We start from the raw sequence: 71002 nt of genomic DNA, 5'->3' as shown, positions 1-71002 counted from the left end.
CCCGACTGTGCTGCAAGGAGCTAGAGTAAATGGAGACTGGGGAAGATGGGGGCTCCATCTGAGTGGCTATGAGGTAGCCCTCATTGGTGCTGGATAAGGCTTTCTAGGTGTGGTTGGCTAGGAGAGGAATGCCCACACCTCTGTAAGTAGCTCCCTGCCTAGGCTCTGCAGGGAAACTCAATGAATCATTGGCTCCCCAGAGCCAACTTTGATAGACTTGTCCCTCTGTTTGTCATGACAATCGTGGGAGGAGCATAGATGCTGCTTTACACCTCCCCATAGGAAGAATTTTAGCAACAACCACAGACAATCTGGTTTGAATAAGAATGGTCTCTTTAGCGGTGGTTCTCAACCTTCCTAATGCTGTGACCCTTTAATAAAGTTCCTCGTGTTGTGGTGAATATAAAATTATTTTCATTGCTATGTCATAACTATAATTTTGTTACTGTTATGAATCATAATGGAAATATCTGATATGCAGGATATCTGATATGCGACTCCCAAAGGGGTGGCAATCCACAGGTTGAGAACTGCTACCCAATAACTGCATATATGCGAATGCTTAATCACTGGGAAGCGGAACTGTTTGGGAAGGATTAGGAGGCGTGGCCTTGTTGGAGTAAATGTGGTCTTGTTGGAGGAGGTGGGTCACTTGGAGGAGTTGGCTTGTTGTTTCAAAAGCTCAAGCCAGACCAATCTCTCTCTCTCTCTCTCTCTCTCTCTCTCTCTCTCTCTCTCTCTCCATAGATCATGATGTAGAGCGCTCAGTTCCTGCTCCAGTGCCATTCCTGGCTGCTTCTCACTGTGATTAACCCTCTAAAACTGTAAGCAAGCCCTAGTTAAATGTTTTCAAGAGTGGCCTTGATCATGGTGTCTTCTTACAGCAAGAGAATAGTAACCAAGACATAATCTGTCTTTATTTAACCGTTTCTAGCAAAAAATATAACTTTATACTTATACCCCTTTAAAAATATCTTACCTACTTAACTGTTTTCATTTTACTTTTGTAAATAAGAGTTAATACAAATTACATACAATACACACTATGTTAAATTAAGATTACCTGTATACATGTTGCTAAACCAATAAGCTTCCTTCCTTCCTTCCTTCCTTCCTTCCTTCCTTCCTTCCTTCCTTCCTTCCTTCCTTCTTCTCTTCCCTCCCTCCTTCCTTGCTTCCTTCTTTCTTTTTTTGTTTTTTCTTCCTTCTTTCTTTACTTCCTTCCTTTTTTCCTTTCTTCTTTCCTTCTCTCCCTCCCTCTTTCCTGTCCTTTCTTCCTTCCTCCTTTCATTTTTCCTTACTGTCTTACATAACCTGAAATTTAGAGGAAGCTTTACATTTGATTTACCTTCCAGCAGAGCCTGTAGAGTGATCAATGGCCTTGTGTAGTAAATATTTTTGTAAACACATAAAGGATGAGGAAGAAAAGATAAGCAGAAAGCCAAAATCTACACATTAGGCCTGTAGTTGTAATTGCGACTGGGGAAGGGAGTCAACCAGCTGGAATTCACAACTGAAGCTATGGATGAGCTTCCCATGGTTGCCCTTGGAGCTTCTTTTCCCGCTGCAGGTACATTTATATCTTAGGATAAGCAGTAGCAATCCCCTGTTAGTAATAGTTTATCTTTAAACTGTTTTTAAGGGCACAATGGGCTCGTTTTTTAATTTTATTTAATGAGTGTGGTGGTGTTTCACCTGCATGTATGTCCATGCACCACACCTGTGCCCAATGCTTGCAGAGGTCCTGTGATCCCCTGGAACTGGAGTTACAGATGTTTTTGTTTGTTTGTTTTGAGACAAGGGGCCCCAGTGAGATATTTTCTCATTACCTTTTTCTTTTTCTTTTCTTTTTCTTTTTTTTTTTGTTTTTTTGTTTTTTTTTTTTTTTTGTTTTTCGAGACAGGGTTTCTCTGTAGCTTTGGAGTCTGTCCTGGAACTAGCTCTTGTAGACCAGGTCGGCCTTGAACTCATAGAGATCCACCTGCCTCTGCCTCCTGAGTGCTGGGACTAAACATGTGCGCCACCACCTGGCTTAAAGATGTTTTTGAGCTGCCATGTGGGTGCTGGGAACTGGAAAAGAGCAGCCAGTACTTAATCAGTTAGCCGTATCTCTAGCCTCATGGCCATTTACAGTCTTGATTTGTTTATCAGTGCTCTTCCATCTTTGTCAGAGGTGTGTGTGTGTGTGTGTGTGTGTGTGTGTGAGAGAGAGAGAGAGAGAGAGAGAGAGAGAATAATGTGATCAAGTATACAGGTGAAGGCACTGGCCCCAGATGGGAGCATGTGGAGTCTGTCCCTGACTGGAGGGCAGGCAGTGTGCACTAGCACAGATTCAATAGGCAGGCGACACGCTGGGCTTCAGGCGACACGCTGGGCTTCAGGCGACATGCTGGGCTTCAGGCGACACGCTGGGCTTTGTGGAAATGCCTTCTCGTTTTTCTTGTTTACTTGTCTGCTAGATCTGAGGATGGAACCAGAGTTTGGGAAATTTAAACAGAAAACAAGGAAAAGCCAGGCTTGGTGGCACGTGAGGGAGGTGGAGGCAGTCAGGAGGGTCAAGAGTTCAAGATCAGTTTGAGGTAAGCCTAGTTACAGGAGACCCTGTCTTTTTTTTTTTTTTTTTTTTTTTTTTTTTTTTTTTTTTTTTTTTTTTTTTTGTTTTTTTTTTTTTTTTGTTTTTGTGTTTTTTTTTTTTTTTGGTTTTTCGAGACAGGGTTTCTCTGTGGCTTTGGAGCCCATTTTGGAACTAGCTCTTTAGACCAGGCTGGTCTCGAACTCACAGAGATCCGCCTGCCTCTGCCTCCCGAGTGCTGGGATTAAAGGCGTGTGCCACAAAAGAACAAACAAAACCAAAAAGAAGCTGGTCTGAATGGGCATCTATGAGAACAATTGGAGACTATGTTAAGGTGACTCAAATAAGGTGGACAAGTGACATGAAGTGCCTTTTGGGGATGAGAGGTCCTGAGCTTCAAATGACAATAGTACAGCTGCCCAGGCCCAGACCCAGGGTCATGACTTGGCCCATCCCATCATGATCTGCTGGAGCACGTGAAGGGACCTGACACATAGACCCAAAGCTGCAGGATTTCCACAACACAGGACGCCAGGGGGATGTCCAGGAAGAGTCTTAGAGATGACCCAGCATTGAACGTGTGGTGGAGACCAGGGGCCTCGAGCCGGGCCAATGAGTCCTTGCAATGAACACTTGTAAGTAGAGATGTATGGACCACGGAGCACACAATGTGACTTGTTAGGTCACACTGCAGCTTCCACGACAAGACTTTTTAATTCCTCCCCCATTACTTTTTTTTAATTCTCATTTTATTTTCTTTATTTTTTTCTTTCAAATTTTGTTTAATTCGGGGGATTGCAGGGTGGAGGGCAGATGGGAAGGTATGAGAAACGAATGGGACCAAGATACAGGATGTGAAGAACATGTAGATCCAGAGGGATCACCTACAGGATACCGAGTCCTTGCAGAGTTGCTCCAGGAACAAGACTGGAGTGTGACAGTGGCCTTAGGATCACAAGCAGGGCAAGAAGCCTGCCTAACATCTGATTCAAAGGCAGCTGTCTTTAGAAAGGGGGAGTCAGGAAGGTCTGGAGGCAGCCACGAGGAGCAAGGAGACAATTGTCCCACTGCGGGGTTGGGAGAGACAGAGCTGCCTCTTGAGAAGAGGTAGAAGCAGTGTCCTAGATAAGACCTGGCTTTTCTTTACGGCAGGAAGACGGAGGGATGAGGTGTGTTGTTCTGATAGTGAGTTCCTGGAGGTTTCAAGGGATGGAAAGCATGAGAGATGGAGTCAGAAAATCAGATCCATAGAGCCATTGAAGAAGGCATGCAAAGGACAGGGGACAATCCATTCGAGAAGTCAATCTTCTTATATGACCCAGGTGAACCAGGAAAAGGGAAGCAATGCAAACAGAAAACCACGGTCTCAGGCAGACACACGTGGCCAAACAATGACCACTTAAGGAAAAGAGACACAGTGTGCCTGCCAGGGGAGTTCTGTGTCCTCTGTCTTTTCCAGGTTGGAAGTCAGGGAGATGTGTTGTTGAAACACTCGAAGCCGGTATCCCACAGTCCAGAGACAGTGTCGCCATGTCTCCTTTCATGGTGAAAAGCACGTGAAGACACTCGGACTGAGGGGATGGGAGTTGTCACGTAGGGAGGGAAGGGAGGCGATGTTGGGACCGAGCACTGAAGGGCAGAGACCCGACTCACGTGGCACAGTCGTGAATTTAGGGTGATGCAGTGTCTTAAGGGTGGCGTTTGGTGGCATCTTCCCAAAGACCTTCAGTCTCATGGTTGCTGCTTTGTGGTTGCAAGGGGGCTGCTCCATGCTGCAGTAAGTAGGTTGCAGCCAGGGGTCACCCAGAAGGACACACAAGTAGGAAATGAGTCTATTGGGAAGAGGGGGTTCAGAGGGAGTGGGGCAGGAGTAGAGGGTGACGGGGAGGAGTGTTATAAAAATACATTATATATACAGATGAAGTTATCAAAAAATAAAAAGATCACTTACTTGTGCAGCAGCTCAGTAGAATGACGCATGTCTATAATCCCAACATATGGTTGGCAGAGACAGAAGGATCACTGCAGAGCTTGAAGCCAGCCTGGGCTACAGAGTGAGAGCCTGTTTCAAACAAAACAAAGCAAATCTCTTGTTTATTCAGGCCTGCTTTTTGTGTCTAAACTGCTTCCGTGAGAACCTGCCCGCTAGTGTAAGAGGCACGAAAGGCAGCTCCCAATGGCCATGGTTGTCCTCTCTGAGGCCATGCCAGATCAGCCAACCTCCCGACACTTGGAGAAGCCCACCCAACTCAGCAGACCCGCAACAACCACCACGGATGCATGAGAAATCGCCAGTTCTTATACAGCACTGAAACCCTTGGCGGATTGTTCCTCAGCATTATTGTCGCCTCAGATAACTGACACAGTCTCCCAGGCTGCGCTCTGACACGAGCCTTACCCCTGTGCGCCCAGCTCATCTGGAGAGAGACCCTCTTCTCATCTGCAAATGCTCAGCACTCGGTAGAGCGCCTGCCCTACGGAGAGCGTTTGGCAAAAGCCCCCGGAGAAGAGAATGAATGAGTGAACCTTTGTTCCACCTGAAGAAAGGAACTCACCGTTTCGTGTGCAACAGGTGCAATTTCCAAAGACCAAACAATGTAATCAAACGAATGTACTCAAGGAAAACCTGGCTCAATTAGATACGTGAAGCAACCATGGCAGATAAAGGACCTCACACTGCAAGCACAGGGGTTGTGTTTCAAACAGTGGGCACTTCATTTTACATTTTATTACATCGTGCGGATCAATTTAAAGATAGCCTAAATCCTATAATACCATTTAAAGAACAGAGTGCAAATAAGTGGATATGACTCAGTCTAAATATCCTTACCATTTTATCTTTAGTACACACTGCCAAGGCATTGTGACGGCTGGCATTTCCTAAATAATATCAAGAGGCTTGCAACTTCTGGAAAGGGAGACATTATTTGCATTGATATAGAAAAAAAAAGAGAAAGAGGAAAGACATTATCTAGTGGGGTGTGTGTGGTGGGGGGTGAGTGTGCCAACATCGTGGATGTGTTAAAGTGTGTCCTCGGGGGTTTTTAAGACTGTCCTGTACTTGCTGTGAAAGAACAGGAACGAATGAGCCATTGGATCAGCTTAGAGGCCAGGTTCAAGGTATGTACTATAAGAAGGATTTTGTCAAACATGCTTAACGATTCTAGCAAATAAACAAATTCTAAATGCTACTATATAAATGCTATGTTTATTTACTTTAAAATTTCTTAGGGAAGATGCTGATGAGCAAGGCGTTCTCCCGAGATTCTAGTGCTGGGTGCTGTCTTCTCAAGAGTCGGCTAGCCTTCAGTCTACAGAGGAATTACTTTTCTCTTGATATTTGAACTCGTTTTCTTTTGTTTTGCCTTTGCAACTTCCCTGTCCAGCTCTGTTAAGAAGAGTACGCCAGGAGCATGAATTCAACATAAGAATGAATGAGACTCCATGTAGCCAAAATCGGAATCGCCACTGGGGATAAGTAAGCCTATCCAAGCTCCTTTCCCAAGAATAGCTCATCTGAGTTGTGGCAACATTTACCTTCTGGAAGTGAGAGCATCATTTTCATACCCCTCTCGCTGGGTACCAATTACCACATCGGCGTCATGTTTCCATTATTTACAAATAGCTTGGAGTCAGGAGAGGTAACTGACCAAGTTCTCACGTCATCTTAACAAGCACATTTTTAATTGTTTTTTTTATTCCTTTTAAAACTAATTTTATTTTTATGTGTATGAGTGGGGGATGTAATTCATGTGCAGCCATGTGTGTGGCTTGGTACCCAGAGAGATCAGAAGTGGGCTTTGGGTCCCCCGGAACTGGGACAGGTGTGAGCCACCATGTGGGTGCTGGGAACCAAACCTGGGTCCTCTGCCAAAGCAACAAATGCTCTTAACCAATTAACCACCGATTCAGCCCCAAGTCTTTTTCACACGTGCCTCTCCCTACCCTTCTCCCATTGCATTTGATAAACTCTTATGTCGACATCTAAGCCCTGTTTAAACATCCCTTATCCACACTCTGTTGTTGCCTTCCCGTCTACACTGGCTAGTTCTATGTCAGCTTGACACAAGTCTTCTGAAAGGAGGGAACTCAGTTGAAAAATGCCTTCCAAAAGATCAGACTGTAGGCCAGTCTGTAGGGCATTTTCTTAGTTAGTGATTGATGGGGGAGGGCCCAGTCAATTGCAGATGGAGCCACCCCTGGGCTGGTGGTCCTGGGTTCTATAAGAAAGCAGGCTGAGCAAGCCATGAGGAACGAACCAGTAAGCAGCACCCATCCACAGCCTCTACATCAGCTCCTGATTCCAGATTCCTGCCCTGCTTGAGTTTCTCCTTTAACCGCTTTCAGTGATGAACTGTTTTATGGAGGATGTTTCCTCCCCACGTTGCTTTTGGTCATGGTGTTTTCTCACAACAATAGAAACTTTAACCGATATACCACTCCATCCCTCTCTGCCCATCTCCCATGACAGCAATGGTGCAGAACCTTCTGTAAGCACATGCCTGTATTTGCCTCTTTATGGAGCTAGTGGACTCTTCCTTTTCACATCTCTAGCAACAAACAAAGGCTCTAGTGTACAGTAGACACCTACTGTCGAAACATAACTCCAGGTCCAGGAGATCCAACACCCTCTTCTAATCTCTTCAGGCAACTAGGCATATATGTGGTACATAGACATACATGCAGACAAAACACTCATAGACACATAAAAAATAAGTCATTAAACTTTTTAAAAAAGCTAAAGAACAATATGCAAAAATTGTATTACCCTGGGTTCCTAGGCCATTATTCTGCATGTATAGAATGCACTTGTGTTCGTATTCGGGCATTGTACTGGCCTCAGTTGCAGCCGCTAAGATGCCTGAATACTAACACAAAAGAATTGTGTTGTGATTTTGATGGGGGTGGGGATTGCATTGAATCTGTAGATTGCTTTTGGTAAGATTGTCATTTTTACTATGTTGATTCTACTTATCCAAGAGCATGGGAGATCTTGCCATTTTCTGATTTCTTTTTCAATTTCTTTCTTTAAATACTTAAAGTTCTTCTCATACAGGTCTTTTACTTGTTTTGTTAGAGTTATCCCAGGATATTTTATTTTATTTGTGGCTATTGTAAAGGGTGATGTTTCTCTGATTTCTCAGTACGTTTCTCATTTGTATATAGAAGGAATATTTATTTTTTTAGTTAATCGTGTATCTTGTCACATTACTGAAGGTATTTATCATATAGGAGTTCCCTGGTAGAGTTTTTGGAAGTCACTTATGTATACTATCATATCATCTGCAAATAGTGAAAGTTTGACTTCTTCCTTTCCAATTTGTACCCCTTTAATCTCCTTTCATTGTCTTATTGGTCTAGCTAGAACTTCAATTACTATATTGACTAGATATGGAGAGAGTGGATAGCCTTGTCTTGTTCCTGGTTTTAGTGGAAATACTTTGACTTTTTTCCATTTTGTTTGATTTTGACTGTTGGCTTGCTGTATATTGCCTTTATTATGTGTAGGTATGTTCCTTGTATATCTGATCTCTCCAAGACCTTTATCTTGAAAAGGTTGGATTTTGTTGAAGGATTTTTCAACATTTAATGAGATGATCATATGTTTTTTCTTTCAGTTTATTTATATGATAGAGTACATTGATGAAATTTCGTATATTGAACCATCCCTGTCTTTGTGGTATGATTATGCGTCCTTTGGTATATGCCCAGAGTGGTATTGCTGGGTCTTGAGGTAGGTTGATTCCCACTTTTCTGAGAAACATCCATACTGATTTCCAAAGAGGTTGTACAAGTTTGCATTCTCACGAGCAGTGGAGGAGTGTTCCCCTTACTCCACATCCTCTCCAGCATAAATTGTCATAAGTGTTTTTGATTTTAGCCATTCTGACAGGTGTAAGATGATATCTCAGAGTCATTTTGATTTGCATTTCCCTGATGTTGAGCAATTACTTAAATGTCTTTTGGCCGGTGCGAGGTTCTTCTGTTGAGAATCCTTTTTAGATCTGTACCCTATTTATTTGGTATTTTGATGTCTAGTTTCTTAAGTTCTTTGTATATTTTGGAGATCAGCCCTCTGTCTGATGTGGGGTTGGTGAAGATCTCTTTCCATTCTGTAAACTACCATTTTGTCTTATTGATCATATTCTTTGCTTTACAGAAGCTTCTCAGTTTCAGGAGGTCCCCATTAATAACCATTGCTCTCAGTGTCTGTGCTACTGGTGTTATATTTAGGAAGTGGTCTCCTGTACCCATGCATTCAAGGCTACTTCCTGCTTTCTCTTTTACCAGGTTCACTGTAACTAGATTTATATTGAGGTCTTCGATGCATTTGGACTTGAGTTTTGTGCATGGGATAGATATGGATCTATTTGCAGTCTTCTACTTTGACTGATGAATCTATTTTCTCTATTGTATCTTTACTGCCTGAGATTCTCTCTTTCATCCCTTGCATTCTGTTGGCTATGCTTGCATCCATAGTTCCTGTTCATTTACCCAGATTTTCATTTTCAATTTCCCAAATTCTCTGTTTGTATTTTCTTTATCACCTCTATTTCAATTTTCAAATCTTGAACTGTTTCCTTCACTTGTGTGATTGTTTTTTTCTTGGTTTTCTTGACTTTCTTTAATTTATTGATTTCTTCCTGTTTTCTGTTTGTCTTTTCCTTCATTTCTTTAAGGGAACTTTTCATCTCCTCTCTAAGGGCCTCTATCATCTTCTTATGTTATTTTTATGGCTGTTTTCTTCTGTTTCATTTGTGTTGGAATGTTCAGGTCTTGCTGTTGTGGAACTAGTATTTTATGGTGATGCCATATTGTTCTTTATGGTGTTGAGTGTGTTCTTACACTGTTATCTACCCATCTCTTCCTCCCATCATAGTAGCTGGACCTGTGGCTCTGGTGGTTGCTCTTCCTCCAGGTGCATGTGTGGCTGTGACTCTGGAGGTAGGGATGGTGCAGGTGGGCGGGAAGGATGCTGCTGCCTGGTCACTGAGGGGTGCGGTAGGTGCGGGTGGGGCACAGGATGTTTCCCAGGGCTAGGGCTCAGAGAGCAGAGCTGTCCAGCCCAGACATCTCTTCCTCCAGGAGTAGGTGTGGCCTGTGGCTCTGGTGGTTGCCTATGCAGCAGGGGATGGCGGAGTGGTGACTTCCTGCCATTTTTCAAACTCTAACACTTTGAGTATGTTTTCATTCGCATCGCGTTACTCTCCTTGCTCCTGTTTGCTAGTTGTCATTGTTCCCCAGTTGTCATTGTTCCCCTAGACATGTACGTCTTCTACTTTCATATCATCTGTATATTCATGATTTTGCATATGTATATAAAATCTAGGACCTATACACGTGAGAGAGAAAATGAGGCAGTTTTCTTTTCAAGTCAGACTTAATCTGATTGCATATTTTCCTGAAAATTGTATATGACTGCATTTTCCTCATCTGTTTTTCTGGCAACCTAGGTTGGAGTTTTAACTCCAATATTGTGAGTACCACTACAGCAAACACTAGTGTGCTGGCATCTCTGTGGTAAGTTGGTGTGGATTCTTTTAGGTAAATACCCAGGAGTCTACAGCAGGGTCTCAAGGGAGCTCAATTTATAGATTTTTTTTGAGGACTTTCCACATTGATTTCCACAGTGCCTGTGACAGTTTACACTCCCACCAGCAGTATGTAATTGCTCCCTTCTGCCTTCAAAATGTTAGGGACAGGAGGGCTCGCAGCAGTCTTTCAGAGGCTCCTGCAGCATCCCACATCTCTGGCATGAGCATTGGCAGAACTAACATTGTCCCTCTGGCATCCACTTGACCATGGTCCCCCAACCCCTGCTTTACTGTCTTGTACACCGGATGCTTGGACCTCTATTCCTTGTGTCCCTGTTGTCTTGCATTGACTCTAAGAACACTGTTTTCTGGAAGATCTACCTCCTCCCCACATCCTCTTCTACCCGTTGCCTCCAGGCATGGGGCCTCCACTCCTGAGCTTTCTTCAGCACAGGTGAGAAGGCTCCTTTTGGAGTTCGAAATCAGGCATGCAACATTGGTCTGATTGTAGAGATAGGAGCTGCGGGGCTTCGTCCCGGCACCTGGCCGCCCGCATGGCTAGCTTATGCCCAAAATAATTACACGGAAACTGTATTCTTTTAAACACTGCCTGGCCCGTTATCTGTAGCCTCTTACTGGCTAGCTCTTACATATTAATCTAACCCATTTCTAATAATCTGTGTAGCCCACGAGCTGGCTTACCAGGAAAGATCTTAACCTGCGTCTGTCTGGAGTGGGAGAATCATGGCTACTCCTCTACATAGCTTCTTTCTCCCAGCATCCTGTTCTGTTTACTCCACCCACCTAAGGGTGGGCCTATCAAATGGGCTAAGGCAGTTTCTTCATTAATAAATCACTCCCACATCAGTCTGATGATGAAGACGGAATGGACGGAGCATGGCTACATTAGGAGGGTGGAGGAGAAAATCCACCTGGCAGGCTTCCTCTCCAAGTTGCTACTAATTTCCTTATAGACTACACAACCCATTGATCCCATGGCTTAGCTGAGAACACATGGTATGTGCAGCTGAAGAAGAACACTGGGGTTCATCCACAAGCCAGGCCCAAGTGCCAAAAGATCAGGGTGGCAGTTGAACTTGGGGAACAAGTCAGACACTGGGTGGGTGACATTCAGAAACAGGAAGGGGAGAGAGAATTGAGTGACGATAACCACACCATAACCTGGTGTGGCCAGGCTATTTTAAATTCAACGAAGTGTGGTCCAGGTAGCCTGGTTTGCCAGCTTTTGTGCTTTTCTCAGTCAGATAACCCACCCTGCTGTTAATCCCATCCTGCTGGTAGAGAAGAAGACCACTGCCACAGTTTGAAGTCAAATTTGAAGCAAGCTTTAAGTACTGACCAGGTGGATGGACTCTGGCCGGGTCCATACCCAGATTCCCAGGGAAAAGAGAGCAAAGTAGAACAACCCCCCGCACCCCCAAAAAATCAGACTTTGTTTATGTGAATATTTTGTACCTCAAGATTTATAAGTTTATTGGGTCTGGTTAAAAATCTACAAAACCTATGAAAAAAAGTTAACTTAATATGAGTAACATTGGGAGTTGATGGTTAAAAAAAAATCTATCCCTTTCCTGCCTTGAAAATAAGATTTATTACAGATAGGATTTTAAAACACTGTTTGTTTTAATAATGTAATAAAGCTGCACCTCCATGCGTTCATATGCAAGGACATACTTTGTGCTGGTAGCCAACCTTTGCAGCATGGGAGTCACCCAGACGGTTTGGTTTTAAGAAATGAAGGGATGATAGGGAAAAGCTGAGGTTTGCAAATGTGTGGCAGGGCTAGAACTTCTAAAGACTGCCCAGTTGCAATGGCGGACCCTAGCAGTTTTGGAAATGCCTGGACCGGGTGACAGTCACCAGAAGACCCAGCCACAGGGAAATGGAGCAGGCTGGGATCTGGAAGGCAGGCTGTATTTATACCGCTGAGGGTGGGGCTGAAGAGGTGATCCAAGCCCCTTGAAAAAAATCAAAATGATTGTGAATGAGTCCTAGATACTGAGCTTTGAATTGTTCCTACTGTTGGAGCTTGGTTTTGCCTTACATGAATTGTGGTTGTGCCCTGTATCTTCCCTCTTGAAGTAAAAACTGGCACTTTATTTTTTGATACTTCAGGAGCACACAATTGAGAGATTTTAAGCTTTAAGAGTAAAGTTTGAAGTTTTACTGAAAATTTCAATTAAAAACCTGGATATTTTGAAGGATCAGCTTTAAAAATGCTTCAATTTAAAAAGCTATGGGATATTTTAAGTTTATAAGATGTTTTATATTATTACTATTTGAATTTAAAAATAAAATTTAAAAAGTGTTTGGTTGGAAGCATCACCTCAGCTCCCTGGCACCCCTTTATCCAAAGAGTCTGAAATGTGCAATTGGGGGGGCTTCACCCCAGTTCCTGGCATCCATTTTGGAACATTGGGTGGAAAATTCCATTTCAAGCCACCTCCCCTGGGAGTTGCCACAGTCCAGACTCCACCTCCAAGAAAGCCCAAACAGTGACCCCCTCCCCACAGAGGGTCAAGACCACCCCCACAGGCTATTTAAACTGCTCCTCCAGAGAACAAACACGTGGTCTCCCCTTTTCCCTCTCTGTGTTTTCTTGGGGGCCGCCTAGGAGCACTAGAAGCCATTAAACCTGGGCTTCTTCTAATTCAGTCTTAATTTGGTTTGATTTGGATTATTGCACTGGCAGAAAGGCTTATTGGGGAAAAAAACCTTAACAAAAAGGTTAAAAATTAAGGCCACAGCTCTGAGCACCAAGCACTTTAGTGTTTACACCGGAAACTGGGGTATTCCTGTCTTATGATGCAGCAAGACAATGTCCAAAGCTCTCTGGCAAAGGGCTTGAAGCGGCTTCTCAGTCTATGAGTCGCAACACTTTGGGGGGTGGGGGATGTCAAAAGACCTTTTAGTCCCTTTTAAGGAGCACCTGCATGTTGGATGTTTCTGATTCATAAGAGTGGCAAACCACAGCTGTGGAACAGCAATGGGAATGATTTTACCGTTGGGGAAACCATACTGAGGATCCCAGCATTGCAAAGGTTGAGAACCATTGACTCAGAGAATGCCTCTTCTAACCTAAGGCCTGTTCATGCTTAAGAATGCACGTCTAGCTTCCTTATCCTTGCTAACGTTGTTAAGCTTAAGCGATCCTGATAAACCGAGTCCTAGAAGAAGCTGTTATATTCTGTAAGGGTGTGATCTAAGAGGACAGGAAATTTCCCAGTCTCTTTGTGGACGGTGGCTATGAGTTAAAAGTTTTATTTGGCTATTAAAAGGGGTTTCTGTTAGCATTCGGACACACCTGGCCCTCCCCTGGAGACCTGGCAGAGTGTGTCACCCTGTACACATGCACTCACCAGTACTCAGATACTCGATGGTGGGTACTGACCCCGATGTCTTCAAGAGTGTAACTGTAACTGTGCCCCCTTTAAAAGGGCAAACCCACCTGTTCACCTTCTTCTTCTTCTTCTTCTTCTTCTTCTTCTTCTTCTTCTTCTTCTTCTTCTTCTTCTTCTTCTTCTTCTTCTTCTTCTTCTTCTTCTTCTTCTTCTTCTTCTTCTTCTTCTTCTTCTTCTTCTTCTTCTTCTTCTTCTTCTTCTTCTTCTTCCCTTCCTCCTCCTTCTTCTCTTCTTCTTCCTCTTCCCCTCTCCCAGCCTCTTTCTCTGGCTCTCTGCACCCCCCTCCCTTCCCTCCCTGCAATAAAACTCTACCAACTGGGGCACCTGTCTGTTCTGGGGCCCCTTGGCCAAGGTTCCTCTTGCTTCAGTTCAGAAATTGTTATCTTTTAAAGCAATAAAACTCTCCCAGCAGGAATATTGTTTTCATGGCCTGTTTGTCTTGGGGGCCCCTTGGCTATAATCTGCCAAGGTTCCTCTCTTTTAAACTTTACAGAAAAATAACTATAAAATCCTTTTGCGAAGGTCAGGCATTTTGGCAAAAGCCCCCATTCCCTCAAGGGCTTGAAAAAAGTTCCTACTTGCTAAAAAAAAAAAAAAAGGAGTCCTAATATCTGGCAAAAGGAATCTGTAGCCCTTTCATGGTGAGCTGTTGGGTTTCAGCTCAAGATTCTTTCAGCTCAAGGTTCTTTTGCAAGTAGTGCTATGAGGACTCAGTGTCCTTCTGCCCAGAGATCAATGAGTAACCAGACCAAGCAAGAGGATTGTCTTTTATAATGATTCTTTACTAGTAGCTTCTACATCCAATACATTAAGGGGGTTTGCACTCTTAGTACGCATGTGAGGATTGTGATAGGCAATACACAAACAGTTCAATATCACAATTATCAATCCTACTAATCCTAATACATAAAACCAATTTCCAACTTCCATTTGACTTATCAATTATCTATAAAACACTTCTTAACCTTAATACAGCTTATCAATTAACATTTCCTAATCTTACCAATTATCCATAAAATATCTCTTAACATTTCACACACTAAACACACACATAACATTTCACACACCAAACATACGTATTAAGGCATCTATTCACACTCTTAACATTTTACTCACGCAGTAAATAGTATCATACTGTTAATTCAGTCCAAAAAGGACTTTTTGGGTTTCTTCAGGCTGGATGCCTGACTGCCCTGGGTGTCTGCTGCAAAGCTCAAAGTCTTGACCCCGTAGTTTGTGTGGTCTGGCGATGGTCTGCTCTGGGTCAGGAGGAGAAGCTTTGGGATGGCAAAGCGTTCGGAGGATCTCGCTTCGTAGCTCAGCAGCGTGCTAGGGCCATCGTGAAACTGAGTTAACTGCCCTGCTCCCGCCTCTCTTTTTATCCCCTTTGAAACTGCCTCTCGGCTGATCCTTGTGATAGCCAGATGTTCTAGGCTATCAGTATCGACTGGCCACAGAAGGGTGGGGGTCCTTCTCGTGTGACAAGATTACTAGCCCCAGCCACCTGGCCTGGGAGTTGCTTTGCTCTGGACTCCAAATCCCAGCATGCAAGGGGTCAGGACCAGTCCCACAGGGTACTTTAGGGGCCTCCTAGAGGAGGAACACATGGTTTTTTTGGGTCTGCATGGGATCCCTCCTGTTCTATTACTAACTGTATAAATTCTGCCCATGGTCCTGTAATATATACGCTATCAGACAACCTCCTTATGTATTTCCGACAATTGTTCAGCTATGAAAATCTTGCTATGTGTGCTTTGAGACAGTTGGCACTGCCCTCTAGGTTGAGTACAACTCTTGCCTGGGGGCACATCTTCCCAGAGAGCAGAAATAATTGCTCTGACAGGCTTTAATAGAGACTGAAGGAAAAACAGGTACACAGACATCCGATACCCTTCCATCCTGGCTCATGTCCATGGACAGCTATGTAAACACGGGTTTACTCACCTCGTACGGAAAGACTACAAAAAATCAACATGAAATTGCCCAGTTGCTGGAGGCCATATGGCTGCCACTTGAAGTGGCCATAATTCACTGGCCAGGACACCAAAGAGACAAAAGTCCCCAACTCAAGGCAACAACTTCGCAGCTCAAGTTGTCAAAGAGGCTGCTCTCGGGGGAACCCAAACCCCAGACCATCCTGGAGCCTTCTGCTGTTCCTGGGCCCCACACTGCCTCACTGAAAATGTCCTGGTAACACCCAGAAGAAATCGAGCCATATTCTTATTTGGTAGCTCAGGAGAGTCTCAAGAGATGATGGATCTTACCTGATGCAAGAATCTGCATGCCGAAGGTACTGAGCCAAAGTGGGCTTGCATCACGCCCTGCACTTGTCTGTCATCTAGATCTCAGAACATATCCCCCCCCCCACCCCGCCCTCAGGTCTGGCTTCATGGACACTGAGCAAAACTTCAGAGCATTTCAGACTGCTGCCTGACCTGTGCCCACGTAAATGAGCAAAGGGGAACATGCTTCCCTCAGGACAATGGAGCCAGGTATTGTACCTGGTGAATTTTGGGAACTGAACTTCACTGAAATCAAGCCAGGACTGTAGGACTGAAAATAAGTGTTGGTCTTTGTGGATACTATCACAGGGTGGGTAGAGTCCGCTCCAGCCCTAGTGGAAACGGTCCAAGTGATAGCTAAAAAATTAATAATGGAAATATTCCCAGATTTGGCCTCCCCATATCTCTGGGGTCCAACAATGGCCTGGCCTTCACAGCCAAATTATCTCAATTGCTCTCTAAGTCTCTTAACATAAATTGGAATCTCGTATATGCAACCAAGTTTCTTTTTTTAAAAAAATATTTACTTATTTATTATGTATACAATATTCTGTCTGTGTATATGCCTGAAGGTCAGAAAAGGGCACAAGACCCCATTACAGATGGTTGTGAGCCACCATGTGGTTGCTGGGAATTGAACTCAGGACCTTTGGAAGAGCAGGCAATGCTCTTAACCTCTGAGCCATCTCTCCAGGCCTGCAACCAGGTTCCATGGTGTGGAAATTTCCACTTGTGGTACCAGGACAAAGGCTCAGAAAAAGACACTAGAGTGTTTCAGATGTCAGAGTTTGAAATTAGGAATGCTCAACCCATTTACTCTTTATGTAATTTAATATTTTTAATACCACCTTAAATAGTAATAAGATCCTATGTAGGATTTTCACATATATGCTTCATCTAAGTCTTTCCTGCTTTGCCTCTTCCCCCCCCCCCACTAACTTCCCGCTTTCATTTTTCTTATTCCCCTGTTAGAGATGCGCAAAGCAAAGTGTAAGAGGGAACACTCTCCTTTTACTATGCTTCTTTTTCCAATTTTTGCATGTGCATGCATGTATGGCTTGCATGTGTGGGAGCACATGTGTGTGTAGGTATGTGAATGCATGGCTATGTGTCATGAGGCCCAAGGTTGAAATCTAGAATAATCCCAATTGCTTTTCCATCTGATTCAATGAGGCAGAGTCTCACTTTGAGACTCAGAGCACCCCAATATGCCCAGCCTCGCTAGCCAGCTTGTTCTGGGAATCAAGGAGGATTGCTCTTACCTGAGAGTAATCATCTGGGAAGCAGTCAACCTGGAGATCAAACCCTGGCATTTTAACACCAGAGCCCATTCTCACAACCTATTGGTAACATTTTTCTCCCAGAAAAATACATGTACGCTTCTTAAAAAAAAAAACTGGCTAGACATAGTAGCACATTCCTTTAATCTCAGTACTCAGGAGGCAGAGGAAGGGGAATCTGTAAGTCTACATAAGTGAGTTTTGGGATTATATAGATCCTGTCTTAAAATATAAACAAATAAACAAATAAATAATAAAAAGCTGTACTTAATTATTTTTTCAAATTGCATGCACACATGTGGGTATGTGTGCGTGAGTACAGGTGCCTGCAGAAGCCAAGCTGGAGCCAGCGTGTCTGAGAGCTGCCCCACTTGGGTTCTGAGAGTCAAACTCAGATACTCTGGAGATCATTAGATACTCGATAACTACCCAGCCATCTCTCTGGTCCACAGGAACACTCTTTTTGTTTGTTTGTTTGTACTTTAGTTTTTTGAACCAAGGTTTTTCTGTGTACTCCTGGCTGTCCTGGAACTTACTCTGTAGACCAGGCTGTCCTCGAATTTACAGAAATCTCCCTGTCTCGGCCTCCCGAATGCTGGGATTAAAGGCGTGTGCCACCCCTGCCTGACTCCACAGGAACACTCTTAATCATTGCTATTTGAAACCCTTAAAAGCCTCTTTTTATTCCAGTCTCATGGGCCCAGTCTTAGTTTCTTGGCCTACTCATATTTACTTCCACCTAGATAGATATAAGTATCTAACAGCTAGGGGTTGGGGCTGTGTGTGTGTGTGTGTGTGTGTGTGTGTGTGTGTGTGTGTGAGAGAGAGAGAGAGAGAGAGAGAGAGAGAGAGAGAGAGAGAGAGAGAGAACACGAGAGCGAGCACATGGCACCTGTTTTTCGCGAGTCCGGGTTATCTTACTTCATACAATGTTTTCTAGCTCCATTTTGTTCTGGAATATTACATTATTCTTTGCGGTTGAATAAAATTCCATTGTATTACAATCACATCGTATTCCAGTGTACCGCATTTTTAGTGACCACTCACCTTCAACCTCTAGATTTAAATGTCCTACTCTTACAGGAATCTACATTGTCATGAAGAAGGGACTTTCTATTGTTAGTCCTACTTCAACACAGAGGAAATCAAGATTCTAGAGGAAGATAATGTGCTCTGGTTGTGTTGCTAAGCAACGGTGCTGCAAGGAAGTACAATAACATCTGTGGGAGTCACAGACCTCAGAGTACAGTCTAGGACCCACTGGGGGTAGACAGCCCTCTGGGGCAGGGGAGTGTACTGCAGAGCCATGTTCATCAGTAGCATTTGCCTTTTTCATTCTTGTGTTTGTGTGTGGTTTATTTCAAGAACATAAGATGGTGTTGATTGTTTTACCCATTTTTTTCCTGTTGTGCAAAATATTTTTCATATAAATGTTATTTATATTGATATGTAATGTGCTTATTGCTGTTAAATAAACTGATAAGTATATATTTTAAGTGGTCAGTTTTAATTCTGACTCTGGTAAATGCTGATGGATGGGTGCATGTGTGTGCACACACAGATTCCTTAGGGTCTTAGTGTCTTCCAGAGCTGGAGAACAGATGTCTTAGGTACTATTTTAAAAGGTTTTTTTTTAAATTTTTATGTTATGTGTATGATTTATCTGTCTTCTTGTATGTGTGTGCACCTCTTGCATGCCTGGTGCCCACAGAGGCCAGAGTGGGTGTTGGACCCCTTGGAATTGTAGTTCTAGTTCGTTGTGAGTCCTAGGATCTGAACCCAAGTCCCCTGCAAGACCAGTCAGTGCTCTGAAGCCCGAATCTTCCTCCAGCCCTGGGCTTGGGTAACATTTCTGTTTTCTTCCAACTCTATAACTTTAGCTCTTTAGGCAGTCTCGTCCAGATGCCAAATTTTGTAAGGCAGAGAGAGGGGCTGAAGATCACTTCTCCATCAGAATCAGCTCAGAAATGAATGACATCCTTAGGATCTGTCTCCATGCCTGGTCTTGGTTGCCTGTATTTGTTCTGATCGTAATTGCGATGGATTTCTGGAAACTTGTGTTCCTGTTTTGGGCAGATACATAATCCTCAGTTATGATTCAACTCTCTAAGACTTGTCATTTCATTCTTTTGTTCCTTGTTCTCTTTAATGCCTTTGCAATGTGTCTGCGTTTTTGTTTGTTTGTTATGCTTGTTTCTGTTTCTGTTTCCCCTCAGACTTGGGTAGACTTCTCTCAGCTTTTAATGCTTTTAATGCTAAGGTTAACAAAACAAAGTGTTTCTCAGTGGTCAGATACTTCCTTGAGAAGGGATTGGCCTCAGTGGGCATGTTATATATCGCCTAAACATGTACAGGACTTTAAGATGTTTCATGCATTAAGTTCATTGTCACAGGGAAAGGAGGGTCACACTTTTGTAACAGCTTCAGACTTAATAATTGAAAAGTAAATAAAAACTCAGCATGGTGACACACGCCTTTAATCTCAATACTCCTGAAGCAGGGGCAGGTGAATCTCTGAGTTTGAGGCCAGCCTGGTCTACAAAGCAAATATCAGGACAGTCAGGGCTACACAGAAATCCTGTCTCAGAAAAAAAAAAAGAAAGAAAATTAAGTACAATTAAATGTTGTTCCAAATAAGACAAATGAAAGAAACTCCCTGATCCCTCCCTAGTCTTCCCTGACGTGTTTGTTTCTGAGAACTTCCTTCAGCAGGCTGTTCTTCTTTCAGACTAAGTCCATTGTTCAGGATCAGTCCAGGAGAAGTAAACATGTCTTAGCTCACTGGGCTGTGAGAAAGGAGCGTAGTTTAGGAGGATTTCAAATACACAAGTCATAGTTTGATGTAGGAGTGTCATATATCAATCTGTTGATTTCATTGGTTAAGAAATAAAGAAACTCCTTGGCCCTGATAGATTAAAACATAGGTGGGAGGAGTAAACAGAACAGAATGCTGGGAGGAAGAGGAAGTGAGGTAAGACTCCTCAGACAGCTCTGCTCTCTGAGACACACGCGATGAAGCTCCAACCCAGGATGGACGTAGGTTAGAATCTTCCCGGTAAGCGCACCTTGGGGTGCTTACACACATTATTAGAAATGGGCTAGTCCAGGTGCGAGAATTAGCCTAGAAGAGGCTAGATAGAAATGGGCCAAGCAGTGTTTAAATGAATACAGTTTAGGCCGGGCGATGGTGGCGCACGCCTTTAATCCCAGCACTCGGGAGGCAGAGGCAGGCGGATCTCTGTGAGTTCGAGACCAGCCTGGTCTACAGAGCTAGTGCCAGGACAGGCTCCAAAGCCACAGAGAAACCCTGTCTCGAAAAAAAAAAAAAAATGAATACAGTTTGTGTGTTGTTATTTCGGGCATGAGCTAGCAGGCGGCTGGGGTGCTTACACACATTATTAGAAATGGGCTAGTCCAGGTGCGAGAATTAGCCTGTAAGGGCTAGAGTTCAGGGGCCAAGCAGTTCTTAAATGAATACAGTTTGTGTGTTGTTATTTCGGGCATGAGCTAGCCAAGCGGCCGGGGTGCTGGGGACGCAGCCCCGCCACTCCCAATTACAACAATAGTTCAATGGGTTAAAAGTATTAAAATGTTCACCAGCCATTTGCGTTTCTTTTGAGGACTCTCTGTTGAGCGCCGTCTCTCAGTTTTCAGTTGGGCTGTTTGTTTCCTTGTTTGGAGTTTTGAAGTCTTTGGGCACTAAGCCTCCATCAGATGGGGACTGACAAAGACTTTTTCCCTACTCTGCAGGCTGCCTAGTCACTAGATTTAGGGTGGTTGGGGTGGTACAGAAGCCTTTTATTTTAGTGTCACGAGGTCCCTTTTTGTCACTTGTCAGTCTGTCTGCCTGCTTTACTGGAATCCGCTCAGAAAGTCCTTTCCCAAGCCTGCAAGTTGAACCGAATTCCCTAAGTTCCCTCTAGCAGACTCAGAGTGTCTATCAGTGAAGTCTTATGTCGAGGTCCTCGGTCGATTTGGAGTTGAGTTTTGTGCAGGGCGAGACACGAGCATCTTCAGCATGTAGCTCTCCAGTTTGACCAGCACCATTTGTTGAAGGAAGGCTGGGCGGAGAGATGTCTATGCACTTGGAGTGATTTGTTTGTCCTAGAGAAAGGTTCTTTTGATGACAATGAAAAGGAAATGCATTTTCCTAGCAAATTTGGAGAATATAGAAAAATAAAAGAGAAAAGAAATTTAAAGATGTGAAAATGATTTAAAAATATATATTATTGTAAACTCAGACTTACGAGGTATGTACACATGATGGTGTTTTTATACTTTTTGCTGATTTAATGGCATTTAATTTAGTAAGACCAAGGAATATTCTCGGTGTTGCAAAGCAAATCAATGGTCGAGCCAGATCTCAGGTATTTGTGCCATTATTATCCCACTCTAAGGAAGAAACCTTCAAGGTTAGAGGTGAGTGCCTCCTAAGCCAGGAGAGCAGCACAAATTTAAAGTCCTTCTTGTTTAACAATAGCATCATTATCGATTTTGTTACATTCTTATTGTGTGTGTGCATGTGTATGCATGCCATGGCACACGTGGGGAGGTCAGAGACACAGAGACACACAAACTCTCTCTCTCTCTCTCTCTCTCTCTCTCTCTCTCTCTCTCTCTCTCTCACACACACACACACACACACATACACACACAGTGGTTGTGGATGTGTAGATCACTGGGTTCAGTCTCAGGAAGTTTCGAATGTTTGGGGTATGAATACTATTGAAAATTGCTTCCCACTGTTTTCTCTACTGAGAAGGTTGGCTCTGGAGTTGGAATTTGACTGCCCCAGACCCAAGCGTGTTAGTCTAAAAGTTCCCTCCAAAGTCTCTGTCCTGGGCCAGAGAAAAGACAGGGAGAAAAACAGAGCAGCTCGGGGAAAGACAGCCTTAAGAACGGTTCAAAAGGAAGCTGTTGCCAAGACAACCCCCAAAGAGGGATTACTGTTGTTTATCTCACACCCCTTTTCTTGGATTTGCTTACTATCGTGAGAAATGACAAAATATAACCACAGACGGCTAACTCTCTAGACAGCTCCCTCTCGTATCTCTAAAACTTCTGCCCGAGTGTGAGCTTAATCTCAGACTCCCTAAGTGTTGGTTTTAAAAGGCTGTAAAATCCCGAGTAACAGGGTCTTGCTCTGTAACTCTGGCTAGCTTTGTACTCTGTTCTCCTGCCTCGCCCACCAAGAGCTAGGGGACCGACCACCACTAAGGACCACCACACCTGGCTGAAGTGTTTATTACACTAGTTCCTAGGAACAAGGAATCAAGTGACTTCAATAAGTAGACACCAGAATATTTTACAGGCTTCTAATTATCGATTTCTATCAAAATGGAAAGAAAAGCAAGTCGTCAGGCTCTGTGACAAGTGCCTTTACTCACTGAGTTATCTCTCTGGCCATATGTTTTAAAAAATATTTGATCAATTGTAATTAACTAGGGCTTCAAGAGTGAGTGTATTTAGAAGAAAAATGGAACGCTTTTATTTTAACTAGTTTCATTAAAGTCAAATATTAGCTAAAACATTAAAAACTTTCTTTAATGAATTTTTATTGAGTAAAATCCATACCCTATGAAATGAGCCACTTTTTATAAGAATATTCAGTGGTACTTCATATATACACCATGCTGTTCAACTGTCACCTCTATTTATTTCCAAGATGTGAGGTTTTTTTTTCTCACCCCAATAGGATTTTCTGTACCCATTAAGTCATTTCTCCACATTTTCTCTTTCCCATGTGGCTCCTCTGGCTGTGGAAAAACCGGACTGAGTCCTACTTATTTAAAATATTTAAAAATTTAGATTATTAAATTTTAAATTAAAATAAGACATTTTAAATGATTATGTTTGTGTAGGTATATATCCACATGAGTGCAGGTGCCCCCAGCAGCCAGAAGAGGGCGTCAGATCTCCTGCAGCTGGAGTTAGAGGTGGTTTTGAGCCTGGGAACTGAACTTGGGTCCTTTTAGAGAGCCATACGTGCTCCTAACAACGGAGCCATCTCTTCATCCCCTCCCCCTTTTAATCTCTCTGGATTTATTTATTTTAGATCCTTTATAAATGGGATGACAGCACATGAGCTGGAAGGAACCATTTGTGCCTGGCTCCCCTCACTTCCCATGTTTTCAAGGTTCCCAGGGGTGGTTGTGTTTGACTGTGGTTAATGATCGGCCTGCACGGTGCCAGGGAGGCCGACTCCCAAGGTGAGTGATAAGCCACAGAACTTGAATTGGTGGAGATACCACACGTGTTGTGGGACGCCTTGGCTTGCTCACAAAAAGCAATGAACTCTTCTCTCAAACACTCCCCACTCTCAAACCAATCTCCAGTGGAAAACGTCCAGTTCAAACTCAGAGGCAGGGGTGGAAGTTAGCTCCACACTAGAATATTCTCTGGCAAAAGGTATTAGTCATGGATTCTCAAGCTTGGCTGCATGCTAAGATCACTTGGGGGAAGGTTTTTCAAAACACAGTGCCTCGGCTGGATTCACAGCTAATGAACTGGAACTTGGACCAACTTTTCTTGTAATTTAGGTTGTGAGCCTTTAATAACTGAGCTATCTCTCCAGCCCTGGTTAGATTTTCCTAACCAGGGAACTATTGGCATTTGGGGCTGTGTAAATCAGTTGCTCTATGCTCAGAGGGATGCTTCTCAGCATCTTAGACTCCAGATCCCTCCAGATTGTGGGAGCCCACGGAAGTGGATCCGTTCTACCTTGACTAAAGGCCAGAGAGTTCAGACCTTCAGCATTTTATGCAGGAGGTTTGACTTAAGGTGCAGCTGCTAACATGACTTTTTGACCTAGGATGTGGTTACTTGATGTTTTGGGTATTAAGAAGGTATTTACTTTGTCCCTTGTATCTGGTAAAGAAGCCTCTTGCCTTCCTCCTCCTCTTTGGATTGGGGTATGTAAAGGCTATGAGAAACTGATATGAGGTGGATCTCAGTATTTACTGGATGCCCGCCCAGCACTATCAGCTGTCTCTTGCCTAATTCTTTCTTAATCGTCACACCTCTAAGAGTGGATGAATAAACCCGGTGGGACCCGCAGGTGTCGCACAGACACTGGACATGACACAATGCTTGCCCTCGACATTCTTAAAGGCTTTCCAGGGGGTCAGGGCGTGAGTGTGAGTCATGCAGTTGACAGTTAGTGCTCGCCCGGCATCATCATTGCAAAAATCTTTTCAGCTGCTTCTGACGCAGCCAGGCTGAGAACCAACGCTCTGGGGGCATTTCCTTTGGGAACTGGATCTTGCGGAAAGTCTTAGAAGTTTTAGAGTTCTTATTGACTGTAATTTAATAGACCAGGAAAAATGGGAATGTTCTGGGCCGAATGAGCGTTTCTTCTCATCTTAACCCTAGTCGTGATTTGTTCCTTTCTATCCTCAGAGGCTAGCAAGACAGCTGAGCCTGTCGCTTACCGAGATCAAGTCTCTTTGTGGTGAGCAAGAAGGGACCTGAGCTAGTGAAAGATCTAAGCAAGCTGGATGACTATGCGGTGTATGAAACTGATAGAATATTGCCTTGTCTGGCGGTGTCATGAGGATCTCTTTACATGGTTTCCATTAGCAGACATTGAAGTCTGTTGTGGAATAATCTTTTTGTACACTGTGAAAATGTGTCACTCTGATTGGCTTAATAAAAAGCTGGATGGCCCAATAGCTAGGCAGGATTTCCAGAAACAGAGGACTCTGGGAAGAAGAAGCGGAGGAGGAGGAAGAGGAGAAGGGCAGAGACATGAAGAGCCATGGAGGAAGCAGGAAAGCAGAATGGGCAGTTTGTAGACGAGGTAAATGAGGAGGGAGCAGCTCATAGATTGATAAAAATGGGTTCACTTTAGTTATAAGATCCAGTTAAAAACAAGTCTAAGTTATTGGCCGAGGTTTCATTAATAATTCATTAATTCATTAATGATAAGTCTCTATGCCATGATTTGGAAGCTAGTTGGTAGACAGAGAAAGACTGGCTACAGAAGTCAATAATAATAATAATAATAATAATAATAAAATTTAAATATAGGATTGTGTTATGATTTAGCTAGGAAGTGGACCCCAGGGGCTCATGTACTTGGACACCTGACCTCTAGCTGGTGGTCAGAAGTAGGGCCTGGTGGCTGTGAGAAGTAGGGCCTGGCTGGCCACCGTGGGTCCTAGAGGTGAGTTCCTGAGGATGAGAGTTTGGCCTGCTTCCTGTCCCAGCCTCTCTGCTTGCTACCCTCTGCTTCCTGATTTGCCCCACAGCAGCCTTGCCAACATTCTCTCTCTGCCTTGTCTTCACCACCACGACAGACTATACCCCTTTGGAGTAGCCACGAAGAGTTAAGTTTGTATTAAGAACAAAGTTCATGGTGGGGCTCAGCGGCAGATGTCTGTAAACCCAGTACTCTGAAAGTGAGGCAGGAAGCCCTTAACTCAACTACATAGTGAGGCCCTTGATTCAGTACCTGGTGAGTTAAGAGCCAGCCTTGGACTACATAAGATCCTAGTCCAAAAAATAAAGAGAGAGGCGGTCCTGTGCAGATGGAAGTTTGTTTATTTTGTTTCCTGCTGGTCCAAACTCACCGATTCCTGCATTCTAAGAAGTGTCCAGTTCACTAGATATTAGTTTTTACTTGATAAAATGAAAAGTTAGCAGTAAATCATAAATCAGAGAAGAACAACATTTTCTTGCCTCCGAGAGAAGCAGAAGTAAGAATTCTGAAATCTGAAATTCCAGGTTAATAGAAAACTAGCGAAAGTTACTCAGTCTAACATTAGATGACACCATTGTACAACATAAAAGCAACTGTGCTTGCCAGAGGCACTGCTCAGCGCTGTAAGGCCATTAATTTCTCTCCTGCGGTCCCCTCCCCCATGCCAGAACACAGTCGGATTCAACAGTGACAACACTAATTATGATTGAAGAAATTTGCCCAAGGGAGCAAATAAAATAATTCTGCCCAATAAGGGAAACCATGCCAGCTCGTATTATTAAAGACTCCTGCCAAACGCACAGATTCGAGCTACATTGCAAAAGATCCAAAATCAAATATTTAAGAGCGGTAGAACATGAACTTACAGATCCCAATCTAGATGTGAACTTTGGGACTTGCTCATGGGAAGATGGAGGGGAAAGGTCAAAGGAACAAACCCAGAGAAAGAAGGGTGGTTTAGAGCCCTGCCGAGGGCCAGCAAACACAGCCGGCAAAATCAGGAAGATAACTCATTACTACTTCAAAGAGAAAGCTCAGAGGAAAAACAGAAATCGAAATGCCATGTTGATCATCAAAATTAAAGTTGCTGAGAGTTTGACCAGAGGCACAAGGAGCTCATGGGATTGGAGAAACCCATGCAGAACCCTAGTAAGGCTAGAGAGATAAGGGTGCTTGCTGCTCTTCCAAAGGGTCAGAGCTCAGTTCCCAGCACCCACCTCGAACAACTCACAACCACCTATAATGCTCCAGGACATCCAAACCTTCTTCTGGCCTCCATAGGCTCTTGCCTACACACGCACATACATACACTGCCACGTGCAAACCCACAGAATGAATCCTTTAAAAAAGGAAACATCCCACCCAAACTGAGATCCGACTGAACGTGCGCCCGTGCTATGCATGCTGCTGGGACACACAGAAAGGCAACCTCTCACTTGCAGTTTGGTTTATTTTTGAGGTAGCTAAGGGAGACCCTCCTCTCCTCGAGACACTGAGCAGGCGACGTGTGCTGTGAAGCCTGTTGCTTTTAATCACTGTTTGTGTCAAAGCTGAGTGCTTACTCTGAACGCTCCTGACGTTCATTTGCCCAAGCAATAAGCAAACACATTGGGAAATGGGATAGTTCGACTCCAGAGTCGGAAGCTGTTAGGCTTTCCCTTGCTGGCCTGGCTGCATTGAACAGAAACACTCTCGGTTAAACAGCCACCTGGATGACTATGGTGCCAGAGCTGGCTGCTTGGAATACTCCACATTGAACGACCTAAGAGAACTACTCATTGTGGCTCCGGAAAGTGAAGTCCCAGTCAGGAGCTGGTTCAGTCTGAACTGCCCTTGTTGCTATTGCAAGTTCCAGTGTACTCTAGATAGCACCGCAATCATTTCTGCTTAATCTCGAATAGGGATCACCCCCTTTGGGGCCTGGTGTCAAAGGAGGATGCTGGGATTGAAGCACGCACAAACCTCCATTTATTAGCGTGTGAACTCTGCTGTGATTGGTTGCGAACACTTCTCTGGCTATAGAAACTGGGTGTTTGGCTCACTCCCTTAGTTAGCTGGAAGACGTCTAGCCACACTGTCCCCGCCCCCTCAGTGTTTCATTAGGCCTAATGGAAGGCTTCTCTCAAGTGGTGGAGTCGGTGCCAAGAAACAACCGGGCAGGGCTGACAAGGGTAGCCTGCACACGCAGCTGCAGAGATGAGAGAGCAGGGGAAGAAGGGGCAGCGTTGCGCAGCAGGCAGGCTTCTGTGAAAGGTGCAGAGTCATAAGATTGACAACCGGCAGGGGCAGCAGCGGCAGCACTGAAAAAGAGGCCACAGCTGCTGCCCGCATGATAGCGACCAACTTAGCGACCGTAAGTTGTACAGCTGTAGCCATATGGGACACCCAAACAATTCGAGAAGCACCCGATTGGGAGCAAGAGGGATGGTGGGGGTAGAGAGAGGGCGGTGAGGCGAGGCTGAAGACTTTGAAGAGGGGCTAGGGAATTAGCTCAGTCAGTAAAGAGTTTGCTCTGTGAACATGAGGGGCTCGAGAGCACTCACAAAATGCCGCGTATAGTGGAGTGTGCTTGCAATGTGAGTGCTGGTGAATCAGGGTTTCTGTTGCTGTGGAGAGACACCATGACCACGGCAACTCTTATAAAGGAAAAGCAGTTAATTGGGGCGGCTTACATTTTCAGAGGTCTCGTCCATTATCACCATGGTGGGACAGCGTGGTGTGCAGGCAGACATGGTGCTGGAGAAGGAACTGAGAGGCCTACATCTTGACCCGCAGGCAACAGGAAGTGATCGCTCTCGCTGGGTGTAACTTGAGCATAGGAGATCTCAAAGCTCACCACCACAGTGACACATATTTCCTTCAACAAGCTCACACCTCCTCATAGTGCCATTCCTTGGGGGGGGGGGCGTTTTCTATCAAACCACCACAGCGGTGGAGGCAGAGACTGGTGATCCCTGGAGTTGAGGGTTTAGACAGCCTCACTGCATCAGGGAAGCCCGGGTCCCAGTAAAGACATCCGGTCTCAAAAAGTCAAGTAGATAATTGCTGCAGAATGACACCTAAGGGTGGTGGGCTTGCTGGTGTGTGTGCAATACACATATTCACACAGACACAGATTAATTAATTAATTAATGGCTCTAAAGAACTAGAGAACAGAAACTGTAGCTCAGTCACTGGAGAAGCTTCAGAGAACTGCGAAGCCCTGAGGGTCAAGGGTCTCATGCCTCAGGTCTGTGATCTGGCCGCTGTCAAGAGCTGGGGAAATCCAGACACCTAGGCCTACTAGGAAGTGGCCATGCCAGCTTCTGCTAAGGGCTAAGCAATATCAACTTTTCATCTACACAAGGGCTCTGACAGCTGTAGAACCAAGGAGTTCAGCTACCCTTCTTTTGTGATGGCTCTAACACTAGAGGGTGCTGTCTGATGCTGATTCCTCCTGCCGGTGGCCGCCGGTGGCTGCCACTCACTGCCATCAAGGTCTACCAGAATACAAAAAGCTGCCAAAAATTGGCATTTGAGATTTCTAGTTGGATAGAATAAAAAGCCTAGTTGGCCAAATGGCTGCAGATCGGAAAGTGTAAATGAAATGTACAAGACCGGAATTTCAAGATGTGGTCATTTAAATAAGAATGGTTCCGTGGAGTGGCTTACCAAGAACTGGCCCAACTTGAGGCCCACACCATGAGAAGGGCCCTATGCCTAGTGCTGCCTGGATGGCTGGGAACCAGGGGTCGGTAACCCAGATACCCAGGACAGAGCCAAACACAACTACGAAAAAAAATCAATGAAATGATTCCCAACAATATCTGCTATACTCATAGATGGGCGCCTAGCCTAATTGTCATCAGAGAGGTGTCATCCAGCAACTGACTGGAGCAGGTGCAGACACCCAAAGTCAAATACCAGGAAGAACCAGAGGAGGTTGGGGTGGGGGTTTCAGGAGCCAAAGGGATCAAGGACACCACAAGTATACAACCCACAGAATCAACTAAGCAGGGCTCCTAGAAGTTCACAGAGACTGCAGTGACAACCACAGACCTTATATGGGTCTGAGCTAGATCCTCTACATATATGTTATGGTGGTATAGCTTGGTGTTCTTGTGGGACTTCTAATAGCTGGAGTGTGTGTGTGGGGGGGCTGTCTCTAACTCTTTTGTCTGCCCTTAGGACCTTTTCCTCTTACTGGGTTGCCTCATCCAGCTTTGATATGAGGGTTTGTGCCTAGTCTTAGTGTAACTTGTTACGCCATATTTGTTTGGTGTCCCAGGGAGGCCTGCTCTTTTTGTTTTTATGAAGGGAAATGGAAGAGGAGTAGCTCCAGGGGATAAGCGAGGTAGGGAGGAAAGGACTGGGAGGAGTGGGGGGAAGCAGATGTAATATATGAGAGAAGAATAAGAGAAAAAGAAAAGAAGAAACGATATAAACCATTTTCTTAATGGAAGAATTCTAGAAAAACAAACAACCCAAAGAATGGCTCCCATAGGCACATATATTTGAATTCTTAGTCATCAGGGAATGGTACTGCTTGAGAAGGGTTTGGAGGTGTGGTTTTGTTGGAGTGGGTGTGGCTTTCTGGAGGAAGTGTCTCAGTGGGGGTGGGTCTGAGGTTTAAAAAGGCCAATCCAAGTCCAGTGTCACTCTCTCTTTCTATGGCTGTAGATCTGGGTGTAGAATTCTCAGCTACTTCTCCAATACCATGTCTGCCTGTGTGTTTCCATGTTCCCCACCATGATGGTCATGGGCTAAGCCTCTGAAACTATAAGCAAGCTCCTAATCAAATGCTTTCTTTTATAAGAGTTTCCTTGGATGTCGTAGGTCTTCACAGAAATACAACAATGAATAAGACACAAAACAAAACAAAACTAAACGAAAAGCCCAGAGGCTAGGGATTTAGCTCAGTTTGCAGAGTGCTTGCCAGCATGAGCCCTGGGGTCAGTCCCCAGCACTGTAAAAACTGGGAACATGCCTATAATCTCAGAACCTCAGAGACAGAGGCAGGAGGATTAGTTCAAGGTTTTCCTTAGTTACTTGGCTCTGAGGTTCTCTGCACCACCACAGCCAACAGAAACGATCTGAGGGAAGCGAGAAGGTAGTTTGATTCAAAATGACCAAGTGGCTGGAGTTAGTTCAAATTTCAGGACTCTGACCCCAAGTAGCTTTTGTCATATTTAAGCACAACACAATTTGGAGAAAACTTTCTAGGTAATAATTAACTTAACCCCAGGTACACAATAAAGTTTAAGATGTGACTACATCAAAACTCTTTGTAAAATACTTATGACATGTTCCATAAAGGTGGACTCTGTAGATTGAAAAGCTTGTAATAAGGGTCTTGGGGGATGATTCAGAGTGGGCTTGGTCACATTGATAAAGCAAAGATCACAAGGCTGTCAACCTCGTCTGTTCCCCGCCTTCTGGGTGGATAGCAGTTTACACCCTTGCTTTGAAGAAACAACGCTATGTGCTTAGCAATCCTGGTTTGTCTATCTGTGAGCACAAGGACCTCCATGCTTCCCACATCCCACACATGGCAAGTTACAGGCCAGCCTAGGCTACATGGTAACTTAACCACTGTCTCAGATGAGTTTTCAATGAAAGAAAAGTTTTGTTGGTTTTCTTTGTTTGGCATTTGGACAGGGTTTCTCTGTGTCGTCCTGGCTTGTCATGGAATGCACCCTGTAGACCAGGTTGCCTTCTGAATTTTGGGATTAAAGGTGTCCACCACTGCCTGACAACCCCACCACCACCACAAAAGCTTTTTGAGTTGAGAAAAAATCCATTTACAAATTAACTTTAGAGGATAACTGTCAATTTTGTAAAAACTTATTAAAATGGCGTTTTCAACATCTGACTAAGCTCTGAAGTTAATCAAAGGCTTAAACATAAAAAAAATGAAGTGAGACAGTCCTAGAATTATTTTCTTGTTCTAATGCACATGCTTTTAAAATCCTCTACTATGGGCTGAAAAGGTGGCTCCACGGTTAAGACACAGACTGCTCTCGCAGAAGACCTGAACTCATTTCTGAGTACTCGTGTTAGGTGGCTCATGACTGCCTGTGACTCCAGTACCAGGAGGATCCAGTCAGTGCCTCTGCCCTGACTGGCACCTATATTCACAGGCACATACCCCCATCCCATACACACATAATAAAATAACAAATATAAAGTCATCCTCGGTGGCTGGAAAGATGGCTCGGTAGGGAAAGGTGTTTGCCACCTAACCTGACCACCTGAGTCTGACCCCCAGAGTCTATGGGTGGAATAAACCTGCACCCGAGAGCTGCTAATGGGCACAGGGCACCACACATCCAGTCTTGTACACATCACTGGCAACATTGTGTCCTCGCCAGCTGGTTTCTAGAGGTATAAAGATAGGCTATCCAAGACCCAATCGATCAGCAGCCGTGAGATTCTAGAAGCATCTTTTTTCAGGAAGCCTCTCAGGAAGCAGAAGGTAGCGAGTGCCCTCTGCTGGGCATCCTTAAGTACAGGCAGCCTGGCTCTTAATTTCAGTGTCCTATGGAGGGTCTGGTGCAAGCTGACCAGGACCAATGTTGACTCAAATGCATGCTTTGTGGGCTGAGTGTGAGGCAGAGTGAGCCTGTGGGGGGGGGGGGGGGGGGGGGGGGGGGGGGGGGGGGGGGGGGGGGGGGGGGGGGGGAGGGAGGGAGAGTGGATGAACACTTGGAGCAGCAAAGTGGGTGCAGGGGAGTGCTGAGATGGCATTTGTGGATCGGTGTCTAATCAGATGGAGGCCGGTTGTCCCCTTGTAAGCACAACAGTGAAAGGCTAGAATGGCATTTACAGAATCAAAGAGGCTCCATTCTTGAAGGCAAACTGATGAGAAGGCTTGATCTGAAGTGGCAATACATTATTTGTGTGTGTGTGTGTGTGTGTGTGTGTGTGTGTGTGTGTGTAGGCTCTTTGGGTGTCGAGCTAAGTTTCAAATGTTTGGTTGGGGAACAGTCATTTAATTAATGATCAGCTTTGATCAATGGTAATAAACAACCATAGGCAAGAAGGAGAAGTATAAGCTTCCCTTCCAACAGCAGCCATCAATCCCCAATACCTCCTCCATGAGAGGTGGGATTTTTTGAGCATCTACAGGAAGGAGAATTTCTAATAAGGGTCCAGCCCAGGGGCTTTTAGCGCTGTCTACCCTCTCCCAGGATTCCTTCCTGGACTTTATGTGTGTGTGTGTTTTTTTTTAACATTTGTTGGCGATGGTGGGCTTGTGTTGTGCATGGAGATCAGAAGTGCCACAGAGGATGTCATGCAGGACAGCCTTGCCTACAGGGGAAGATCTCAGACTTACAAACAGGCTTCTGGTCATCCATGTAAGGGAAAACCTTGCCCTGAATCTAGGACTTACACAATGCATGTTCACACAGTTTTAACATGTAGTAATTCCAGGATTATATCTAACCGGGATAGAAAGACTATCCTGGGTTTCACTCAGAACTTTTGTCAAAAGCGTTCAACAAGCCGGGCGATGGTGGCGCACGCCTTTAATCCCAGCACTCGGGAGGCAGAGGCAGGCGGATCTCTGTGAGTTCGAGACCAGCCTGGTCTACAGAGCTAGTGCCAGGACAGGCTCCAAAGCCACAGAGAAACCCTGTCTCGAAAAACCAAAAAAAAAAAAAAAAAAAAAAAAAAAGCGTTCAACATTTTAGGTCACACTTTTGTGATTTTAGGAAAAGGCAACAACTCTGTGTGGCTGTGACATTCAATGTGTAGTATTTCTATTATAATTATATTCATGTTTCCTTAAAAATGTATAATTTGTGGCTCTCTAGGCAGTGATATGGCGAGGCTAGAATGATGCAGGTGCAAAGGCTAATTATCTTATTTTGGCCTAGCTTTAGAATCCAAATAACCATTCGACATCTTTGTCAGAACTAACATCCTGCGCCAACAGATTCAACACCCTTTGGTATCTAGCACCTGGCCACTAGCTCCCACCAACCCCAAAGCCCAGAACATTATCAGATAGCATCTATCGCCCCCCCCCCCCCATCTTGCTGTAGTCACCACCAATGTATTTTAAACTTGCTTTGATTTGATTTAGGACTTTGCTCTGTAAAACTATGAAACGGCGTCCACTTTGGAACATGGAATTGAAGTAACCTAAATCTGTGCTCCTGGGTATGAGCAGTCTAGTTTGGGTCCAGAATAAACTATCTCCTCTTCCCTTTAAGGTGAGAGTTGTTTCCTTGTGAGGACAGTAGGTAGTTGGGAACTTCATGCTAAGGACAAAGTGGTTATTGTATTATTTGCACTGGTGGTTGAACCCAGAGGGACAGACAAGCATTGTACCACAAAGCTACATCTCCATCCGCAGCTTCCAGAACAGCTGCCACGAAAGCCCAGCCGGCTCGCATAACATTACGTAACATTTATTTTTAAAGTGGACCGCGGTTCCTCCAGCCTGTGACGCACTGAACTGGCACAGTTCACCTGCTGGCACCTGCAACTTCACCAAGACCACAAGCTGGGGCGGCCTTTCTCGGAGGGGGGGGCTGTCCAGGTCCCCGGGAATAACGTCCGCGGGCGTCAGACCCCACCGACAGACCCTGAGCAAGGGCTTGAGCCCCAGTGGACAAAGGGGAACAGCAGAGGCTAAGCGGGGCACCCCCGAAAGGGAGGGCAACCCTGGAGGGGCGGGACTGGTCGGTGACGCACTTCCGGTCGCGCCGCGGACCGTGCTGTGCAGGTGAGTGCGGCGTCGCTGCGGTCAGCGCTGTCCTGGCGGTCCACGCGCAGGGTCTCCCGCAGCCAGCCTTGCAGCCCAGCAGCTCTCGGCGCCCGCCGTGGCGAGTCCCGTGTCGCGGCCGCACACCAAGCCCGGAGCGCTTAGCAGGTGGCCGGCCGGAGAAGCTGTCACTGCAGCCAGAGGGTGACCGCGTTGTGGGGGCGAAGCGTCTCGAGGTGACATCGCCCGTCTTCGGACGCGCTGCGGCCCTGCAGGCGCTCCAGGTGTGTACGTCGTGTGCCCCGGCAGCGGACAGGGCGAGGGGCTCAGGGCACGGCAGGGAAAGCAGGACCCCGTCCCAGCCGCTGCTGACAGAAGGTTTGAGGCCTGGTGTGCTTCATGGACCCCACACACGCACACACGATTACGACAGCGCTAGAATACACACAGAGGAGTTTCAGAATTGCAATTTTATACCCCGTAGAAGACAGTACGGCCTTTGGATGGATGCAGGTCTCTTTGGTCGTAGCCTTACCGTTGTCAAAACACTATTTTCCCAAGGGTCTGTGTGTATATGTGTGTGTGTGTGCGTGTGTGTGTGTGTGTGTTAGAGAGAGAAAAAGGGTGAGTGTTTTAAGAAAAAATAAAACGCTCAGCTATGAGCAGTCAATTAAGAAAGAGTTTGGGTCTTTACTGCTGCGTCCATCAGGACCCTCACACGCTTAGAGGTAAGGACTTAATCACAGCCTGTTGCTAATATTCACTAATGTGTAAACAATTTAACCGTTTTTGGTTTTTGAGCATCTTAGTGTATAGTCACCTGGTACTCGGTTAATTTCTAAATTCACTAGCGTATTACCTGCTGGGTAACATTCAGTTATAGTAACAACCCGCAAACTTGTAATTTTCAATGGTTAGGGAAGGTTGTTTTCAGACTGGTTATGTATGAAAAAGAGTACTCATGGAGAATATTTTGTCCATGTCTCCTACATCTGAGAATAGTCATAGGGATACATTTTAAGTTGTTTTTCTTTGAGAATTTCATACGCGTTTACAATGCATTTTGTTCATTTTCACTCCTGATCTTACCATCTTCTGGACACCCCTGTAGCATACATTTTTAAAATTAGATGTGAATATTGAATTTTTTAAACACCATAGTATCGAGATCAACCATGTATTAATAGAGTTGACTTGTTATCTTCAAGTTGAATTACGTATTTTTCATTGTAAAGTAAGTTTTTTTTTCTAAATACAAAAGGATGTTAGGAAAAGATAGACACTGATACCATGCACACACACACAAAAACAAAACTCTAAAAAAAACTGTAAAGATGAGGTGATGGATCTGGTCATTTAAACATACAATATTAAAACTGGAGTTTATTGGGGGGAAAGTGTGAGCAGCACCAATATATTCTAAATAATTATTACATCAGAGACAAATCAGAGTTACTGAGCTCTAAAATAAAAATTAAAACGTGCATCGTGAGAACCACTGAGCCCTTGGTTGAGTAGGGAGGCTTTCCTAGGCTGAATTAGTTTATTAATTAATAAACCAATACAAGGTTGCCTTATCAGGCTTGGCCCTCACCAGGTTCTGTCTTGCAGAGTCTCTGAGGAGCCTTGGAATCTCAAGGATGCCCTTCTAGGGCTGATGGGAAAAGCACTTACTTGTCAAGTTCTGTCCCCTGTCGGTCAGGGGCAGCCTCACTGATGATTCCTTGCCTGCAGTTCAGGACCCAGCAGGGGACTCACTCAGAATGTGGGAGAAACCCTAGGGCAGGAATGGGGCATATATGCTACTGCTCCTGGTGTAAGTTGGTTACAGCATTGTGAAGCTGGTCTCTGCCCAGGAGAACTGCAGAAAGCCTCCATTTGGCATATCTGTGATGCAAAAGTGGACAGTTCAGATTGAGACCTGAGAGGCAGCCTGCTACCTCACTTCTAGCCCAGCTTTCTCAAGGGTAACTTAGGCCATGCAGGAAGCCAGCCCGCTGAGACCTGCCTGCACAAAATCCTTAGCCCAGGCTGGCCTCGATCTGATATCCCTGCCTCTAGCTCCTGTGTGCTGGGATTCTGGGTGTGCACCATCGCTTCTGGCAAGTGTTAGACACTAAAGAATGAGGGCACTGATTGATGGGATGTAGAGGAGCAGCTGTCCCCCCTTCTGGGCGGTGTCTTCCTGCAGCCTGTCTCCCAGACCCCGCATGCATGCTGTACGCAGCTGGCCTTTTCTTACCTGTGATTGTGAATGATGGTTGGTTACGGAAGGAGAAGTGAGTTAGACTTGATAATATTGTTTCTTGAGCCTTATTGTCAGTTCCTGGCCTTGTTGGTCTTCAGATTCTGCCTAAGTTTGTAAACCCTCTTTTATCTGAGGCTTCTTGGCAGCCAACTTCAGAGCATCGGTGTCCTGGGAAGGATGCTAGGCACTTGAGCCAGCAAGAGGATCTGGATACAGCACCCTGTACCTCAGGTCTTAGTTGTGCTCCTGGCTGGGGTGGTTTGCCCCACATCCCACCCCAACTTTCTGCTTCTCCTCAGCTCCAGCCCTTGAGAGGGAGACCAGGTGATGGCAACCATGATCCCATTGGTTTGGCCCCAGGTGAGCTGTGGGCCCCTCATCCCTTCCTCTGGGCAGTTCAGATTGAGAACTGAGAAGAATGCTGGTGAGACTTGGAATAAAACCTGCTTCTGCGTGCTAGACTGGATCTTGTGGGAAAGGTGGACAGGCAAGTAGCAGAGACTGGGGCAGCGACCAAGGAAGAGTGCAGGAAAGTAAACCTAGCAGATGGGAGTCACTGCACGTGCGCACGCTGGCGGAGGCCATGGAAACCACCACGTGCTGCTCTGTGCATGAATATGCATGGAGGAGTTGCAGAGGTTTGGGGTAATTAATAGCTGGGGTGGAAGAAGAACAGCTTGCTGCAGGTGAATGGGAAGGATAGGGAAGATGCTGGAAAGTGGGAACAAGAAAGAAAAAGACAGGGGACCTGGGGGCCCTTGGCTGGGGATTGTCTATCCTGGGAGTCAGGTGGCAAATGGGACAGAAGCCCTTTGTTGGGCGGGGGACATCTGTTTTACCATATGAGGATGAGGATAATGAGTGGGGCTGGGACTTGAGGTAAGCCACAGGGGAGCCAGGACCTCGCAGGGGAGCAGTGGGAGCTGCAGCTGCCTCCAGCAGCCTGCCAAGAGGAGGCGGCCTGAGAACAGCATTGCTGTGGTGGAATTTGCTCATGGGAATTCTTTTTCTTTCAGCCCCGTGTGAAAACGGCATGCGGTTTCTCTGCTATAAGAGAAGGCGGATATTCCCTAGTTTACTTCCTGGAGTTTCCCCTCCACTTTCCTTTGTTACTAATTTTATTCTCTTCACAAGCCCCCTCCCCAAGCCCTTATTTTGCCCTCTGCCCCTCACTGAGGGCCTGAGCCATGGAATTGGCCCTAGGGCAGCAAGAACCTGTTGTTTCAGAAGTTGGTGACCTTTGAGGATGTGGCTGTGTACTTCACCCGGATGGAATGGGATAGTCTGTCCCCTGAACAGAGGGCGCTCTACAGGGATGTTATGCTGGAGAACTATAGGAACTTGGCCTCCATGGGTAAGGCCTCTTTCTCTGGGACCCAGACTGCCATTTTGGGATTCCTGGCTCTTTTCTTCCTCAGGTGGCAGGTGGGGACCTGGTCATCCTTTATGAGTGGGCTTTTCCTAATCTCCTTATGTATAGCCTGCTGGAAGAGCAAATCCCAAGCCATTATGGGACTTTGCTGAGACCAGTGCATGCTTTTGAATTACTGTAAAGAACCTGTGCATGGACATGCGAAAACTAGAAACTGCTGTTCTGCAGAGGCCTCCTCAGATTGCCCTGGCCTTGCATATCTTGAGTCTTTTCAAAGAATCTCAAGGCCAAAATCAAGAAGGGGTATCCCCTTTGGGCAGACTCTCAGTTTTCTCTGCATGTGGACCCTGGCTGACAGTCTGACCCTTCTCACCCCTACCCCCTCCCTTCTGAGAGATCTCACCTTCCTCCCCTTTGCTCAAGCATCTCAGGAGACATTAGGGATGCACCTGTGGGAGAGTTTTCACGTCTCTTCTGTTTTTTTTTTTTTTTTTTTTTTAACCCCTAAATCAGGATTTCTACTATTCAAACCTGCTGTGATCTCACAGCTAGAAGAGGAAAAGGATCTGGAGAACCTGTCCCAGCTGGCCACTGGAGCAGACTCCCAGGGCCTCTGGACTGGTAAGCAAGGCACAGATTGCCCAACAACATATATGTGTGCCACATTATCCATTATGGCAATGCATTTTTTTCTCAGCTGCCATAGTCTACCTCTGACCTCACCATTTTCAAACAAGACCGTGGATTTGGTGATGAGGGCAGGGATCTAGCATTGCCACTGAAAGTGGAGGATGTAGCCTTTGCAGCATTTTACAAAGAGGCAGAAGTTTTTCCTGAGGTCTCATCCCACCTGTGTTTGTGAGGAAACTTTCTTTCTAGTTCCATGGCTGAGCAGGTCGGTTGTTTGACGTCGCTACAGTCTAGTGACCTCGTCTCTGAAAATGTGATAGTGAAAGGGGGCAGTGGTGTCTGCCACTCAGTGGCTCAGGACTAAACGTGGTAACAGATATCAAGGGTCTGGCTTAGTTAAATTATAATTATCTATACATCGAGAGTATAAATAAAAATGTCCCCATTCTATACTTCTTGAGTTTTGATGTGTAAGCGATTATTTGGGGTTCTTACAATTACAGACTGTCGGTAGGTCTTGGGCTCAGCCAAGTGTCTGCATTTATATTCATACTATGAGGTCCTTAATCAAAGGTGCTTGGTTCTCACACTGTAGGCAGTGATTAGTCTCATTTGTCTGGATGAAAATGAGACAGTTTCTGGGTGGGCAGAGGGAGAAGATGGAGGGTGAGGACTCTGGTGGCAGCTAAACTTTAAAACACAAATCAAAGCTTTTCTCATATCAACCCAATGATTTCTGTAGAAGTCTTAACTTGCTGGACCTTAGATCTTTTCTGTAAGTGAAGCTGGAAAATACGATTTTGGTGGGCAGATCAGTACTTCAAAAAATTAAATTGAAGGTATATTGGTAAAGATAAAATAATCACTGGATACTAATATCTGCTATACTGTAGGATTTGAAAGGTCACTAATAAAAGTTGGAAAAGAACTAATAATGAGTTGTTGATATACATAAAATGTACAGATGTAGCTGGGCAGTGGTGGCACACATCTTTAATCCCAGAACTAGGAGGCAGAAGCAGGCAGATCTCTGAGTTCAAGGCCAGCCTGGTCTACAGAGCAAGTTCCAGAACATTCAGGGCTACACAAAGAAACCCTGTCTTGAAAAACAAAGAAAAAAAAAGCAAAAAAACAAACCAACCAAACAAAAACCGAAAGAAAAAAGAAAAATGGTACAAATTGTTAATTTAAAAAGCATTTGTCCTCAGTAGAAAGCAAAGACAAACACATCACAATAATGAAAGAAGGTTGGGAATGCAGTGCAGCAGAGCATTCTTAGAATGTTCTTCACAATGGGAAAGTCATAATAGTGAGAGGTGACTCACCTGTCAGGGAGCCTAGTTCTATCAATGTCAGTGAGGAAGCGAAACAGGGATATGACATTTGGAGCTGGAGTGGATTTAGTGTGAACTGGGAGTCTTTATAGAAGAGAAGTTGGCACTTGATAACCTGGATATTGTTTTCTAGAGGTAGACTTGAAAAGTAGTCAGACTATACTCATAGATACCTTGATGTACTTGAGTATCACGGCCGTGGGAACAATCTCAGTTTTCAGGATAGAGAGCGTTACTAAGTTGAGGTACTTCTGCAGGCAGAAAGAGTACTTAGTAATTTAGCTATTAGATTTTTGCAGTCTTTAACTGAATTTTTTAAGTTTCTAGTACTACAGGTGTCTTCGTCGGATTGAACTATTGGAACAGAACACCATAGATTGGGTGATCTATAAACAATGTAATGTGTGTCTTCTGTATGGCTTAGCTTGGGCTGCTATAGCAGAATACCGTGGGCGGTTTATAAAAACATGAATCCATTCTTCCAATTTAGGAGTTGGACATTCAAGAAGATCAAGGTGCAGGCAGATTCTGTCTAACAAAGACTTGTTTCCTAATTAATAGACATCTGTCTGTTCTTGCTGTGTCTTCACATGGTGGAAGGAGGAGAAATTCACCAGGTCTCCTCCAGCACAGCGGCCCCATCTGAGGGCTCCGCGGAAGGTGCTCCCTCCTAATAACAATCACTTGTTTGAAGTCAGGGATTTTACAGGTGGATGCTAGGGATGGACAACAACAAACTTTGATCTATAGCAACAGATACACGTGTTTTTAATTTTGAAAAGGCTCATATTGTTTTAAAGTCCTTTCTAAAGGAACTCAGGTTTCTTGTGTTGTTGAGCATAATTATAATGAAGTATTAAGGCAAGGGTATAGTTTATATTATTTTATTTTTATTTACTCTTCTCTCATATAATACATCCTGACCACAGCCTCCCCTCCCTCCACTTCTCTCTCCTCCAACCCCCTCTCTACCCCAGATCCAATGCTCCTCCATTTCTCTTCAGAAAAGAGCAGGCAGGCGAACATGGCATAACAAGATGCAATACAACTAGATACAAACTCTTATAAGAAGGCTGGATGAGGCAACACAGGAGGAAAGAGTCCCAAAGGCAGACAAGAGTCAGAGACACCCTTACAGCCACTGTTAGGAGTCCCACAAAAACCACAACTACGAGCCCTGCTTAGTTGATTCTGTGGGCTATGCTCTGCTGGTGTCCTTGATCCCTCTGGCTTCTACAACCCTTCTTCCTGCTCTTCCTTGGGGTTCCAGAATATCATTAGGAATCATTTCATTGACTTTTGGGGGAGTACAGTAGTGTTTGGTTCTCTCCAGGTCTCTGAGCTGGGGGTAGGGCAGTCTTGTGTGGTTCTCTCCAGGTGTCTGAGCCATCCAGCTTCCAGTTCCTGGCCATCTTGTTGGGTGTGGGCTCCCTCTCTTGGCTTGGGCCTCAAGTTAGACCAGTCTTTGACTGTCCACTCCCTAAATTCTGAGACATCATTGCTTTAGCACATCTTGCAGGCAGGACAGGTGTGGGTAGAAGGTTTTGTGGCTGGGTTGGTGTCCCAGTCCTACCGCTGGGATCCCTGCCTGGCTACAGAAGATGGGAGGACATTATTTTATGTGTTTGGAAAAAATGAGAAATGAAAAAATAAAGAAAACTTTTTGGGGGGAGAAATGGAGAGGTCATTATTGTAAAAATTGTGGTTATATACAAAAGAATGTTTTTGGATTGATGGAAGGAAAAGTTTGTGTAGCGGAATTTTAGAAGAGATGGGAGGAGATGTCAAGTAGGTCTTAGAGCTTTTCTGAAGCAGAGATAAACATGAACGAACAGGCTCGAGTGAAGTTCTGCGGAGAAAACCCAGCTCTTGCACCTTCTCTGTTGATGCCTGTCAAACCTGGTCTTCCTGTGGTCCTCTGCCTTTTCTTCAGTGATTATTTTGCTTTTATTAATAAGGAACTTGGTCCATAGGGACAACCAAGAAGGAACTCTAGAATGTAGGAAAGCATGAGACAATGGAAAAATACTGTCTGATAGACAAGACCTAGAATTTTCTTCCTTTGCTATCACTTTTAACATTTCTGCTATTGATGTTGCCTTTTGTAGTGGCCTTGCCTTAGGAGAATATGGCTGGGGATGATTTTCGATTGACATGGTCTCATGTAGCTGAACTTTTCCCAAAGTTTCCCGACAGAGATAAATGTTCTTGTCTACTCTTCTCATTTTTCATTACACAATTGGAATCTCTTTTGTTTATAATTTTTATTTTATTTTAAATTATTTTTCCTGCTCTACATATCTGGGCATTTTTTTCATGCTCTACAATCTGGATCTATTTCCTTCTTTTATCCATGACAGTTATAACTTCTGGATGAACCTTAGGCTATTTGACTTAGTCTAGTGATTTTTAAAGGACCGCCTCAGCAGGGCATGGTGATGTCCACATGTAATTCTAGTACCTGTGAAGTGGATGCAGCACAATCAATAGTTCAAAGCCAGCCCGACAACATAGTGAGACCCTATGTATATAATAAATAAATAACTTTGTATTTTCTTCAAGCACAATTCTATATGACATCTTTTATTTTTCTACTTCTTTTGGTAGACTATACTGCTGTCCAGACTGGCAATAATTTGACAGAAGAAGTATCTGAAGAAAAAAAGAATACAGCATTTGAGCTTCAGAAGGACTTTTCCCAGAAAACAAACCTTTCCAAAACTTCTGTTGTAGACCAGCGACAGGAAGTCCAGTTAAGGGGTAGTGTGACAGAGAATATCAGTGCCACTGAGGGAAGAGTTAAGACCAGCTCCAGGGGAGGGTATTTCTGTAGCCAGACTCCAGATGTGTCCCAGAATCATACCAACTCCACTGGAGAACAGTATTCTGATACCAAACTTACTAAGAATGGAGAAATTCCTACAGAAGAAAGATCTTTGAATCCCGAAGAATTAGCAGAAACCTCTCAAGGTAGCTCTCAAGTTAGTGAGCATCCAGAAAGCAGCACTGTGGAGAAGCCTTACCAGTGTACAGAATGTGGCAAAGGCTTCATTGTTAAAGCAAAATTTGTTTGGCATCAAAGACTTCATAATGGAGAGAAACCTTTCAAGTGTGTGGAGTGTGGGAAATGCTTCAGCTATAGTTCGCACTATATCACACACCAGACGATCCACAGTGGAGAAAAGCCTTATCAGTGTAAGGTGTGTGGAAAAGCCTTCAGTGTTAACGGAAGCCTAGTCAGACACCAGAGGATACATACAGGAGAGAAGCCCTATCAGTGCCAGGAGTGTGGAACTGGCTTCGGCTGTAGTTCTGCATACATCACACACCAGAGAACCCACACTGGGGAGAAGCCTTACGAGTGTAGCGACTGTGGGAAAGCTTTCAATGTTAATGCAAAGTTAATTCAGCATCAAAGGATTCATACTGGAGAGAAGCCTTATGAGTGTAATGTGTGTGGGAAAGGCTTCAGGTGCAGCACCCAGCTTAGGCAGCATCAGAGTATACACACTGGAGAAAAACCACATCGCTGCAGTGAGTGTGGAAAAGGCTTCACTAAAAACGCAAAACTCATTCAGCATCAGAGAGTCCACACAGGTGAGAAGCCCTATGAGTGCAGCGAATGTGGAAAGACTTTTAGTGCTAAAGGGAAGTTAATCCAGCACCAGAGAATCCACACGGGCGAGAGACCTTATGAATGTAATGAGTGTGGGAAGTCCTTTCGGTGTAACTCCCAGCTTCGGCAGCATCTGAGAATCCATACTGGGGAGAAGCCATATAAGTGCAGTGAATGCGGAAAGGCCTTCAACGTTAATGCAAAACTCATGCAGCATCGGCGAACTCACACAGGGGAGAAACCTTTTGAGTGTAATGAATGTGGGAAGTGCTTTACTTCTAAAAGAAACCTGCTTGATCATCAGCGAACCCATACTGGAGAAAAGCCCTATCAGTGTAAGGAATGTGGCAAAGCTTTCAGTATCAATGCCAAGTTAACTAGGCATCAACAAATACATACCAGGGAGAAACCTTTCAAGTGCATGGAATGCGAGAAGGCGTTCAGCTGCAGTTCTGACTATATTGTGCACCAGAGAATCCACACTGGAGAGAAACCCTTCCAGTGCAGTGAGTGTGGGAAAGCCTTCCATGTCAACGCTCACTTAATTAGACACCAGAGGAGCCATACTGGGGAAAAGCCTTTCCGATGTGTCGAGTGTGGCAAAGGCTTCAGCCTTAGTTCTGACTGCATCATACACCAGACTGTGCATACTTGGAAGAAGCCTTATGTGTGTAATATATGTGGGAAAACTTTCAGGTTTAGTTTCCAGCTTAGTCAGCATCAAGATGTTCATAGTGAAGAAAAATCCTAATATATGAAGAAAACAGCACCAACCAACCAAACAAAACACTCCCGTGTTTAGTAGGAAATGATCATGGCTCATCAGTTATTACTTGGAATGAAACCATCAGAGGGGATGAATATGACAGTCTTCATTTGGAAACTTTTTTTTCTGTTTTACTCTATTTTTAATCAAGATTTATACGAGCAGCTGAAAGTTATATCTAAAATGACTTAGTTTTATATCAGTAACCAGTCAGGAAATACAATAAAAGAAAACATCCTATCCAACAGCATTAGGAAACGTAGATTTCTAGGAATAATTATTTTGTAGGACTAGAGGAAATTATTCTCCACTGAGGGAAACCAAAGAAAACAGGCAAAAGGGGTGGAGAGAAATTATTTCTGCTCTTGACAATAAGAGTGCATAACACTTCCCTTAAAAAGGGTGGGGTAAACATTTTTTAAAAATTGTTTGATAGAAGAAGTCTTAAAAAAATATCAGATTCAGGGACTGGAGAGATGGGTCAGCAGTTAAGAGCACTGGCTGCTCTTCCAAAGGTCCTAGTTCAATCCCCAGCAACCACATGGTGGCTCACAACCATCTATAGTAGGATCTGATGCCCTCTTCTGGCATGCAGGAATACATGCAGAGCACTCATACGTAAAATATAAATAAAAAAATATTTCTAAAAGAATCAGAACCAAAGTAGAGATGAACGATCAAAAAAAAATTGGCAAATGACTCATTCAAAAATAAACCCATGTGTTTTGTTGTAAATAATTCCAAATAAGTTTGAAATGTAAAGCATACACACAAAACTGGGAACGCCTTGTAAAATTTGTGATATAAAGTGTACTATCTAGTATTCAGCTTTTAACAAAAGATAACTTAAAAATCAACAGTGGCATTAATAGGCTGTGCTTCAAAATCATGTTCTAAAGAAGTGCTCTGCTTTAGTAGTACCCCAAGGAGTAAAAATTAGTGAAGACATTTTTTTGCATGTCACATTGAGCATATGATATGCATATCCCCCCGATACTATGCAGCCCTCAGTGATTATAGATGCTATATTCGCTATAGACGCCTGTCACACAAGCATAAAATATATTTAACAAAATAGCATGTTAGAGTTCCAGTTTTGTAGTGCCTGAACTCTATAAACATGGCTATGTCCTAAAGGTATGTATCTGCTTTGGATTTCAACTCTGTGGTCTTGGGTTCCATGAAAATGTTGGAATTCTTATGATACTCTTTGAAGTCTCTTACTCATTAAAAAAAATCTAAGCCATTAATAAGATCACTTAAGCTGCCAAGAAGACAAGAAACCGTATTTCTCCATGTTGTCAACTGTTAATGGGTAGCAAAGGAAATGTTTTTCTACTCAAAACACCCTTACTACCAAATATCCGGTTTCCACACCAGTTTGGTTGCCTGCAGACACCAACTGGACGGCCTCCAATTTATATCAGTTCACACACTACTCGTAGTACACATCCTGCTGGTGCAATGAGCTCAGTCTGAGAGGACTGCCTCTCACTCCCTCCTGCGTCTCCAGACACTGGTGATGAGTCCTACAGTTCTGACTTGGTTACAAACTGAACACCGTCAGGTTCACAATTTGCTGTAGTAGCTCACAGAACCTAGAGACAATCTGCAGTTACCATTTACAGAGTACGTGAACGTCACATGAACTACCACAGGAAGAGATACTTAGAGCAAGATCCGCAGGGTTCTCACGTGCAGGCGCTTTCACCCACGTAGAGTTGGGAGTGCCTCATCCCGCTGAGCCCCATTGTTAGGGCTTTTATGGCGATTCCAGTATGTACTCGTGATTGATGAAGTCCTTGACTGTTAGGAAGTTTTCCCTTTCAGAAGTCAACAGAGGTTGCTGAAAGTTCCAACTCTCTTAGCACATGGTCGGCCCCTTTGACAACTAGCCCCAGTCCTGGAGCTAGCTAGAAGTCTCGTAATAAGTCAGCTTAGCATAAAGCGATGACTTCAAGAGACTTACCTTAGGAGTAACAGAAGATGGCCCCTCAGTTCAACTAGAAAACCAAAGGTTTTAGAAGCTCTTGTGCTGGAAACTGGAGAGAGATCACACAAGCAGAAACCCATTTACTTGATTCATATTCCCCTATGCCCATATGGGGATTTTTGGTGGTTGTTTGTCTTTAGTTCAGCAGTAAGCAGGATAAAATGGAGACCCAGCAACATGGAAGCTATCAATTCTGTGAACACAAACATTAGGCAGTGCAGGGTGTCAGTGTTTTTCTTCCATACAGTAGTTCTTTGCAGAATGTCTTCATCTGGAAGTTGTGTAACAGCTAGTGCGATGGCTCAGCGGGTAAAGGCCAAGCCCGACCTGAGTTTCAATCTCCAGAACCCATGTGGTAGGAAGAACAGAACTCACGCACACAAGTTGTTCTCTGGTCTCTGTGCATGCATAAAAATAATTAAATTTTAAAAACTGAAATACCTATAATGAAATTAAGCATTTTGCTTGTTTGAAGTGTGCAATTCGTCTTTACAAATAAATCTAGAAAATTCAAAAGTTGTTGAGACTTGTTTTCTATAATGTGAGAGAATACATCAATTTTTTTTCTGAGACTATGGTTAGCCCGAGGAATTACCTGGGTTTAAATATCAAAGGGTTTGAGGAAAATCAGGTTCTAGTGGGATACTTACTCCTTAATTTGGACATAGGATTATAAGAAAATAAAGATGACATCCAAAATACTCTTAAGAAGTATAAGACTTAGTTAAAACAGTGCAGACAATTTTAGATAGCAGTGCAGACCTGGCCTTCACTAAGCTGAAGTAGCTTAGCAGGTTTTGGACTCTTGGGAGCAGTTTTCTACAGGGAAGAGAACAGTGGAAAAAGCAATACCTGACTTTCTATGATCTTGTGAGATTTTTTGAGGAAACTTAGTCCTAGTATTTCTTGCTTACACTGCACACTGGAATGGGCGTTTGATGTACTTTGCACCGGGTGGTGATAGCATACACCTTTAGTCCTAGCACTTGGACGGCTGAGGCAGTAACAGGCAGATCTCTGTGAGTTCAAGGCCAGCCTGGTCTACGAGCGAGTTGTAGGATGGCCAGGGCTACACAGAGAAATCCTGTCTTGAAAAACAAACAAAAATATACTTTGTAAAATTACTCTGGGGAGAGCTGAAAGTCTGAGTTGAGATGCAACATCTAATGTCTTAGGTAACGAATGTTTCAGACCAAGCCTCTGTTCTCATTGGTATAAAGAAAAAAAATCCATGTTGGTAAGCATAACATCATGAAAACATCTTTGTGTAGTCAGTGGGGCACACAGCATTCACAGCAGGTTCTCTTGTTTGGGTGCGGATCTTTCCGAGGGAATTACCGCCCTGTTGCTGTGAGGAGACACCACGACTAAGGTAACGTATTCTTTATTTTCTCTTTAGCGTTTAATTGAAGGCTTGCTTACAGTTTTACTGTGTTAGTCCATTATGGCGGGGAGTGGCAGCGTGCATGCGTGCTTTCAGTAATGCTTTCGGGGATTATATCCTGATTGCAGACGGAGAGACACTGGACCTGGAATGAGCCTTTGAAACCTCAGAGCCCAACCCCAGTGTCACATCTGATATAACAAGGGCACAGCTAATCTTTCTCAAACAGTTCACCAACTGTAGTCTGAGCTTACAAATATACGAACCAATGGGGCTCATTTTCACTCAAATCAGGATAACCAGCATTAAGAAATTGTATGGCATGTGTCTTTGGTAGCCTATTTAAATAAAGTAGAGAGCCCTTGGGACAAAATGGCATACTGGAAAAAGACAGCCTGGTGTTGCAGTCACTGTAGAATGGAGCAGGCTTGTGAGTCCACATGTGACCCCTGCCTGGGATGTCGCCAAATACAACTGTGAAGAGTTCTGGAGACTCCAGCCAGGATTGTCCCGTGGATTTCTGTTCCTGCCAGCAGCTGGAGAAAACTGGGGGTCCTGGGAAACGTCCCTTGTGCCTTGCTGGACTGTCTTCCTACCTGTGTAGAGAATGGTCCTCTGCAGTTCTGAGCAGACACAGTGGGTGTGCTTTAGGTACAAGGCTCGCTCTCTGCCTCAATCCAGAGCCACCAAGGGCAGCAGGATGCCTCCCTAGGTTTTTCTGCCCCAAGTAGGTTACCTTGCCTGCTCATCTAAAGGGAGAGTTCTGACCATGGGGAAGCTTCCAGCACGTTCAAATGCATGCATAGAAGGCTCACACTTGAACATCTCCATGGGTAGGTCTGGGGATAAGACACACATAACTAACAGAGAAGGTGTGTCCGGTGTGCTTTCTGTCTCACTTACAGTCACCTATCTGCACAGCACAGTCTGTTTTCACACCCCTGCACAAACAACCGGAACACCCTCACAGACGGAGGACCTGCCCAGAACATGCTTGCACACATGGCTACAAGCTGTGGGCACGGAGGGGACACTTTCCAGCAGAGGCAGCCTCCTCTCTTCCCCCTGGGGCTCTGCTGCTCAGTGGCCTTCTGCCCCGCACCCTTCTTTCATCCCTTCCTTAACCCTCAGGATCTAGGTGAAGATGGGGTTAGTGGGAGCAGAGTTACAAATTGTGTGATATGACCCCTAGAGAAACACAAAACTGTACCTATGAGGCAGATCTTAGGGATGACCCCACTTCTCCCACATCCATAGTCCTGGCCAGGCTCTCCTAGATAGCCCAAACCTGGCTCTACAGGAAATCCCTGTGGCCCATCACCTCATATCCAGGAAAGTTTAGACCACATGCTGTAGGGCACACACCTGCCTGATAGAGCAGAGGGCCCAGGGATGGGCTGCCAAGGTCACACGGAGAGTAAATTTGTCTGGGAGACATCTCATGAGAAATCAGAATCCTTAGAGAGTACCAATGCGGGGCAACCGTCCAGAGTTTGCAGCTAGGCTCTGTAGGGGAAGAGAGCTGTGTTTTTCTCGTCTGCCCTCTGTTCGAGTGTTTCAGTGCTCCGTGATGGAGGCTTGATAGGGTCATCACCCGCACTTCATTGAAACAGACACTTGGACTTAGGAGCTTGGAATCAAATATCAAGTAGACCCAGGCTTTAGGGCACCTGGGGGCAATGAGCAAGCGTGTAGGGCTCACTAATGAGAGCAGACTGCATCTGCCCCATCCATAGCTGAGCATCCCCCAAGAGGCAGACAAACCCTTCTGAAGAGACCAGATAACTGGAGATGTTGTCTTCTGGACTCTCATGAGGTTACAGGGGCCTGATGCTCAGGCCACCCTCGTGTGCCTCCCCTTCCCCCACCTTCTCTCTCCGTGAGCATCACCTCTCAACCTCTGTCCTTTCTCCTCCTTTACAGACCTTCCCCCTTGTTCTCTCAAACCTTCTTGGGAGTTCCCTCTCATCTCAGTCCCATCTCTGTGGTTTGACCTGTGTGCAGAGCTGACTCTGAGAGAGTCAGGGGCTGACAGGGACAGGCATCTCATCTTCCTGAGGCCAACAGGGTCCTAAGTGGATGATACTCCATTTTCTGTGGTGGCTGGTAGAATGTCCTGTATGTCGAAGGGTGGAGGGTAGGGGCATGGGACAAGAAGTCTCCCGTAAAGCAAATGGAAACTTCTTAGGGCCCACTCAGCCTGAACACTGACCAGGTGTTTATTCCAGATACCTGGGAGTGTCTTTGTTAAAAGCGAGACCTCCTTTCCCCAGCAGCCCTTTCTCGATTTTGTGACCTTCCCCATGATGTCTTCGGAGTTTTTCTGTGTTGAGATCTCATCTTAGCTATGGTTACTATTGCCGTGATGAAACACTATGGCCAAAAACAATTTGGGGAAGGAAAGGACTTATTCCATTTACACTTGCGGGTCACAGTCCATCACTGAGGGAAGTCGGGACAGGAACTCAAACAGGGCAGGACTCCAGAGACAGGAGCTGATGCAGAAGCCATGGAGGAGGGCTGCTTACTGGCTTGCTCCGTCTGCTTTCTTATAGAACTCAGGTCCACCACCCCAGGAGTGGCCCCACCCACAGCAGACTTGGTTCTCCCACATCAATCACTAGTTAAGAAAATGCCCTACAGACTTGCCTACAGCCTGGCCATATGGAAGCATTTTCTCAGTTGAGGCTCCCTCCTCTCAGATGACTCTAGCTTGTGTCAAGTTGTCATAAAACTGGCTAGGATAGATCTATGAAACAGGGCAAGCTGGTCAGGATAGAGACTAAGTCCCATTGACCTCTTATGGTCCAGGGCCCAGCTCAGGAGAGGATAACCCAATCTGGTCCTTAGCCAGCTTGCTTTCAGATAGAGATAAAGCTGTGGAATTCCCCGGGCTAGTTTATATGTCACACACAGTAGTTTCTCTAGAGTGTTGAATTTCCCAGCAAGAAGCCTTGCCCACAGTACCTAGTCAAGATCTTCTCTTTTGTCCCTGCCCTGCTCGATCAGCTACCACCAGGAAGGTACCCCAGCCACATCTGCCCTAGTCTGGGTGATGCCTTCCAATGACCGTGGGAGCCTCAGCCCCAGAGACTCTTGTTCCGACGCTGTAACATTTCTCATCTGGAGCTCTAGGCCCAGCTGGACATCTGTTACAATCTTTTCCCTTCAGTCTGGATCAGAACATCTGTCTCGGGGGTACAGGCTGCCCTCCCGCCCAAACGTGTCACCCTCAGAAAACACCTGGGCACAATGAGTCTGAGAAGGGCTTCTGGGAAGACAATGAATTCTCTCCACTTTTGTCTGTTGTTGTCTGGCCTGACCGGGAACCGAGGAGAGCATTCCGTTCTATTTCAGAATGTCTGCCAACCCCTTCCGCTTAGTCAAGAATCGGACAACGGGAGATGAGCCGGTCTTGGCCTTTTCGGGGAGAAGCATGCAGCCACAGGGTTGGGAAGTTCCCTGCTTCCTTTAGTCCCACACACTACAGATGAGGTGGCTCCCCACAGGTGGAGCACCTTCCAGGCCTCCTGGGGGCTCCCCGCGAAGGCCTGAACCAGAAGGGTAGGTGGGAATCATCAGCCTACTCTTTTGTTTGTGGAGATCAGGGCGCCACTTCCTGCTCCAGTTTCATCCACCACAGCAGGGCGGGTCTTCAAATGGCTGCCATGTTCCTGAGGTGCGGCTCCCACCCCTTTTCGGGCGCGGAAATCCCACCCACCCTCCGTCCAAGCCCAGCCTCCAGGAAGCCTTCCTCAACTGCACCAAGTGTCTCCTGCTGCGGCCCCCAGGTGCCCCCAGAGACTCGCAGCCAGTCACGGTAAGAAACTCTTCTGTCGACGACCCTGGCGTGTCCTCCAGCCTCTACCTCCCCACCCCAACACCCGGGCTGGGGCCGCCCATTCGTCACCAAGGCGGGAGCCTCCGAGGACTCTTCCCAGAGCAGGCGGGAGCTGCATGCACCAGCTGCACAGTTCCCGCCATTCCTGGAGGGCCTCGCGCAGGGCTGTACCGGCCTGCTGCTGGTGTCGTGGTGCAAGGGGACAGGGACATGAACCCTGTGTGGGGGTTTGGGTACCCTCCACGGGGAGGAGGGAGGGCACAGCAGCCATTAGGAATTGTCTTCCGCTTCTGCTGCCAAATGGAGGCAGCGCAACTCGCCTGGGCACTTCCAGCATGGCGGGGAGCAAGTGCCCAAATTACCCGCGTGTGGCTATCAGGTCCCCTCGGCCACACGAAGGCTCTTACTCTGCTCTGAACCTGAGGAAAAGTCCTTCAACAGCTGCCGGAGCTGTTGGGACTGAGGTGGTGGTGGCAAAATGTCCCCTGGGTCTCTCTCCTACGGGAGACCGAGAAGATGGCAAGACCAGAGGGCTGCAGGGGTGGCAGAGAGGGAGCACACCCGTTAGCCCACCACATTGCCTTTAAAGAAGTCCAGTAATGAAACAGCTCTTAGTTGGAAGAGCTGTGATGAGGGTTGTCACCCCACGGCCCTGACTGTGACAGCTCAAAGCTTAGCTCAAAAGTCCTTAGGAAGAAAAGGGAGAATTCTGAACAGAAACCACTCAGTAGGATTTGGAACACAAGTGTTCAGTCTCAGGGAGTGAGTAAGGACCTTGTGTGAGAGGGACCATCATCATATGCTTCTCTGACCAGCGACTTGAGAAGGATGGGAGAGTTAGGGCTTCCCTGTGACATCAAAGGACCAGATGAATAGTGAGGAGTGGCCTGACCCAATGCCATCCCTTCCTTCTAGAAGGTTCCTCCACCACACTGCTCAGAGCAAAAGTCACTTCTCCTTTGCGCCCCCCCCCATTCTGTGACCTCAGCTTACTCTTTACTGCCCTCTGCCCTCTGGACTTGTAACTGCAGGCGTTCACACAGTGTACTAGGAAGAGAGGAGGGTTTGGTACCTGTGGATATTATTGTTTATACATTTTCATCAGCAAGTGTCTAGATGACTCTCTCGGCGGCACCGTGTTGAAAGAGAAGCTCCTGGAGTCCTGGAGTCAGGGATGGAAGTGGAGGGGGGCAATGCTCTGAGAATAGCCCTCTAGTAAACTGCACAGCAACCTCAGGGGCCCTATGGCTGGAAATTGGATTTGAGCTGGGCTGCACTTGTCCACCAGAGAGCGGAGACTCCAGTGAAGGTCTGTAGGCCAATGTCCTTGATTCTAATGTCACACAGGTGGCTGACCCATCAGCCAGGGTACACCTTCACCTCCGCAAACTTCATTTGCCCATATTCTCTGGTCAGGGGCCATCTACAGCTGACTGGCCCTCCTAGGGTCACAAAGGTAAGAAACCACAGGCCAAACTACCTGGAGTTTACTGGCTGGAGAGGAAGAAGGCTCACGGTATGGGGACTTAGAGGCCTTTAACTCCTTATTGCTTTTTTTTTCTTGTAAAATACATAATCAACACGAAACCCACCATTTTAACTCTATACAATTTGGCGACAGCACAGCATTGAACAACGACCATCGTTTTCCAGTCTTACAACTTTTCATCACTGCAGGCTATTAGCCCGAACCTCAGTTTCCCCATCTGAAAATGGAGCTAACCATAAACAGCTTTCCTAAGACTGGAAGAGGTGCAATCAAACGTCTGCTTCTGGAGGAAGAGTTGGCTTGCTTTTGAGTGGATAGGCGAGGAAAGAGGGCAAGGGCCCTAGATCAGTGAGAGCTTTAGCAATGCTAGATTCCAAATAAACACATATTCACTTGGGGCTCAGAGAGGCAGAGCTGGTGTCGGGGAGGTCCCCTATGGTCCAGCGAGCGTGGCTTTGCGGCCAGGATTTCTAGGGAGGACAAAGATTCTGGATCACGAAGCTCTGTCAACTGTTCAGTCATCTCTCATGGCTACCCTGTAGAGAAGCTTCCGTGTCAGGAAACAGAGGTTCCAGGAGGAGCTGAAGTTGATCGCAATCACAAACCCAGAAGTGCTGGACGTAGGGTTAGTCTTCACGCAGCTGTAGGGAGATGGAGGAAGGAGCATGCGTGAGGGCATTTGGCACCAGCAAACTGGATAGGGTGGCTGCTGTGCACTTGAGTAGGATGCTGGATTGCTAAGAATGGAACTGGCAGTCACTGAGATAGTCTAGGAACGGAGTGGGAGGTCTGCATACTGAACTGGGACATTTGAAAAGAGGGCAATGAGAGGGAGAAGCACGCACGCTCACACACACGCATACATACACGGCCATATATGAAGAATGTAGACGGAACTCCTATGGCTTAGTAAGGCTCTTTCAAATGTTTTAAAAAGTCATATGGGGGTGTGTGTGAAGAGATAGCTCAGTGGCTCAGAGCACTGACTGCTCTCTTCTAGAGAGGACTTAGTCTTGATTCCCATCACCCACATGGATGCTCACAACCATCTCTAACACCAGTGCCAGAGGATCTGACGCCCTCTTTTGGCCTCTGGACACTGCACACATAGGGTTCGTAGACATACGTGCAGGCAAAACACCACACACATTGTTAGAAATAAGCCCAGGGGCATAACTTGATCATCACTCCAACAGAAATGCCTCAACGAGACAAGATCACTTTTGCTCAAGAGGGTGTGCTTGGAAGAGCAAGAACCCCAAGCCAGGAAGTGCATGTGATTTTTATTCTAATGCTGTGGTGACCATCTGTGGCTTTCCCCCGTGGGCTGGACTCTGGTCTCAGCTCTTCAGAGACTGAGTTTGAAACAGTGCAGAGGAGATGAAGTGGGGAGGGAATCACTCGCTTTCATCTGAAATTGTAGCAGAGTCTTCGTGTAAATAAAACTTTTTTACCTGGTGGGGGAATTAAAATATCAGCCTAAATGTCTTAGAGGGCAGGGAGATAAACCTTTAATCCCAGCCCTGAGTAGGCAGAGGCCAACCTGGTCTCCTTAGGGAATTTTGGGTCTTGAACTCAGAGATTTGCCTGCCTCTGCTTCCTGAGTGCTGGGATTAAAGGTGTGCACCACCACACCTGGCTATCGTTACCCTTCTTACTGAAAGATATTTGAAGGGTTCTGGACAAGACTCTGGAATTCTGACCCCCACCCCCCCTCATTAATTCTTAAGGTTCCAAGTTGGGAACAAACCCAGGTCCTGTTTGGTTTACTGTGTGTTTTCTATGAGAATCAATAAAAAGATAATTCAGGAAAGCCTGGTTTACAGAGAGAGTTCCAGGACAGCCTGGTCAACAGAGAGTTCCAGGATGGCCAGGGCTACATCCATAGAAATCCTGACTCAAAAAAAAAACAAAAACAAACAAAAACCACAAACAAACAAAATATGAAAACAAAAGACCCTCAGGAAGCAGACAGGCCAAAAAGTTTCAGAAGCCTCTGAAACTGACCAGATTCGCTAGGCTCCTCCCACCCTATGCCTCTGTATACACTAAGGAAACAGGCAAGTGACTCTCTTGAGTACAAGGTCCTCCAGGCCAAACAGGACTATAGAGTGAGACCCTGTCTTAAAAACAAAACAAACAGAAGATTTGAGTTCCTTGTCCTAAACACAAGTTTTACAGTATTTGATAGAAAAAGACTCTTATGAAATACTTCTTACAACATTAAAAATAGCCGCCAGGACTAGGATTTGTATTCTGGTCTTAGACAAGAGTCTGAGGGATTCTGACCTCCTCCCCCCATTAATTCTTATGGGTCCAAACTGGGGACAAACCTAGGCCCTGTTTGCTGCACCTTGTGTTTCCTGTGAGAATCAATACATGATAATTCATCACAAGGTGGATCGTGTCAGAACAGAACAGGGATTGATGTGAAGCTCCCACCTGGATGGCTACGCAACAGGCTGTGATAAACAGGGCACCACTTTATGGGGAATGCAGCGGCCCTTTCTAGAAGTTCTTTCCTCCAAGGGCTGCACTGACCACAGGCACTGTCCCCCCCCCCCATTATGCAGGAGTTCCTCAAGGATGTGGGCTTGGCTTTGGCCTGGTTTCTGGCTCACGGCACACACTTGGCTCAGAGTGTATGGGGGCATCTCTTTGACACACAAGTGAGTAGAAACATCATTCCAAGATGAAGGACAAGCATGGACAAAGCCCGAGGGGGGAGCAGGCTGCTCATGAAACCGTGGGTCAGGTGTGGCAGAAACAGAAAAACAGGAGGAGAGCAGATGTGGATGCATCTTAAATACCAGGCTAGGGGATCTGGGTAATGAAGGTGGCAGATAACTTCAGAAGTATTGGGGACAACGAGAAGGGGGACAAGAGGAATAGACGAGATTTTAGGGACAGGAAGCAAGGGACTTCTAAGCAGCAGCTTTTTCAGAGTTTTTGCTTCAAAAGAGGAAGACCAAGGGATGAAGAAGGAACCAGAGTAGAGAATTTAGTGAGGAGAGAGGACAGGCAGGCAGCAGAATCGGGAACGAGAGGAGAAGTATCCAGACTCACCCACAACTGTCCTCCCGTGGGAAGGAACCAGAGGACGGAAGAGTTGTACAGAGCTTCTCAAACACAGTGCTCCAACCAACAGCAGCAGCAGCACCTAACATCAGTACGCTCCCTACCCTGTCTCCACGGTTGTCACCATCACCACCACCACATCGCCACCGTTGTCGCCAAAACTCCAATGGCATTACCACTCTCATTACCACCAACCAGTTTTACAACCATTACCACCACCACTACTACAGTAATATCATCCCCATCTATAATATCACTACCCACCTCACCTCTGCCATATCCCCATCCCCCCTCCCCTCCATCCCCAAGACCATCTCCATCACTGCTCTCATCCTGACATCGCCCTGACAGTTTTTCTCTGTCCTCCCCACTACCACAACCATTTCTCCTAACCACCGTCTTCATCACCAACCACCCTCTTAGAAGCACAGATTCTCAACCCCTGAGCCCTTGAATCAGAAAGTCTGGGGGTGGCTGGCATTCTCATCGAGCCCTCTGGAGGACTCCATGGGATGCTCAAATTCAAGAATCCCTAGACAAGACAGCCACAGAAATGCAAAGCTTCTTGAGCGGTTAATTTTCCGAAATTGGGTAAAAGATGAAAGGCACAAAGCCAGACCAGGGAGAAGGAGAGGGAACGCCACCCCCTTTCCCTAACTCCCCATTTTCAGCTTACTGAAACGCAAAGGGAATTCATCTGGAGGTGAGAATTTAACCGCAAATGCCTTTTGACCAGATACTGGCTCTTCTAGGTCATCTGAAACCACAGGTTTATCCCCCTGAAGTTTCTCACTCTATCTGTTGAACTTACGTGGAGAGATTCCTGCCTTGTTCTCCACTCAGAGACACAGGAGCTCAGCACCTGTGTGGCCACACCCTGATGTTGACCAGCCCTTCAGGATCCAAACACCTGACCGGGTTCTCACCCAGGGCTTCAGTATTTGTTAGGCCAGGTGTTTAACTCAGAGGACTCCTCCTTCCCTCCTCCCCCTCCTCACCTCCCTGGGTGTGGAAGGGTGGATCCAAGCCTAGCTGGGTCTTCACCCTCCACTTTTAATCTCTAGGCTTCAACCTGACTTTGGAGGTGAGTTTCCTGCCCGAGATTATTTGTGAGTGCAGAATTTCCTACTCTTGGAGAGAAGAGAGGGAAGCCCCGTGAATTGCACCTTCAAAAGCCTTGTCTTACCTTGATGGTGAAAATCTGGTTAACTTGAAGTCAGAAGCCCCAGTTAAGTAATTTCATTGTCTTTAGGCTTTACCCGACCTCCATAGGAGGACATTGTAGCAGGGCCCTCACTTATCTGGAATGCGGAGGGCTTTGCAGCAGGGCCCTCACTTATCTGGAATGCTCATTCTGCTAGGTGCAGAGGCCTGTACCCCATTGCTGATTCTCACCAGGGCTGAACTAGCCCGGCTGTCCTTAGTTAAAGGAAGCCTGATGACTCTCAGAGAAAATGTGTTAAGTGAACAAATGACAGAACTAATTAGGAATCACGGGGGCTGGGCTGCGCTTTGGGGGAGATGAAAATTTGGCTCCTGGCTCAAGAGTTTCTAACATAGGTTGAAATATCCCCAAAGAAGGAAAAGCAGTATCGGGTCTTGTGACTGTTCCTCCCTCCTGTTCCTCGTTCCCATTTTCCAGTTTCTATATTGGAAAACACAGCTATTCTTCTTAATCTCTTGTACACATGAAAATAAATTCTAATTTCCATCCTTTCTTATACAAAGTTAATATATTTTGAACATTATTCTGAGCTTTGTGACTCCCCCTTCTAATAGTATGCCCTGAAACGGTCCGTGTCGATGATTTTAACTACTGTGCCCTCTTCCTCTGGGAGGATGTGCTATATACATCACCAGTCTTCCCCTGTGGTGTTTGGGTTTTGCTCCAGCTTGCACGCATGTCATTTTGTCTATCTCTGAGTGTGTCTACAGGACAACTTTGTGAATGTGGGGGTGCTAGGTCAGAGTATTTGCCTTGGCTCTTACGGTGGGTATTGCCTTCTTCCTTCTAGTGGGCGGTAAGAAGTGAGCCAGGGAGAGCTCAGTGGGAGCAGCTCTGTTCTTTCTAGCCACTCGACCTGGGACCTGGGGCTCACTTGCTCTGGGCTTGGCTTATGAATCTATGAAATGTTCCCTAGCCTTTGAGATGCTGAGGTAGAACCATAGTCAGAAGTTTGAAGCCAGGCTGGGCTGCAGAACAAGATCTTGTCTCAAAACAGAACGCCCAGAAAGGCTGGGCCTTCAGCTCAGTGATAGAGCGCTTGCCTAGCAGGTAGAAAGAAGGCCCGGGGCTTGATCTGCTGTACTGCAAACCAGCAATCAACCAACAGCCATAAATATAGAGCATATGGTGGCAAGGAAAAAATTAGACCTTCCATATAAAGGATTTAGTTCAGGGCCAAATATACAACTAACCATTGTCAGGCTGCTGGTTTTCTGCTGAAGTCCTGCTGGAGACTTTCATGGGTGCCATTGAGTGAACCTGACTGTCAAAACCATTTTCTGAAACGAAGATTCTCCCTCCATGGCTATCCATGTCTCTGAGGTTTCTCTTAGGTCCTCTTAATAGAAAAACCTGGGGTTTCTATCCAGGGACATTTCTAGGGCTAGCTGTTGGATAGACTGGAGTGGAATCTTTCTTAAGAGGGCTCCAGCCTGTCTTAAATTCACCATTTCCCCTGTGCAGGCTGCAGCTGAGTACCCTGTTCTCCGTGTATCATTTGCTGCTGGCCTCCTACAGTGCTGCACAACCTGCAGACGTGAATCTGTTCCCATGTTAGCATTGTCGCAGGGCAGGGTGTAGCACAGATCAGTCACTGCCAGGCCAAGTCTTCTCACTCTGCCTCCTGTTCTCCCCAAACAGAGCGTCTTACATTAGAGTGCATGGTCCCATGCTCCTCCACGTTGTCATTGGATGAGACACCCCAGGGTCTCTGTGGACTTCCTGTTGCCTTAGGGTCTGGGCACATTTGGGGAGGAGCCACATTTGATATGGGAATGTCCACATTAAAGGATGGGTCTCATTTCGACCACACAGAAACACAGTCCATGTCACCAAAGTTAGTTGGTAGCTGATCTTTTGAGGCTTTACATCTAAAGAGGCGTTTCCAGAACATTCCAAACAGACTCTGCACAGTATACCTGATTTTTGCCTTTGTTCCCTCTGTGTGTGTGTGTGCTCCTGTGTGTGGAAGTGTGTGTACATGTGTGCGTGCGTGTGTGGGTCAAAGGTTGGTGTCAGCTGTCTTCCTCAAATAATCTCCACTTTTTTGGGGTGAGCGTGTGTGCCTGTCACATGAATACGAGTGTGCACACACCACAGAGCACACGTGGAGGCCAGAGGACAGCGTCTCAGGAGTTGGTTCTCTGCTTCCGCCTTATTTTGAGGCAGGGTCTCTCTGTGTCTGTTGCTATGCTGTGTGCTCCAGGGAAGCTGGTCTTCAGACATCTGGATAATTCTGTCTCTGCTTCCCATCTTGTTGTAGAAAGAAGTACTGCGATTACAGATGTGTGCTACCACATCTGGACCTTTACACAGGTTTGAGGACTGAAGTCGGGCTCTCAGGCTTGTGGGGCCATCTCTCTGGCCTGTCTCCTTATTTTTAATGAATTGATTTTTTTTTTTGAGACAGGGTCTCTCACTAAGCCTGGAGTTTACCAATTCAGGTTGTATAGCTGGCCAAGAAGCCCCAGGGGTCCCCTGCCTCCACTGGCCTAGCACTAGGACTGCCAATACATGCTTGGCTTTGTACATGGAGGCTGGGAATCTGCACTCAGATTCTCATACTGGTGCAATAAGCACTTGCAATGGAGCTGTTTCCCAGCCCTTTTCTGCTCTCTTTCATAGCACGGGAGATGAGGATGAACTGGGAACCCAGAATCTGGTTGCTGCGTCCCTAGAGCCCGATGGTTCATTCACTTGATTGACCCAAGACCATGAGTGAAGAAAAAGAGGACTCATTCAGGATACTCCGGATTTATGATGAAACCGAGGCGATAAAGAAGATGCCAGGAAGCTCTGGTATTTTTTCTCATCAGTGGCAACAAGAACACCACCAGATGGATAGTGCACAGGGAATGACCCAGCTGCCCCCATGTCCCTCAATGCAGCGGGACCCCGTTTATCAGGAAATGCACGGTATGACCCAGCAGCGGTGGCATCCCCAGGCCCAGGACACATCTGGGCTTCAGCACATGCAGTTCTCAGAAGCAGAACCAGAAGGAGGAACCAGCTCAGGGTAAGGCTGTCATGAGCGAAACTGGGCAGGGTGATGGACTGTCCTGGGCAGAGAGGGCTCAACACAAAGTTCCGCCCTTCATGCCATCTCCTCCCTCTTCCTTCTCCATCACAGCTCTCAACCAGGAGGCACAGCTGGTAAGTGCAGGGCCCTAACAGTGTGGTCAGGAAGGGGGGGCAGCCCAAGCTGGAGCCCAGATGGTGGGTGAGGTACCGGGTTTGGTGTAAGAGAGCAGCTCTTCTGACTTTGTGACTGAAGCGGCGACACTTGGTCCATGACCGGTGGGTGTGGCTATCTCCCTGCAGGCCAGTTCTGTTCTTCGTCCTTGCTCAACAAAGAAGTCTGGTCATTCCTCAAAGCCATTGTAAGTAGCTTAAGGTTATGTTTTTATCACCTAGACATCATCTTTCTTTCCCGCCTACCCTCCAATGGAGAAGCGGTGTGTTTGCATACCCCTCGATGGAGAAATGGTTTGCACGCCCCTATTCCCTTCTCTGGGGTGACCTGGGATAGCATCTTCTTCATGAGGCTACTCTCCTTGTTCTGCCATTTTGATAAATAGGACCTTTAACCACAGAGTCACTTCTACAAGAGATGTGATTTGGGGACCCCTAAACCAAGCTTAGAAATTTGGGGAGTAGGGGCAGAGCGGGCCTCTATCATGGTTGACGGGTCCTGTCATCTCCCCAGCCTCCGATTCCAGATGAGGCCGTAGTCACACGGAAGTCCCCATACGGTTCCTGGAGGGTTGGCACTCTCAACCATGGGAGGCGAGTGAACGCTATCGCCATTAGCCGTGCTCCGCGCCACGTGTACACATGTGGCACCGGCTACATCCGGGTGTGGGATGAAGACGCGTTGCATGCCTCGGACAGAGCACCTCAGGCCCAGCTGGACTTTCAGGTGAGGTTTAGAGAAGGCAACCAGGGCCTCTGTCCTCAGCACTGCCAAGTATATTGACAGCGTGTGTTCTTCCCCAGGACCCTCAGAACCGTGTGCTCACCTGCAAGCTGTTCCCTGATGAGCAGAGCCTGATTACAGGGGGAATAGCCCAGGCTCTTACTCTCTGGGACCTGGCTCCCACACCCCAAATCAGGGCCCAGATGGCCTCCACAGGCCCCATATGCTCTTCCTTGGCCCTCTCTTCTGATGCGCACATCTGCTTGGCTTCTTTCAAAGGATTCGTGGAGATTTGGGATGTGCAGAACCAAATCTTGATCAGGTAGGACCTCTCTCCAGAACCACTCAGGTGTCTTGGGAAGGACTTGAGAATGAGACCCCACTATGCCTTCTTGGCAGTAGGGCTATGCTAGGTACTTTCTAACCCCGTACATTCCTAACTCTTCCACATTCTGGGCCGGGGAGCAAACCTTGCTAAAGACCTCAGTTGTTTTCCCACCAGGAAGCATGAAGTTCCTCCCTATGGGTCCCGCTGCGTGGACATCACAGGCTTTAAGTTCTGGACCGGTGGTGAAGATACCATCCTGTATTCATGGGACATGAGGAGCTACAAGAAGATTCAGCAACACAACTTATGCCATGAGGTGCCTGCTTGGTTGCCTTCAGGACCAAGTTCAACCCTAGGATGGGGGCTTGGGTGTGGGCAGGGGGATGCTGAGTGTAAATCTGAGGCCAGCGCTTAAATGAGGGCCCTGGTGATTGTGAGCGCGGACGCAAACTTCCCACAGATCCTTAGCATTACCCACGACCCCAGTGAGGAGTGGGTGCTGGCGGGCTTGAAGATGAGTGACATTGCCATCCTGCACGCGCACCGGGAGGAGAAGTACAAAGCTCTTGTCCATAGATACTCACAATACCACAACCTCAAGTTTGCCTCTTGTGGTGAGTTAGAAGGCAGATGGCCCCATGAGTCCCTACTTCCTCCCTGCCCCCGCTTTCCTTATGCTACCCTTGACCACAGGACTTCCATACGGAATGAAGCCTGAAGGTCCAGGTAGACAGAAGTGGCAGTAGTCGCATCCCGTGGGCCCCTTGATCAGGGATAGATGACCATGTCCTGGCCGTGGTTCTGGGGGGCAGCAGATGACATGGGCCTGATTTTTATAAGGTAGGGAAACTGAGGCGGAGTAGGTAGTTGCTCTCTCCCGAGTCTACTTGAAGACAGTGGAATGAGAACACAGGCTCAGTTTCTGATTTCTCACTCTGTTCTTCCCTTTGCCAGGGACTTATTTTGTGGCCACGCTGGATAGCACGATCAATTGTTTAGAGGCGCCTTCTCTCCGAAGGTTGTTCCAGGTATGGCGATGGGGAGGGGTGGAGGTGTATGGACCAAAACACTCAGCGCTGGTGGCCCCAGATCCCTACTTGATGGGTCCCAGAGAGAACTGGAAGATACCACTGAGATGGCAGGGATTAAGGACTGATCCTGTGAACCTATGGTCTTCACTTTGAGCTTTGTCCATGACCCAGTGAAGCCTTGAGTCTACATAGACCTTGAAACGTGAAGTCCTCCCGTCTGACTCAAGCCCCAGCCATTCATGGTCCTTACCTTTCTTTCCTAGACAGAGGAGAGCTATGACATCCTGTGTTGTGACATATCCTCGGATAGTCAGTACCTGGTCACAGGCTCCAGGGAAAGTGCCACAGTATACCAGCTCTTGTATTGAAGGTTGTGGGGTACGGCCCTGCCAGGGAAGAACCAAAGCGATCAGACCATGTGACCTCACAGTGCCAGACATCTCCAACACCTGCCTCCCTCTACTTCAGCTATGGTTGGCTGGCTGTACTCCCAGGCTTTGAGTATATGGCTTGGGGCTTTTCTTTTTTCTTTTTTTTGTATTTTTTTACATCCCCACTCGTTGATAACTGTTTGGCAGGTCTTTATGAGATATGACTTTGTAATTAATAAAATAGAACAAAACCCAGAATGACCTGTTTGTGTATTTCAGATAACAAAGTTATAGTAATGGATCATTTCTGTCTGTGTTTAGCAAGTGGGGGCCCTCTGTGATTCAGGGTGGGTGTGTAAGTCACTTTGCCATTACTGTGATGGAATACCCTAACAAAAAGCAACTTAGAGAAGAATGGGTTTGCTTTTGGATTACAATTATTCCAGAGGGAGAGAGCCTCTCATGACAAGGAAGGCAAGGCGGCAGGATCATGGGGCCCAGCTGGCAGATGGGGAGAGAGAGAGAGGGAGGAGAGGGAGAGGGATGAGGAAGGGAGGAAGAGAGAGAGCGAGAGCCCAGTGGCCTCCTCCTTCCCTGTGTACCTCCTAATGGTTCCACAGCCTCCCCAATGCACTACTATCTGAGTGTTCAAACACAGGAACCTATGGGGACACCATATTCACACACCACAGAGTGGAAAGAATCTTAGGTCAGATTTACTTTTATTTGTAATTTTGGAGGCGGTGGTGGTAGTCATGAACTTTTTTTTTTTTATTAAAGATTTCTGTCTCTTCCCCTCCGCCGCCTCCCTTTTCCCTCCCCCTCCCCCAATCAAGTCCCCCTTCCTCCTCAGCCCAAAGAGCAATCAGGGTTCCCTGCCCTGCAGGAAGTCCAAGGACCACCCACCTCCATCCAGGTCTAGTAAGGTGAGCATCCAAACTGCCTAGGCTCCCACAAAGCCAATATGAGCAGTAGGATCAAAAACCCATTGCCATTGTTCTTGAGGTTTCAGTAGTCCTCATTGTCCGCTATGTTCAGTGAGACCGGTTTTAACCCAGTCTTTTTCAGACCCAGGCCAGCTGGCCTTGGTGAGTTCCCGGTAGAACATCCCCATTGTCTCAGTGTGTGGGTGCACCCCTCGCGGTCCTGAGTTCCTTGCTTGTGCTCTCTCTCCTTCTGCTCCTGATTTGGACCTTGAGATTTCAGTCCGGTGCTCTAATGTGGGTCTCTGTCTCTGTCTCCTTTCATCGCCTGATGAAGGTTAATATTCAGGAGGATGCCTATATGTTTTTCTTTGGGTTCTCCTTCTTATTTAGCTTCTCTAAGAACACACTTGTTTTCGGTGGCAGTTTCATAGATGCATCTGGGAGGCAGACTCTCTGAACCACGTTTGAAAACTCTACGCGGGTAGTGAGTTGGGCTAGAGCAATGTCATTTTCATTCCTTTCTCTGTGGTAATCTTCATGAATGATAATCTTGCCAACACTTCGCTTCACGGCCGGTGGTGTTATAGTTGTACCAAAAGTAGCAATCCATTTACTTGGGTCTCTGTTTCTACAAAAAATTAAAGGATAAGATTTGTGATGGAAAAAAAAATCTTAAGAAATGTAAGAAAGTGTTCATGCTGCCAGCCCTCTGTAACCATGGGTTTTGCACCTGGGATTCAACCAATCATGGGTTGCAAGGCTTTAGAAGCAAAGCTGGGGTTTGCACTGAAAATGGCCTTTCTGTTTCCTAAACAATGCATCCTCACGTTTATTTACATGGTACTCTTACCACGACAGGTCCGTGATGATCTAGGGGCAACTCGGGCATAGAAAGCTATGTGTGAGCAGTATGAAATGCTATTGCCACTAGGTAAAGGGGGCTTTGGTATCCGTTACAGCTGTGGAGCCGACCACAGTGATTCTGCAGATACAAACATTAGACTGCTTGACAGTGCTTGACTCTCAATCTAGATAAAATGTCCCAGGAAGCTGGTCTGACTATGTCCTGAGGCTGGGATCTCAGCAGTGTGTAACCCCGTGGGGTGGTGAGCATAATCTGAACGAGATATAACCCCCAGACTCTTGGGCATTTGAACACCTGGTCTCCAGTTGGTGGCGCTGTCTGGGAGGATTAAGTTAGTACAGCCTTGCTGGAGGAAGGTACATCACTTGGGGGAGGGCTTTGAGACTTAAAGTGCCCCCTACTTCCAGTTTGCTTTCTCTGCTTTGTGTTTGTGGATGAGGACGTGAGCTCTGAGCTTCCTCTGTTCCTGCAGCCACACCTGCGGCTTGTTGTCACACCTCCCTGCCGTGATGGACTTGTATCCCTCTGGAGCTGTGAGCCCAGACAAACCCTTCCTTCCACAAGTTGCTTTTGTTGTGATGTTCTATCACAGCCATAAAAAAGTAACTGCGACAAAAAGGTGATGTTCTGTACAAGGCCTGTGCGTGACTGTGGCAGCTGGGACCAGTCAAACCTGCTGATCTCACCGTGCCAGGAGGGCTTGCTTGTGCTGCTGTAATTTCATCTGACCTTCTCCACACGTGCATGGCCATCCTCCTCCATCTGCTGCTTCTTTGCTTGGCGTTGGTATGGCAGAGACAGCTATGCCCACCGATGTTTGGGGCTTAGAGTTACCACTCTGGATCATGAGTGGATAATATGTGTCCATCTGAGCCAGGCCTAAAGAGGTAGAGGGAAGAAGAGTAGGAGTCTCCTGCAGGGACCCTTTCCTCTTCTATCAACTCAAGGCAAAAGAGGCGGAGACTCTGGGCATTGCTGAGCCACGGGGTGGAAGGGGTGGAAGCATCCATCTGCTGCTTACACAGCAAGCAAAGAGAGAAGCTGCTTAGCCACGAGTGGGGTTTGAATGAAAATGGCTCCTACAGGCCCATAGGGAGTAGCACTATGTAGGTGTGGCCTTATTGGAGTAGGTGTGGCCTTGCTAGAGGAAGTTTGTCATTGGGGGTGGTCCTTGAGGCTTCAAATGCTTAAGTCAAGGTCTCTCTCTTCCTGCTGCTTGTGGGTCCAGGTGTAGAGCTCTCAAGCTCCTTTTCCAGTACTATGTCTGCCTGCTTCCCACCATGCTTCCCTCCGCAATGATAAAACACTATGATCAGAAATGATGACGTCCAGAAAAGAGGAGGGAGAGCCTGCAATGTCAGAGAGACATGGCAGCTGGCAGCTGGAGCAGGAAGCTCCGAGAACACATCTTCAACTGTAAACAAACTAAAGAGCTCAAACTGGAAGTGGGGGAGGACCATAAACTTTCCAAGTTCACCTCCAGTGAGGTGTACCTCCTAAGGTGGCCCAAAGTGCCACCAACCAGGGACCATGGGTGCAAAGACATGAGCCTTTGGAGGACATTTCTCATTCAAAGCATCACATATGCCTGCTAACAGGATCATAGTTAACAGTGTAATCAGACTAGAAAAGTCAGAGTCTTAAGGATGGTTATAAATTCTTCCCTTTGTCAGATGATGTGGTGGTATCCCTAGGATTCTTAATAGTCAAAAGTACTGCCAAAGTACACAGTAGTAGAGCCTCTCTCTCTCTCTCTCTCTCTCTCTCTCTCTCTCTCTCTCTCCCCCCTCTCTCTCTCTCTCTCTCTCTCTCTCTCCTCTCTCTCTCTCTCTCTCTCTCTCACACACACACACACACACCCTTTTAAAATACAAATAGCATGTAGTGTTAATATAAAGGAAGCCTTGGGTAGAAGAACCATAGAGACGGTTAGATGATTTAAAAAGAGAAAAATCACTGGACCCCGTAATTCCACCTACTCAGGAGGCTAGGGCAGAAGCCCCACAAACTTAAGGCCTGTGTGAGCCCCATGGACTGAATTCAAAGCCAGCCAGAACAAACTGTGAGAACTCTCCAAACAACAACAAAAAAGACTGAGTGAGTCTCAGTGTGGGGAACTTGCCAAGCATATGCAAAACTGAGTTTAATTCCCCGTATAGAAAAGAAAAAACCTAAAATGGAAAAAATTTACAGCACTTTTGGGAGATAGAAGCAGGCTGAGTGAGACCTCCTTCCTTCCTTCCTTCCTTCCTTCCTTCCTTCCTTCCTTCCTTTCTTTCTTTTTTCCTTCCTTCTTCTCTCCCTCTCCCGTTCCTTTTTTAATTTTTTTGTTGCTGTTTTTTTGAAACAGGGTCTCTCTTTGTAGCCCCATGTTATTCTGGAGTTCCCTGTGCAGACAGCTGGCTCTGAACAGAGATCCACCTGCTTCTGCCTCCTGAGTGCTGAGGCGTGCGCCACCACCTTCAGATTGAAGCACTCTTCCTTCTGAGTCCATGCTATCCTCCGCTGACTTCAGACTCTGCTTCTGGGTCTTTCAACATGGACTCAATATATCAGCGACTTTTCTAGGCTGTTTTAGTACTCTGACCGGGACTTGAACTGACCATGTTCTTAGCTTCTTTATTGGAGCACTGTTGACTACTGATTTCCTGCCATGTAACCCAATCTAATAAGTCCCCATACATGTTCTGTTCCTCCAGAGAACCCTGTTGGGTGAGTAATTTGGTAAGAGTCTGTGTTAAGAAGTACTTCCTTGTTAACTTTGAAAACCTAAATGACCCTATGAACCAAAATCCTTCCTGACTGAACTAATTCTTTGTTTCAATTCATATCCATTCCAACCATACTTGGAATACATTTAGTAATTTGGGGTCGCAGTTATTGGGACCAGTGTTGTGGGGATGGGAAGTTTAGACAGTTCCTGTGTCTAAAGAGTCTGTGGTTCACTGGGACGCACATATCCTGGAAAATAACTCCTAAGAAAGTGCAGAGAATGATCATGCCTCAATAGGGAGGGACTGGCCTGAGCCACTGGAGGGCAGCATGAGCAGTTGGTTTGTCGGAATGCCCAGGAGTGAACAATCTAAGAGGCAGTTAGGAGGCGGGTGAGAGCAGAGAGGGTAACGGTAAGAAGACAGTTGAAGAGAGGCAGGTCAAGGGACTCATGAGCAGAATAGGGGAGCTGGTTAGGGATGCTGGCTTGGGAAAGAGATAAACCCTGTATCTTCTAAGACTTGGTAAGAGACACTGAGAATATTCCCATCCCACAGGATCCTATCACAACCTAGGGTTCCTATGAGCTGGAGACGCTCAGCCATGATGAACTTCTGGATGGCATGAACTTGGTGCCTCAATGGAGAGAGCTTAGGGGAAAGCTGTCTGAGGCTCATGCGAGTGAGGGGCTGGAAGGTGGGGCTGCTTGAGGTTCAGGGGGAGACAGGCGTGCACGTGGTTATAGCTCACTGACTTTTGGTGATGTGGGCCTGTTGGTTAAAGAAGAAGACGCAAACATTTGTCCCACAACTATCTGAGGATGAATTATGGAGGGAGAAAGGGTACCCCCGAGGGTCACAGAATTTTGAGTGGTCTCCTGTTGGAGGCTGTAGAAGAGTTGTGGTTAGGCTGACATCTGGTTCAGTCAGGGACCTTTGTGCTCAAGAGAAAATTTTGTGCCTGTGAGCTTTCTCTTTTCCTTTCCTTTCTTTTCCTTTCCTTTCCTTTCCTTTCCTTTCCTTTCCTTTCCTTTCCTTTCCTTTCCTTTCCTTTCCTTTCCTTCCCTTCCCTTCCCTTCCCTTCCCTTTCTGTTCCTTTCCTTTTCTTTTCCTTCCTTTCTTCTTCCTTCCCCCCCTTTTTTTGAGGCAAAGTCTATATGACTGGCTAGCCTCTAACTTTCTTTAGGACCAATAAAAACACTGAACTTCGGGTCCCCCTTCTACCTCTCTAGTACCCTATAGGATTGGCTTTGTGTTTCTTACTTCTAAAGTGGGAAAACGCCGACACCAAAGCCTCCCTGCAGGGTGAGATGGGCTCCTGTGTCTAGGGCTGTGATAAGAAAAGGCACTCAACCAACGTTATCATTAACAAGGGGCAAGAAGAAACTTGAGGGGCACAGAGAGTACCACGATGTCGCAAAGTCCCTGAAGCCATGTCTGGGAAGGGAAGGGTCCGAATAGAGAGGAGCCATCGTGGCTTTGTGCACCTGCTGAATACCAGGTATGTAGCATGCATGGTCACAGGCAGTTTCTTCTCCTGTATTCTTAGGAGGATTTTTCTGTCACCAAGCCCTCTTACCATGTCACACGGGCTTGCGGTCCAGAGAGGGTGGTTTGGTTTTCTTTTCAAATCTGGTTACAGACTACCCCTGGCCTAAAGGTTGACTTCCCTCTGAAATAGTAGTCACCTGCTGGGTCCTTTTCGGAGGCCAAAGCTGGTGAGACGGAGATGAGCTCTGAGCTGAGCCTCTGAGAGCCTCCAGGAGCCTATCTCCTCTTGTGCCATCGCCTGACATCCAATAAAGGACATAACCAACACCAGAAGGGCATTCTAAGGCCCAGGCTCCCCACATCCCCAAACCAAACATTTTCCATGGCTCCCCAAGGCCCCTTAAGAAGCCCAGAGTGTGAGTCGGCTCTCTGTTTTCTCTAAGCCGCCGTCCCATCCAGACCTTTAGCTCTCATTGCTGCCGGGCCCTCAATCTGGTGCGTCAGGCCACACCGATTCCTTTTCTGCCTTTAGTCTTTAATCCCACCCACCCATCTTGTTCCTTACGTCTCTTACTGGCCACTGGAACCTAGCCCACCGGCACAAATCCAGCCGGCTGCGGCAGCCTTCCACATTCCACACCCACGCCGATTCCCACGTGTCAGCGGGGTTTCATAGCGTGAGCCCAGGTGGGAGACTGTACTTAACTGAGACCACATGGGTCTGCCCTGAGTTATATAGGGTCCCACGGGCTCTTTGGGCTTCCTGAGGGGCACAAGATAAGAGTGCAGAGAATTTCCAAGACTCCACTGCGCCCCTGGCACCACTTAGGATATCCTGTCCCTGGTCCCAGCTCTGGGGCTGCGGAGGAAAGGACCGTCAGCATGGGCATGGGAAGCCAGGGCACTCGTATGATGCTTCCTTTCACTCTGGGCCTTGATGCCTGCATCTTTTAACCCTTAGTATAGCACACAACCGGCCTCTTGGAAATGCCCTTTTTTGTAACGAGGACAGAAATTCTTCAAACTTTCACGGGCACAGGAATCTCCTGGATAATCAGTAGAAACGTGGAATCTAACTCAGGTTTCGGTTGGGCCCTGAGAGTGGAAGTCGTGCGTGTGTAGGTCAGAGGTCAACGGCCGACATCTTCCTCAATCACTACCTTGCTTCCGAGGAAGCTTCTCTCACTGAATCTCAAGCTCACTGACTGGGTTTCCTCAGTTCTAGGGTTACAGACTTAGACCACCATGCCTGTGACTTTTATATGTGTGTTGGGGATCCAAGCACAGGTCCCCATGCTTGTATTTTACCCACTGGGCTCGCTCCCCACCCTGAAAGCTTGCACGTCTAGCTAGTTTCCAGCGGTCCAGGCTTGGAGGTGCAGAGGCTCAGCTCCAGGTTCTCAGCCCTAGCGGGGGACTAGGATGGCCTGGCAGGGAGCTGCCCCATTCACTTCCTTCATCATTGATTTTTTTTTTTTTTAAAAAAAAACAAACTGTAGTGTGTGTGTGTGTGTGTGCACATGCACAGATAAAAGCAGGCCGCAGCACGCATGGTTAGGGATGGTTTGTAGGAGTCAGCTTTCTCCTTCCACTGAAGGTTCCGGGCTTGAACTTGGGTCACCAAGCTTGTGTGGCAAGTGCTTTAACACACTGAGTCATCTTCTTGCCTTTCCCCCTTAAAAAAATCATATCCCTATCCTGTTCTCAGCCTTGACCTCACTGTGGTCAGAGCACACCTACCACGCCCTGTCCCGTGGACTCTCTGGAGCCCCTGTTGACTTTGCTCTTAAATTCTCCTCCTTACCCCACTTGGGCCCCGCCAATGCTATTGCCTATGGGGCTCACATCCCTTCTCCCCACCTCACCCGAACCTCTGAGAAGTGTCTTCAGGTGCATCCCCTTGATGCCTTTCCAGCCTCCCCAGGATCGCTTCCTTATCAGAGTTAAGGAAGGGTCTTGCAGAAGCCCCTGCAGTGGAAGCAGAAGGGATGTCTTCCACGTGTTAAGGTACCACGTCTAGACAATGTGGGATTCGTGGAACCAATTCATTGGTGGTGTTGAGGTATAAGTGCTTGGGGACATTGTAGGAATTACACCTGACAGAGACCTGGCCTAAAAGAGAGGCGTGGCAGGGAGAGAGAAAAACTCTGGAAGTGGAGAGGCACATAGTGAGCTAGGTGGTCTCTTGGCTTGGTTTCTAGTGCTGTGATGAATGCCATGACCCTGGGAAAGGAGAGGGTTTATTTGGCTTACACACCCTAATTACCATCCACCTTTGACGGACATCAGAGAAGGAACTCAAGGCAGGAACTGAAGTGGAGGTCATGGAGGAGTGCAGCTTACTGGCTTGATCCTTATGACTTGCTCAACCTGCTTTCTTGTACAACCCAGGACCACCTTGCCC

The 71002-nt window shown here is 46.3% G+C and overlaps 2 protein-coding genes across 5 annotated transcripts; both read left to right on the top strand.

Moving 5' to 3' along the window:
- Positions 1–33499: 33499 nt before the first annotated feature.
- On the top strand, positions 33500–46461 carry Znf23 (zinc finger protein 23). Of its 4 annotated transcripts, none has more exons than XM_050144305.1 (5): positions 33500–34267; positions 36531–36591; positions 37462–37585; positions 38117–38224; positions 42175–46461. In XM_050144305.1, the coding sequence occupies exons 2-5, from the start codon at positions 36559–36561 to the stop codon at positions 43932–43934; spliced, it is 2025 nt and encodes a 674-aa protein (XP_050000262.1). In that variant the 5' UTR covers positions 33500–34267; positions 36531–36558; the 3' UTR covers positions 43935–46461. The 4 variants fall into 4 exon arrangements, with proteins under 4 accessions (XP_050000262.1, XP_050000261.1, XP_050000263.1 ...); XM_050144304.1 differs by having other exon boundaries at positions 33501–34267; positions 37459–37585; XM_050144306.1 differs by having other exon boundaries at positions 33501–34267; positions 36531–36655; positions 37459–37585.
- Positions 46462–50985: 4524 nt separating this feature from the next.
- Tle7 (TLE family member 7) lies at positions 50986–62602 on the top strand. Its single transcript, XM_050143548.1, is given in 11 exon segments — positions 50986–51082; positions 51085–51146; positions 59866–59975; positions 60090–60112; positions 60281–60339; positions 60666–60878; positions 60956–61197; positions 61378–61519; positions 61664–61817; positions 62158–62231; positions 62498–62602. Coding segments are annotated over 11 exon segments (1281 nt in total).
- The last annotated feature ends 8400 nt before the right edge of the window (positions 62603–71002 follow it).

Source organism: Alexandromys fortis, unplaced genomic scaffold (assembly GCF_014885135.2).
Source record: "Alexandromys fortis isolate MF-2015 unplaced genomic scaffold, M_Fortis_MF-2015_v1.1 scaffold_1, whole genome shotgun sequence".
Taxonomy (NCBI): Eukaryota; Metazoa; Chordata; class Mammalia; order Rodentia; family Cricetidae; genus Alexandromys; species Alexandromys fortis.
The sequence above is the reverse complement of the archived record's forward strand: the minus strand, read 5'-3'. Positions and strand labels throughout refer to the sequence as shown.

What these genes read in the sequence shown, in the direction of transcription:
- Znf23 (XM_050144304.1), top strand. Translation starts at nt 36,559, where the DNA reads ATGGCAACCATGATCCCATTGGTTTGGCCCCAG. An exon ending in TAGGAACTTGGCCTCCATGG is followed by an intron (nt 37,586 to 38,116) that starts GTAAGGCCTCTT and finishes CCCCTAAATCAG; the next exon opens with GATTTCTACTATTCAAACCT. An exon ending in CTCCCAGGGCCTCTGGACTG is followed by an intron (nt 38,225 to 42,174) that starts GTAAGCAAGGCA and finishes TTCTTTTGGTAG; the next exon opens with ACTATACTGCTGTCCAGACT.